Genomic DNA, 72,089 nt, shown 5'->3' on the forward strand with positions numbered 1-72,089 from the left:
TATAAAGGGTCTAACTCTGACCTTTTGAAGCAGTAGCCAATGATTACTGGAAGCCTTTTTACAATTGTTCATGCTTAGGGTTAAGAGGCTTCAACATGACTCGTGTCATTAGCCAGTTTTCCACTACCGGGCCAGTGCGAGCCAGTGCTATCAACTGGCCAGCTAGGGCCAATAGCCTCGGACCTTGACACCAAAATCGATCTGCTTCCCATCATCGGCCAGTAGTCCAGCAGCGTTGCTCTAAAACCTGCCCTTAACACGCCACCCTGGTGACAACGTCACACACCCCACCCATTTCTTAAGCAAAAGGCAAGCTCTAGCTGAGGTATCGTGTTTTCTAGTTATCTAGAATATCGAGTTTATTTATTTTTCCTGAACCTGTACCATTTTGCGCTGTATACACAACAAGTTCTGCGAAACTCCAACTTTAACATTGACCCCACCTCACACCCCAATTGGCCTTGTTTTGCCTAAGGGTAATTAGCGGGTCAAAGGCCACTGGCCTTGAGAAAGCCCTGAGGAGGCACGATGACAGTGGAAATGCAACTGGCCCTGACATGCATTAGCAAGACTTCATTTGACCCGATAGTGAAAACATGACTATTGTTGCAGAATACATTGAGCTCCATGGAAAGAAGCATCCGTGCTTTCGTCAAGCACTGTGACGTGGAGCTCATTGTTCAAACAATGTCAATTTTGACCCTTTTGTCGCTGACCTTTTGAAGTGTTAACTGGACAATTCAGATGACGAATCATTGCGTGGCGATGCCAATGCTAAAATAAAATCTTCTGGAGATCAATCTCTGCTTGATGCTGGGGTTGAGCGATGCATTGATGCCCCAACGCAAGTAAAGTGGAAATATTGGCTAAATTTCAGGGGCGAAAAAGGCGTGGGCAGATATTGAGCATGTGTGAAACAAGCAAAAAATTAATAGCTGAATTTTAATGCTACATTTTATACTCTGTGAGAAAAATTATCTCACCTCTAAATTGATATCCTTGTCCATTGTAAATATTCAGTGTAGCAGTGTACGAAGCCTGCCCACACAGAGGCAAACCTAGTAAACCACTGGCAAACCTAGCAACTTCCTATTGGTCAACGTGGCAAATTCGCCTGTCAAAGTTCACCAAATTTGAACTCGAGGCGTAATCAGTGCAAGGAAATTCTTCAACACTGGAAGTCTATCATGAAAAATTCACGATCGTAGGGATTCCCATTGAGATTCCCATTTTCACAGTGGAGTGGAGGGGGGCGGGGCTGGGTCGGAATATCGTGCGGAATATCGTTTATGCTTTTGGTTTAAGTTTTCATTAAATTATGATTTATGTTGACAAGGAGGTTCTCACCTCCTCCTTGCCCATCCTTTAACTGTGTTACATAGTTTTTTTTTTTTCAACATAAATCATAATTTTATGAAAACATAAACCAAAAGCATAAACAAACACACACATGACGGACATGCCCGTAATTCTCTCTCTCTCTAACCATCGTCACCGGCCGCCTTTATCCCTCGCGCGCCTCATCAGGCCTATTGGGGACCGGGCGTGCGATATTCCGACCCAGCCCCGTCCCCCTCCGCTCCACATTCACCCTCTGAATTTGAGACTAATGCTTCATTTTATATGTATTTGTAAACGCTGCAGTGATTCATTTATAAGCACCTTTAACCCCATGTATTGGAATTTGCTATGTTTCTCACCTCATGAAATGATACCTCTATGATACCTTGTTGCGGAGAGGTTTACTATTACATACAATTTTCATCTTGCGATAATAAAAACTTAGCTTGAAGAAGAAACCAAAGCCATTTCCAAAGCAGCAGTTCTGAGTGTCCCTTAAGTGGCATTAAAAGCTAGTTAATTTTCTCCTAAACAGATGACGTTTATAAGGTCAATGCACTATTGAATTTGAAATCAACAAAACTGATGATGAAATCAACAAAACCAATGCAACCAATAATGTAATTAAAAGCAAATGTGGGATGAAAAACACAATTTCTGAAGAAACCACATAATTCTGTGACACTTTCCTTGAACTTGTGTCAACTCATGTGCTCTTCGGGACTCGTACCTTTATCACCTACATCATTTTATCAGATGAGCTACCGCAAAATTTGATCACACTTTAACAAGCTTAGATAATGTAGTTCCTCCTCAACGTTGTGTCAATGTAGTGACACTAGGGGTCGCCCTTGGGAGCCCCAAACACCTCTGATCTTTGAGAAAAGGCCAATGGGAATTGGCGAGTGGAATTTGCATGCCACTCCCCTGGACATACGTGTATAAAAGGAGCTGGCTCGCAACCACTCGCAACCGAGAGGTTGTGTTCAGCGAGCTGAATCCCTCTGCCATTTCATTCATCTCTGAGAAAGATGTTGGATTTATGGCGCATTACAGCACTTCAGCAACATACAAGATTATATTCTTACTCAAAAATGGTATATTTCCTTCCTAAAAGAGTGGCACTGATGGAGAGCGTCTTTTTAAAGATGCCTTTCCGTTTGTGTATAATTCCTGGTAGCGGCCGTTACCTCTCCGCTTCTGATGGCAACGATCGTTTGGGCGCTGCCCACGCGGAGACAGTGTTCGTGGACGGGTCATGTTCTCATTGTGAGAACATGACCATGGCAACATTACGGTCGTGGCTTTCCTTCATCAGGTCGTTGCGAGCCACTCACTCACGGCAGACATGCTGTCGTGTCAGGTCACGCTCAGTGGAGAGTGGAGGCTCAACCCCCAGGTGGTCCAGCTGATTTGGAGTCGATTCAGTGAAGCGCAGGTCACCTGTAGACTCCGCAGGGATCCCCCCACTGCCCGCTCTGGTACGCCCTGACCGAGGCTCTCCTCGGCACAGATGCACTGGCACACAGCTGGCCCCGGGGGCTGCGCAAGTATGCGTTCCCCCAGTGAGCCTACTTGCACCGACCCTGTGCAAGGTTGCCTGTGTGTAACCCAGTGTGATGTACCGCGAGACGGTTTCCCTGTTGGTAAACCTGCATCTTCCTTTGGCAGAGTGCCCTCTGCCACCGGTCACCGTGTTTGTAGAGCTCCGTCCCCTCTGGGTAGGACCTACCACGGGGACTTCTCCACATGCGACACTGCTGACAGGACTTGGTAAGACCACGTCATGTATTTCCACACAATTGCCTCCCCTTCGTGTTTGGTATGGATGCGTACACTTATGGCCCCCAGCTGAACGATTTCCACTGTTTTTGGGGGAGAAAAATAGAGGAGAAGGGGCCACGGCTAGGGTGGCCTGTCCCCATTTTTTGAGCAATCAACTTGCCTCTAAGGTGCGGGGGACCACGCGATACTCGTAGGAGCGTTGGGGGAGGTTACGTGACGGCCAGGTTCGCTAGCTACGAGGCACCCAGTGGTTTGTCCATCTCGCACAGCCACTCCAATCTAAGTATATTTTGGGCTTAAAGTGATTCTATGAGACCAGGTTTTATAGATTACAGTGATCATGACAAGGGAATAACAAATAAATAAGAGAACAAGAAAGGTCTGTGGGTTCTTAACTCCACATTGCCTTTTGCATTTGCCTGATGAATGCCAGCCCAAAGATTAGGATAATGAAGCAGACGATGAAGGCCAGGGCCCCAAGAGTGGTATAGAGACGGCCTTATTGATTGTATTACTACAGGTTTTTCCAGTGAATCCCAGGTTACACTCACAGGTGGGCTGCCCATTCACCAGCAGACATTTACCATGACTGCATTTCACATCACCGCAAGTGATCAGATAGTGAGACGCCTCATTCAGCGCCCAGAGGGGTAATGGTAGAGACAGATAAACTGAAGCTCTGAAGTGCAACAGGGAAACACACACTGACTGTAAAAATAAGCTCAGTTTATATTGATGAAAAAACAAAAGCATACATCTCAAAATCAGGCAGTAGGAACAAATGAATAAAAAGTGTGTGGTTTCCAAGGAAAACAATCATTTTCTCCATGGAAACCAGTGGATTGTTACACCAGGATCGTTATCACCCCTAAAAGCTTAATAGAATTGTAATTGATTTCAATGATTATTTGGAACCAAACCTGATGGGATCAATTATCCTCTAAGGCTACAATCCAAAAAGAGTTTAAAATTGACAACCATATTTATTTACAGATATGACTCTTGTTCATACAACAGGAGCAACTTAAATACTGTCTGTATTTAACATGCTACTTTTCTATTCTCATGATAGCCTGTAACCCAAACTCGCCCTCAAAATGTGGTCTGAGTCCTAATTTTTAGGAGTTTGGTTGGTTGTTTGGTTTAGTATTCCGTTGTCTCTCGTTTATAACTGATCTGTGTGTGAATTTAACCAGACAGAGAAAGGTTTTCTGTGGAAGTGTTAATGTACCTAAGAATCCTTGTACAATCAAACGAGATCCTGAATTAACTTAATTAACTACAATTCCAATTTTTGTCAATTACAGTCTTTGCATTATAGTGTGGACAGGCAAAATATAAATATCTGAAAACGATGACATATCAGTGATGCAGTTGCCTCTGCGTCCTAGACCTTAAATCCACACATCTTATCAAGTGGCTTGTTGAGCGCATTACCGCGGAGACATAGAACGCGTGGAGGCTTCACGCTATTCTCCACGACATCCATGCACAACTCACCACGTGCCCCACTGAGAGCGAACCACATTATAGCGACCACTAGGAGGTTACCCCATGTGACTCGACCCTCCCTAGTAACCCTTATGCCCTAGATTCAAACTCATGTCTCCAGGGCTGGTAGTCAGTGTCTTTACTGGCTGAGCTACCCAGGCCCCCCAATTTGAAAGGGTTGTTAAAGATAAATGTTAAGTTGTACAAGTTTCAGATTGCATTCATTCAAAAGCGACAGGAAATGTACTCAGGATTACTGTCCGGTGAAGGAACGCCAGAATAATGGTGTTTCAGCCTGAGCAGTAAGGGGATTTAAGTGTTTTCATAGGTTTTCATATGTATCCAGATTGATGTGGATGTTACCTTTGAGGACTCTCTCTTTGATTTCATTAGGATTGATTACAGAATTACATTAGCATTTCATAAACACTATTTATTTATTTTTTGACAAAGGATAACTGAAGACCGAAAAATAAATAAACATTTGAAAGTAATTTTGAGACTGCATATAACTCTTTAGACAAAATAATTCTTAATACACTACCAGTCAAAAGTTTATACACACCTACTCATTCTTTACTATTACACATTTCTACATTTTAGAATAATAGTAAAGTCATTAAAACTATGAAATAACACTAATGGAAGTATGTGACCACAGTAGTGAACATAAAATAATAATACCGGTAGTATACATAATTTTATTTTGTTAAAGATTACTCAAGTCAATGTGATGGAATTCTGTAATGAAATTAAAATGCGTAAATCTTCATCCTGCAAATACCTAGTTGCAAACGAATAGTTAATTTTAATACAAATCTTTGTCCAAACAAAGTAATAAACAGTGAGCACATTTATATGTGAAAACATCGACTTCACAAGCCCTAATGATAATAGCAACGTAAAATCTTTCAGAAAGTATGTGAATTTAGGTTAAGGAATAAACATATATTCATAAAATATACTGTGAAAAATGACTCCCTGGGGCTTCATTCAAAACACTTAGAACATGTTTAAAGACTTCACATTTTCCAAGTCAAAGGAATGTAAAACTATCATTGGAATGCAAAACCATATACTGATAGCTGTATACAGGTAAAAAATTAGGAAAAGAAAACATGTGGGAAATGAAAGCAACAGCTATGCCACAGGAAGAATACAAAAAACACTCAGTCTGCTCCCAAGCACAAATGAGACCCGCCCTTTCGTCACAATACCAGGTATATCATCAGTGAAACTAGACTCCTATGAGATACTCAATGAAGAGTAAACTTCAGCTTACAGGGCAAATAAGGGCCACATCAAGATAGCGACTGCTGTAACAGTTTAACAACGTTTAAATCTGTGATGTTTGCACCAAAAACATATCACATTTCCGGCACGTTCAGTTCTATACCCTCACTAAGCTGCATCCAGGGCTGGATTGGTAATCTGGAATACCAGGCATTTTCCAGGTGGGCCGACGCACTTTGGGGCCGATCATGGGCCACGATAAGCTAAAATTAGCAACTGTGTTATGCAGAATGGACCACAAAATGGCACCGCGATATGCAGAAAAGGACAGCAAACCCCCCCGCTCAACAAGTTTTGGCTCAACTTTTGGGCCAGTGGCTATGTAAAATCCCGGGCCGATTTCTCTTCCCAGTCCAGCCCTATGCAGCGCCTAACAAGGTCACTCGATTACGATTACAACTTTAGTATGACTTATTTTAGTGATCATTGCGACCTTTGCGACAAAGCAGTGGATTAAGACAGCACAGAGAGGGACATTTTCAAAGTTTCAGCATGGCAGCTGACCGCACTCCACGAGTAAGTAAAGCAGACTTTCTACTCTATGTCACATGGCATTTGCAGAGCTGCGAAGCTAATGCAAATGAACGGTAGCCACACTTTTTCAACAGAAGACATCTATCTTTAAAATGAAGGGAAACATATTTAAACTAGTTTTTGTAGGAAGGTTAGTTGTGCATGACAGTGGACTGTTTTAAAATGTCAAAAAACACTCTTAACCACCTTATTGAACTTGGGCTGGCTCTGAGATGTGTTGCCTAACTATTGGGAGTCTCCTCGGCAACATTATGTAGGAGGTTGGCTGACAACAATATGTCAGTAAGGGCACACTCACACTAGAGCCGGTTGCCTTGTACCATGCCCAAGCATGATTGTCCACCCTCCCCTCTCCCCCGCTGGCCTGCACTCACATTGCGCTTAACGTTCCAGGCCTGAGCACGCTTAGGTCATTACGTTGCAACTTTTTGTTTTAAAGAAAACAGGAAGGAAAGCACTCTCGCAGAGCACAATGGAGTCCATCATTGTAAAATTGCTTACTTTGTTGCTTATTTTGATTCGTTTGGTGCACGTTGACACACAGCCCTCTCACATGCCTAATTGTCGACGCCATCATACCACTGGAATTTATCCTTTTTGCCGCCAGATTTACGGAGTGCATTCCATACCTGCAGTTTTTTTACCTTGTCACGTCATTGCTCAATGGATCTTTGGTATCCATGAGCACTCAGATAGTACAAATTTTACCAAATATCTCATAGTTGTTGTGTGTTCTTGTGTGTTGTATCCAGTTGATCCTGTATACTCTCATCTGCCCAAATTTCCATTAAACAGTACACCTATGTCACAGACCAAAGTGATCCCTTTGCCAGTCGCATCATTGATGATTTGGTCACAGTTAGCGATTATACTAGATGCGTACTGCGTCTGAGCCAACTGAACCGTGCCTGAGCTCACCTCTTCAAGTGGGTCAAGGAATGGTTCAGCATACACACTAGTCAAACAAACTGGACTTCGGGTGACAAACATGCTAGGGCATGGTACAGATTGCCTAGTGTGAGTACAGCCAAAGAGCATTGTCTAGAACCTGCACTGACGATAAGCTGGCGACAGAGGTGAAGAACTCTATACTCTATACTATTCGTAGACTGGCAACAACAGCTTCATTGGTAGTAAAAGCATTCATAATCAGAGGTGATTTAATTTATATGTTGGCGTGCTGACAACTTAAGTTTTGTTTTTGTTTGTCCTTTCATTGTCATAAGGGCATGCTGATCTAAGATGTAAATAGAACGGCAGAGCTACTCTATGAAAAAAATATGGATAAGGAGATATCCTTATTTCCATAGTAAAGCTCTGACATTCTACACACATCTTATATATATATATATAGATAGATAGGCTTCTGTTGAAAAAGTGTGGCTACTGTTCATTAGCATTAGCTTTGCAGCTCTGCAAATGCCACACTTCATTATCAAAAACATAATCAAATAATCGAAATAATCATAATCAAATGCCATGAGACATAGAGTAGAACGTCTGCTTTACTTACTCGTGGAGTGTGGTCAGCTGCCATGCTGAAACGTTGAAAACGTCCCTCTCTGTGCACTAATGCAGGCATATTGCGCAAAACAACTTAATGCTTCTCGAGTCTGATCAGCACAACGTGTTATGACTGGTGGATTAAAAGCTCAATGTCACTGGCATAAAAAAAAATAACTCTATTTGTGAATTGCAACCTGGCAGGAAGGTCTCAAAAATAGCCACACACAAATCCAAAGTGATCCACACACGTGTGACGATTTGCAAATGCAGATTCAACAATCCATGAATAAATGTAACAACATTCACAAATGTTTTTATGCAAATTAATTCAAGAACTTCATAGATACATATTTGTGAAAAGTTTGAATTTATTCAAGTGAGATGTGGGCAATCGGGGATATAGCAGTGCTCTCACTTTTACAATTTATGAATTGGATTTTGAGAATGTAAATTTTGCTCTGCATTTATAAATTGGATTTTGTAGATATATAATTTTTGAGATCATTCTGGCTCCATAACAGTGAGGCTCTTACAATGGAATTGAATGTGGCCAATAAATGTGATTGTGACCAATTTTTGGAGGGTTTAAATGCAGAAATGTGAAGCTTCTAATTAAAAAAAAGCACTTTCATTAATTCAGCTGTTTAAACGCTTTATTATTTTGTTGAAAAATTGGCTCTTACTTTACACAGAAAAGGTTAGTAAGTGATTTTATCACACTAAAATCATGTTAACAATCTTGTGGCTATACTTTTGAAACGGTACATATTTTAATGTTTACTGATTGGCCCCATTCACTTCCATTGTATGTGCCTTACTGTAATCCTGATTTTTTTTTTTTTTTTTTTTTTAAAGGAGGGGGTAGTCAAAATAATTTTGGTGGTAAACAATATTATGCCACAAATGCTATCGACTGAGCTTAAATGAATTGAATCCGGAATATTTTTTTAAGCATATATGACATCATTCAGCAGTGTAGAATAGCTTATAGCCTATCAAAGTGTGTATTATGTAATACCACAACTGTCTCCTGCTGCAGCAAAGATCTTTGCCAGTTCACCCAAAAAATCTTTAAAAAACTCGGTTTATACAGTGAATCTACAATACCAAAACAATACATGCCACAATCATCTCAAATAAACCTAAAAATAGCCTTTTTTAAAATCATGTTCTATTCCGTAAGCATTGAGCATAATCAAAAAAATCTATAAAACAGATCCAGAGAGGGGATGTTGGGGTGGGCTTTGGTTCGTCATGGCGCCAACCCTAACCCATTGCCCCCCCAAGAGGGTTGAAGTCAAAGTAAACGAGAGAACTCACTGAATCAAATGTCATCAGGTGTGGTTGTGTTTGACTCCAAATGATATAATTCCCCTCCATTTCATCTGAAATATTACCACTAAATTGTGTGGCAAAGATGTACTGCAACAGTACTGCCAATAAAGCTTATCTCAACTGAAACTGAAGTGCAATAAAAACGTAAAAGCACATGGGACTAGTTCACAAGAAAATATGAAAGCTCTTTATATGTGTATACACACACACACACGCCACATTGCTCAGTCACAAAAGAGAGCCACTTCCTCTTGTTTCAGATACAGGTTCATGTTTCAGTCCAGAGGGAAATGGGGTGGAGGATTGAAGGTAGGCCTGGTTTTGAATATCCAAACAAGACGTTTTTTTCGTTTACAGAATCAGTCTGAAATGATTCCAGCCAAAAGAGGAAGAGAGCGAGCTGTGTATAAGCAACTTAAATAACAAAGCAATAAACACCTGCAAAACCATTCACAATGCACACTTGACTTGTATTACCCATACTATATATATATTGTCATATGTTCATAAAGCCAGATTTAAAAGCCAAAAGATTTTCTTACCTCTACATAAACATCTTAATGGAGTTTCTTTCTTGCTAGTCACCTTTGTCTTACTTACTGTGGGCTTTCAGGCTATTCCATAAAGCTGCTTTGAAATTGTGTATTGCGAACAACACTATAAAATAACTTCCAAGCTTTGAACTAGAGAGCTATAACTATGAAATGAGAATGAAGGGTTGGTGAAAGCTGGAGTTATCAGCTCCTATGGGAAAGAGAAAATAAAATTCAGGTAACTTCCAAGAGAAAATTCAATTATCGATTCAATATGAGCCAAAAATTATTATTTTATTTTTTAAATGTTGTTACAATCCCATAAAACAGACTTCCTTTGGTGGAACAGGAGGAGCTGTTTATCATAGAATGAAAGTAAATCATCTCCATATGACTCATATCTGGTCACAACAACCAATGATATTTGACAGCATAAACATGTATGTGGCAAGCTTGAGTAAAGATTTAAGAACTACGGCTGAGAGCAAGATTTTCAACGAATAATGACATTGATCTGTTCCTCACACAAATCTATTACATTGCTTTAAAACACTTATAAAAATGAATATGGAGCACAAGATTTACTACTTTTATGGTATATTTATGCTGCATTTTAGTCATTTTTGGAGTCTCCATTCAAACCGCATCATGAACATACTTCGAAACATCTCCATTTGTGTTGACCTACATAAGGGTGAGTAACTAAGAGTACTTGAATTTTTGGGTGAACAATAAACATGCAGAGGATCAACAGCATATTAGGCAGGTGGTTATAATGTTTTGGCTCTGTGTATTGTGCATTCAGAGTTATTCTGGCCTCCAATGCAAGAAGTGTTCGGTAAGAATCCTTCTGGATTGCCCCTTGCAAGGTTTGAACCTTCAATATTTTAGATACATGCCCAGATCTTTAAAAACTACACCTCACAACCCTAATGTTATGCACTGGTGCTTAAAAAAAATACTCTACTGATTAGAGCAGGTACAAAAATTAACCAATGGTTCTTCAAAATTTAACCTGGTGGCAAACAAACCAGAATACCTGAGTGATCACGGTAGGGGAGAGCAGCAGAAGGAAGGATGAGGAAGATTCGACAGGTGGAGTGCAGGTGAATCCATCCTCAGCCAGCAGAAGTTCTTCTTTGAGCCCTGGAACTAGCAAAAACACTTGAGAACATCTGAGATTTTCACAGGGGTTGGATATGTTGGGCTGCAAGATCAGGTGGACACCTAGAACATTGAGATTATCAACTCAATCATACAACTAGTTATCTAATGAGACTTTAAATATATTCAGTATGCATCCCCACTTTGAGGCTGAATGGGTCCGGGTCCCATGAGAATAACTTTATGGTTCTTGCCAGTGAGCTTGTTCCCCCCTTGGATGGGATCTTCCACGAGTATCAGACCAACAGACCATGTCATTGAAAACAGCCACAAAGAAAGGACTGGGCATCACAGATTACAGTTGTAGCAACTGCAAACAGACATCAAAGAGAACATGATTCAAGGAACAGTTCACTCAAAGGTGAAGTTCAGCTTAATATTGCTCCAAACCCATGACTTTCTTCTTTGGAACACAACAAAAATATCCAGAGAATATCCAGAATATGCTAGAGCACTGGATCTGAGCGTCACCTCCAATCTCTGACCAAAACATCATCCTGCAAACACAAAGCAGAAAGGCTGGATGTATTTATCTACAGTTTATCCACACAGCCAAGTAAAGAAAGACCAAAAACTAATGTAACAGCACCACCTTGTGCATGTATATACCCTTTCTGAGGCAAAAGCACAAGTGAGTGAGGCTGCTACAAATCTTCATCCAGAACGACAATGGAGTTTTGTGGATTTACAATACTGCTGTGACATGTCAAACCAGTCAGCTCACATGGTGTAAGCTGATAGGTCCTTTGATGTGTAACCGGATAGCTAATCAACTTTCATACTCTCTTCGCCTAACATTTAAATGCACTCAGTTTACAAGCAAGACAGTTTTACTGAAGCAGGCTGCGAGTTATTCCCTGAAACCCTCCACCTCCCTAGTTCCACTTGTCAAAATCTGCTACAGGGGATTTGAATACATATAATTGTGCAGCAGACTGTCATACATGCTGATGCAGCATGTCTTGTGGTTTACTAATTGTGCAGCAGAATGTCCACATGTCAATATCAGATAATTCATAAAATATACTTTATTCAAATATGATTGTTGGGTATTTTGTACAACACTTACTTTCCTACAAGATGATCATCGCAGTCTGATAAAATTACAGGAGCAACTGTAAAAAGGTTGTGGAAAAAGGAAGAGGAAACCTCTGCGGATCTCTTCCTCAGATGAAGAGTCTGAGGAAACTGAAATAAAAAAAGAAGGTATGCAGCATTTAAAATAGTATTTAATCCTGATAATTTGTTGTAACTAAAAACAAAGAAACCAACATAGCTATGCTTTTCTTTATTTAAGACTGAATGGAGGCCTTGTCTTTTATCCAAATTACTGGAAAAACAAAAGGAATAGTTAAATGTGAGTCATGCTTTAGTGCATTATTATGAAAGTTTTAGCTGTGGTAGGTACAGACATTGCAACCATTTATACTACAAAATATATATGTTTAGGACAGTACAGCTCCACAGAAATGCACATCATGCAGTGCTTTAAAAGAAAAACTGAAGCAGATGGAGGAAGACAACAGAAGACTAGTTCTTCGCTTAGACACATAAATGCTAAACCTGCTGTTTTCAGAATTGTATTCATGTTTATGTAAAGATACTGCATTGGATAGTTAGCATTGGATACTGCAGTGGAATAATTGACTGTATTGCAGATACTTCTCAAGCCCTGATTGTTATTTAAACTATGTGCTATTCTTATCAAAATGATACTCATAAAGTTTCAGAAATGTTTGAATTGTATGAAGACACTATCATTCATTAGCGGACTGGTCATTTTGACGATATGGAGTATATTAAGTTAAATGTTATCAGTAGTGATTCTTATATAAAGTTATATTCTAACTGATGTTTCATGGCAAATATGTAATGCACAACTTCATCTCATCCCAACCAAGAGAACTCTTGCAAGGATGATGTAAGTTTTGTTGTTGTTTTAAAGCATGCACAATTGGTTAGCAACATAACTGTAACATTAAAAAAAATAAATAACAAGACAATAAGCATAAACCAATTACATGAATGAACCAATAACAAGACTAAGAACCAATGAAAACAAGACACATAAACATGGAGGGAAAACAGGACATCACATGACTAGGAAACTGGAACAAAACTTTTCAAAATGTAAGACCAGAAAACAAAACATGACCAAAAACACATCTAGACATGACATATCAGCCAGAGCTGACTCTGGCGCGGCTGTGACATGGCCTGGAGCTGACTCTGGCGCGGGGCTGTGACATGGCCTGGAGCTGACTCTGGCTCGGGGCTGTGACATGGCCTGGAGCTGACTCTGGCGCGGCTGTGACATGGCCTGGAGCTGACTCTGGCGCGGGGCTGTGACATGGCCTGGAGCTGACTCTGGCGTGGCTGTGACATGGCCTGGAGCTGACTCTGGCGCGGCTGTGACATGGCCTGGAGCTGACTCTGGCGCGGCTGTGACATGGCCTGGAGCTGACTCTGGCACGGCTGTGACATGGCCAAGAGCTGACTCTGGCGCGACTTTGACATGGCCAAGAGCTGACTCTGGCGCGACTTTGACATGGCCTGGAGCTGACTCTGGCGCGACTGTGACATGGCCTGGAGCTGACTCTGGCGCGACTGTGACATGGCCTGGAGCTGACTCTGGCGTGACTGTGACATGGCCTGGAGCTGACTCTGGCGTGGCTGTGACATGGTCTGGAGCTGACTCTGGCGTGGCTGTGACATGGTCTGGAGCTGTGGGAGGCTCAAAACTAAGTGTCCTAATTGACTGGGAAAAGACCTCAGTGGTGCGTGAACATGAGCGGAGTCGTGGGAGCAACCTCTGTTGTCGTGGGCATGGACAGAGACTTGGAAACGATCTCTGTGGTCATGAACATGGGCAGACTTGGAAACGAAAGCCTTTCTACTCCTCCTCCTACTCCAGGAGGCCGAAGTTGGCAGCACAGGCTCTGGAACAGACGAGGCTGGCAACGCTGGCTCTGGGACGGACGAGTCTGTCAACGCTGGCTCTGGGACGGACGAGGCTAGCAACGCTGACTCTGGGATGGACGAGATTGATAACACTGGCCCTGGGACAGACAAAGCTTTCAGCTCATTGCCCATGGCAGCATGGGCTTTGACTAGTTGGCCGTGGCAGGCGTTGACTCATTAGCCGTGGCAGGCGTGGGCGTTGACTCGTCTGCCGTGGCAGGCGTGGGACGCCGGCTCGTCTGCCAAATTTTCAGCACAAATTGACTAATGAGGCTATATTGAATACAACTGTATACAAAGAATATATATTCTATCAGATTTGGCAACTGCGTTATTTTGCATTATGTTGCCTTTTTCCATCTGCTTGGACCCCATTGATAGACACTTGAGGATACAATATATTGAATAATTGACTGTTCTAATCTAGCGTATATAGATATAATAAGTACCCTGACTGTGATCTCATCTCAAGCTTGGTGATCGAGAGTCAAGACAACTTCTCATTTGGCAAACCATATTTAATCAGAATCAGATTTATGTTTCTTTATGTTACAGACATGAAAAAAGAAAAATGAAAAAAACCTTAATAGGATAATTCACCCGAAAATTATAATTCTGTTATCTGTTACTTACTGTCAAGTAGATTCAAATCTGTATGGTCTTTAATCTTTCTCAAACCATTTGAAGATTGACAACAATGGCCCCTATCTAATGCCATTATAAGGAAAAGACAGACCAAGAAATTCTTCCAATTTTCTTCAGCTGAAAGAAAAAAGACATACAGATTTGAAACACATGAGGGAGAGTAAAAAATTATAGAATGATCATTTTTGGTAGAACTATCCCTTTAAGACTAAACTCTAAGAGTGTCTAAGAGCTCTCTGTTGTTGGTCACAAGCATCTCACACCAATTCCTTCTCGATCTCCTTCCTTTGTGGCCAACCCATTTTTAGATGATGTGATTATGTGTGAGACTAGTACACTCACCTAAAGGATTATTAGGAACACCATACTAATACTGTGTTTGACCCCCTTTCGCCTTCAGAACTGCCTTAATTCTACGTGGCATTGAATCAACAAGGTGCTGAAAGCATTCTTTAGAAATGTTGGCCCATATTGATAGGATAGCATCTTGCAGTTGATGGAGATTTGTGGGATGCACATCCAGGGCACGAAGCTCCCGTTCCACCACATCCCAAAGATGCTCTATTGGGTTGAGATCTGGTGACTGTGGGGGCCATTTTAGTACAGTGAACTCATTGTCATGTTCAAGAAACCAATTTGAAATGATTTGAGCTTTGTGACATGGTGCATTATCCTGCTGGAAGTAGCCATCAGAGGATGGGTACATGGTGGCCATAAAGGGATGGACATGGTCAGAAACAATGCTCAGGTAGGCCGTGGCATTTAAACGATGCCCAATTGGCACTAAGGTGCCTAAAGTGTGGCAAGAAAACATCCCCCACACCATTACACCACCACCAGCCTGCACAGTGGTAACAAGGCATGATAGATCCATGTTCTCATTCTGTTTACACCAAATTCTGACTCTACCATCTGAATGTCTCAACAGAAATCGAGACTCATCAGACCAGGCAACATTTTTCCAGTCTTCAACTGTCCAATTTTGGTGAGCTCTTGCAAATTGTAGCCTCTTTTTCCTATTTGTAGTGGAGATGAGTGGTACCCGGTGGGGTCTTCTGCTGTTGTAGCCCATCCGCCTCAAGGTTGTGCGTGTTGTGGCTTCACAAATGCTTTGCTGCATACCTCGGTTGTAACGAGTGGTTATTTCAGGCAAAGTTGCTCTTCTATCAGCTTGAATCAGTCGGCCCATTCTCCTCTGACCTCTAGCATCAACAAGGCATTTTCAGCCCACAGGACTACCGCATACTGGATGTTTTTCCTTTTCACACCATTCTTTGTAAACCCTAGAAATGGTTGTGCGTGAAAATCCCAGTAACTGAGCAGATTGTGAAATACTCAGACCGGCCCGTCTGGCACCAACAACCATGCCACGCTCAAAATTGCTTAAATCACCTTTCTTTCCTATTCTGACATTCAGTTTGGAGTTCAGGAGATTGTCTTGACCAGGACCACACCCCTAAATGCATTGAAACAACTGCCATGTGATTGGTTGATTAGATAATTGCATTAATGAGAAATTGAACAGGTGTTCCTAATAATCCTTTGGGTGAGTGTAAATTATGATTTTATGTTAAACATTTCAAGTAAGGGATAATGTACATTCAACTGGTCATATAATGAACATTCATTCCACTTCACATCAGGATCTTGTCGGGTTATTTTGTGATAACAGCCAGCTGAATGTACATTATTCTGTTTATCACAGGGCTACTTGCCACTTAAGCAAATAATTTGACACAAAATACTGAAGTGAGTTGAAATGTTTTATTAGCTCATTTGTAATAGAAAAAAAAAGTTTACATAGGTTTTTATTCACTATACCTGTAAAGGCTGCATGATCTTTTGTATTTTAGCCGCAATCACAATTTCTGTCTCTCCCTGTGAATTAAGCATAACTGCCTGCGATTTTAGTGAGCTAGCAAGCAGAATTTACAGACAAGTTATGTTACGAAATTTTGCTTATTTTCTTTGTAGGTGGTGTCGACGGATGATAGATCAAATCATAAGCTCTTTAGAAGACCATTTTCACCGCAACTTCACCTCAGTCACGCTCTCGTCAGAAGTTCGACACTGACTAATTATGGTTTCCCTTAGGAGCACGTTCTGAAATACGGAGCCTCGTGGTGTATGATTTGTATGTGCGTTGCTCTGACGCTGATCTGTAGTAGACTATATTGCACTACATCTGAATGCAGGAAAATTGCTTAACATGAAAAAATGAATGAAAATTGGAGACCAATCCATCATCTTATGTTGAAGAAATATTCGCTAGACCTTTTATTGTATTTTTCACCTTCATCAACATGGAAACTGAAGCTGGCATGATGTTCAACCACAAATACACATTGGACTTCCCATTTGAACAGTCTATTATCACTTAATATCCCTGGATGTGTGGTTATTGAGAAATATCAGACCATTGGATGGTGTGATTGACCAATAAGAATCAAGTATTCCAGAGAGCCATGTAATAATATGGTATATATTCTTAACATTTTAGATCCTTATTTCATGTAAACAAGATTAGATTGTGGCTTTATAAACTGAGGCGAAACAGGAAGTCTGTAACGACCACATATTAGATGTTCGACTCGGAATCAGGCTTTAGGTTCACAGCACAAACTGTGTACATTGCCATGAAATTCTTTGCGAGTGGCACTTTACTTTACACTACTGGAGATGAAGAGAACTTGGTGAAAAGTGCTGTCTATCATGCTATTCGCTTTTAGTTTACCTGGCAGCAGTTTTTAGGGGTTTTTGTGGTATTTCCAAGACATTTAATGCCCCAGGTTTTAAAACAGAATTTTTTCACCATTGCAGGTACATTAAAAATTGTTAATGAAGATCATGCAATCATGACCATGCCAATATGACTTGTGTGTCCCCCAGGCTTCCCTAATGTGATTGGTGCCACAGACAGCACACACATCCCCATCAAGGCCACACCAGGCCCCAATGAAGGGGATTTTGTGAACCAAAAGTTGGTTCACAGTGTAAATGTGCAGGTAAGACACTATTAGGATTCTTAATATTCCAGATTAGTAATATTATATCAAATAATAATAAAAAGTCTTATAAAAATATATAAAAAAAAAAAATATATATATATATATATATATATATATATATATATATATATATACATACATACAGTTGAATAAAATCTCTTAGATGGTGTGTGACTATGTGCCATAACACAAATGTGGAGGCAAAATGGCCTTGATCTGTGCATGACTCAAGAATTTTCAGAGTCACATTTATGCCCATTATTTGAACGTGGTAAGGGAAAATATAGATGTCAAGGTCACTGTATTACATACACTTATGCTGGACCTAACAGAACGGCATTTTCCCAGTATACAGGTGATTATGTCTGGATCCTGCTTGGAGACGGGCTATGCCTGCAGGCAGTATTTTATGACGCCATTCCCTGGCCCACACCCGTTACAATGCAGCTCTAGCCAGGACAAGGGCACACATTGAAATGACCTTTGGGCAACTAAAGGGAAGATTTCAGTGTCTGAAAAGTCTGAGGGTTGCACCTGACCGGGCCTGCGACATTATTGTTGCATGTGCCATATTACACAACATTGCCACCATCAGAAAGGAGAGGACCCCTGTGGTGGAGGTGCAGCCTGATGATCACCTCCAGCCAGTTCACTTGGACCAACCTAGTGGCAGAGACATCTAACACGGTCACCACTTATGCATTTAATTTGCCAGCCCTCTCTCCTGGCTTTTGCTAAATTTAAGGTTCCCTGGCATTTTAATTAAACCTTCAAAATCCACATAACATTCGAACACTAGCTCTTGCTCTGTTGTGGAGAAAAACTGGGCGCACTCTTTGGCCATGGTGAGCAGCCAATAGCAGCGTTGCTGATCAAGGTTTCTATTATTGATACATATCCCCTTTTAAACCAATGCATGAACGTGCAATTATCCCACACAACTCAATCCAGCGGTACTAATCATAAACAACAGGTGTGTTCGAAGAACCCAATTAGCCAGATCATGATTAGCATGATGTCATCTTGTATGTGACATTTGATTTCGGATGTAATAAGCAAGGTATAAAGAACAGACCCCAGATGTTGCTTGGCATGCTAATCAGTGGCATGATCAGTGTTCCCATGTAAACGCCGATCATGCATGCAGGCTGTGCCTGCGAGATAAGGGAGAGAACGACAAAACATACAAAACAAACCAACAAACTCACCAGAGCCATGGCAATTACACATGTAATTTGTCTGCAACTTTTTACCAGCTCCCTTTCCTTGTTTTGGTAGATTTTGATGTGTTTCCTGGTGTTTTAATAAGGTTTTGAAATTATTATAATCCTTCTAGCAATTTTTTTTTATTATTATTATTTTCAGCAGCAGTGAGAAACTGGGCTCGCTCTTTGGCCATTGTAGCAACCAGCCAACTGAAGCAATGCCGATCATGGTTTCAAAGTATCGATGTATATACCCCTTTCACTGTATATACCCCCTCTGATCACTGTCTGGTACATCTTCTCCCGACCTACAGGCAGAAATTAAAATCAACAAAGCCAGTTGTAAGGACTGTAAGGAGATGGGCTAATGAAGCAGAGCTGGAACTACAAGCCTGCTTTGACTGCACTGATTGGAGTGTTTTTGAAGCTGCAGCTACAGACCTGGACGAGCTCACAGATACTGTTACATCATACATCAGTTTCTGTGAGGGTATGCGCATCCCTACTAGGACATTTTTATCATTCAACAATGATAAACCATGGTTCACAGGAAAACTCAGACAGCTTCGTCTTGCCAAAGAGGATGCTTACAGGGGTGGGGATAGAGTTTAGTATAATCAGACCAGGAACACACTGAATAGGGAAATCAGAGTGGCTAAAAGAAGCTACTCTGAGAATCTGGAAAAACAAGTTTTCAGCTAACGACCCTGCATCAGTGTGGAGTGGCCTGAAACAACTTACAAATTACAGGACTCCTACCCCCAACCCTGTGGTGGACCAACGACTGGCTGACATCCTAAATGTGTTCTAATGCAGATTCGAAAGGCCCAATTTCACACCCCACACACACTCGGACCTTCATTTCACACAGACATTAACACCTTCTGCAACCCCCTTCCTGCTACACAACCTGCACTCAAGATCTGTGAAGACGATGTGTGCCGTGTCTTTCGGAAGCAAAGGTCAAGGAAGGCTCCAGGCCCAGATGGCATCTCACCAGCGTGCCTTCGTTCCTGTGCTACCCAACTGGCCCCCATCTTCACTCAGATCTTCAATAGATCACTGGAGCAGTGTGAAGTCCCATGCTGCTTCAAACGCTCAGTTATCTATCCCTGTCCCTAAGAAACCCAAAATCACAGGCCTTAATGACTACAGACCTGTCGCCCTGACATCTGTGGTCATGAAGTCATTTGAGAGACTGGTGTTGGCCCACCTGAAGGACATCACTGGACCCTTTCTGGATCCCCTTCAATTTGCTTATCGAGCAAATAGGTCTGTGGATGATGCAGTCAACATGGGATTGCATCACGTCCTGCAACATCTGGACAGACCAGGGACATACGCAAGGATCCTTTTCGTGGACTTCAGCTTGGCTTTCAACACAATCATCCCAGCTATACTCCGGACTAAGTTAAACCAACTCCCTGTTCCCACCTCTACCTGTCAGTGGATTACCAGCTTTCTGACGGACAGGCAGCAGCTTGTGAGGTAGGGGAAATTCACTTCCACCACCTGTACCATCAGCACTGGTGCCCCCCAGGGATGTGTGCTCTTCCCACTACTCTTCTCGCTCTACACAAATGACTGCACCACCGAGGACCCCTCTGTCAAGCTCCTGAAGTTTGCAGATGACACCACTGTCATCGGCCTCATCCAAGATGATGATGAGTCTGCATATAGAAAGGAGGTTGTACGGCTGGCTGTCTGGTGCATTCAAAACAACCTGGAGCTGAACACGCTCAAAATGGTGGAGATGATTGTGGACTTTAGGAGGAACACCCCAACATTGTCCCCCTCACCATTCTAAACAGCACTGTGGCAGCAGTGGAGTCATTCAGGTTCCTGGGCACTACCATCTCACAGGACCTGAAGTGGGAGATACACATCGACTCCATTGTGAAAAAGGCCCAGCAGAGGTTGTACTTCCTTCGCCAGCTGAGGAAGTTCAACCTGCTACAGGTGCTCTAAGCAGTCATTGAGTCTGTCCTCTGCACTTCAATAACTGTCTGGTTTGGTGCAGCTACAAAATCAGACATCAGAAGACTACAAAGGACAGTTCGGTCTGCTGAGAGGATTGTTGGTTGCCCCCTGCCCCCCCTTCAAGAACTATACACTTCCAGAGTGAAGAAAAAGGCTGTAAAAATCACTCTGGACCCCACTCACCCTGCCCACTACCTTTTTGAACTGTTGCTTCTGGCCGGCACTTCAGAGCTCTGAACACCAGAACACAGGAACAGTTTTTTCCCTCAGGCTTTCCATCTAATGAACAATTAAATTGCCCCATTGAGCAATAATTATGTGCAATACACAGTTTAAGTCTATTTATATTATCCAACATATCCACTTCTGCCATTACTTACATTGCTCTGTACATAATATACTGTATTTTTGTTCTTTATATAACAGATTGTAATAGATTTGCACTACTTGTGTGTATGTGGGTATGTATGAAGGTGAGTGTACACGTATAATTATTTATTTTTGTTTTAATTACCTATGTCTTGCTGCTGTTTTTGGTATTGTTTGATTTGTTGTACACTGGAAGCTCCTGTAACCAAGACAAATTCCTTGTAGCCTATGTGTAAGCATACTTGGCAATAAAGCTGATTCTGATTCTGATTCAAGCAACGCATGAACGCAATTATCTCAGACAACTCAATCTAGCTATATTAATCAAATTCGTACGGGTTTTCGAAGAAGCTAACTAGCCAGAATATAATTAGCGCGATTAGAAGATCAAGCGACGTATGAAGAACGGGTCCCAGGAGAACATATGACATATAAATCACCACATGATCCCAGTGTTTATATCGCTCCTGCGTTGTCACTGCGCTTGACAAAGACAAGTTATAGAACCTCATGTAATTGAAAGAGATAGACAGATAAGCAAGGACGACATCTAGTGGGAAGAGTTGTCAGTGCAATGAGTGTTGTTACGTTATTGACTGAAAAACACTTTTAAGTCTTGTGTTTTATCATCAAATACATTGCCTATTATACTAAAGTCATCTTCATGAAACATATGAAGGCCATATTTATTCAGGTTGTCTAGGGAAAAATATTTTGGTAACATGTTCGCGTGATAATACATTGCTATGCTGACTTTAATCAATAGCCTCTGTGATGTACATACACATCCTACACTTTTTTCTTTGAGCCAATTTCTCAATTTAATAGCGAAGAGTACAAAAGGATAAGGCGAAAAAAAAAGACTGCTGCATGTTTACAATAGGTGAGCACGGTGCATCGTTATTTTGCTTTATAAATATGTATTTGTATTTCTACATTGGAAAACAGGTGGTTAACACTGCAAATAGTTATAGCCTAGAAGCCGTTTCAGTCCTATTTGTTCTTTACTGAATGGCGGACGAATACACCCATCACAATCTTGTAGTAATGTTATTTAGAGGCAGTAACTCGCTTGCGATTTTCCCACCCCGTTTACTTTGAGTCTATTATGAAGTCAATAGATGGACAGCCGTATTGACAAACCACCGCTTCTCTGCTAGACTCTAAACGTCACTGATTAAAAGTCAAAATTTGATTAGCCAATCACAATCGAGTATAATTTGCATATTAAAAATTTAGGAAGATTGATGTTCATATGAACCAATCAACAAGATAATTTTCCTTGACATACTTCTTGCTCATCTAATAGGAAACCAGTAGGCGGGGCTTATGCCGAAAGCGTAATGTTAGGTTGCGCGCGTTAGAGGCCGTCGTTTGCTGCTGTAATTCGGCTACAGTGGGAAGGAAAATATTGTTTAAAATCGACTTTTACACACTCACGAATAACCAGTTTCGGTTGGATTTTACTCTACGCCTTCTTTACAGAAAAGGCTTCTCGCTAAAAGGGTGAGTTGAGGCGTAAGTGAAAAGATAACGGCTCACAAACCCGTTTGAAAGCTGTTTATTTTTCTGTCAAAGAAAGTAGCACAGGCTGCTAGCGGTTTACACACAATCAATGAGCACACAAGCTCACACATCATCTCGCATGATCACATTAAGCGCAACTATTCGCCATTGCACTGATGAAAAGGCTCGTAATGCGGCTAAAAATGTGAATGTATTGATCCTGGGGTTTGTTATATTGTAGGCAGACCGGGACAGTGAGTCGACTAGCGGCCCATGCAGCCATAACGAGCCCGTGATCCACCATCACATCACTGGAGGAGGTAAACAATGATTTATTTTTTTAATAGGTCGCTTTTTTTTTTTACTTGTAAAGAGGTAATGATGATGATCTGCTTGGTCTGGTTCAAATGCATCATCGTATTTATTCCATTGCAGCAGATATATTTGGTATGATATAATATGGGGGGTTGTTTTCCTTGCTAATTTGTCCTTTTCGATTATTGGATATCAAAGTGCTGTGCAATCTGTGCACAACTGTACTGTATTTGGCTGTGCTTCAAAATCTAGTTACACGCTTACCTAGTATTTTGGGCATCAAAGGCACGTCCAAAAAAGTACCGCTGCTGGCTTGGTCGGAACGCGCTTAAGACAGTCGAAAAGAATCTTCCGAACTTTCCTATAATGAACAAAAATGATTCGAACGTCTCAAACATCTTCCAAGCGCGCCCACGATGCCCAAACATGCTTTAAACATTTAACTGAAAAATACCAACGCGCCTATGATGCCCCCCAAAATGATTCGAACCTTCCAAAATCGCCCACATTGACCAAATAGCTTCAAACGTTCGATTCGAACGTTCCAAACAATCGGATGACGCCTCAGAGTGATTCGACTGTTCCATTCGCGTTCACAATCCTTAAGCATTGTTCGAATGGTCTAAACGTGGTTCTGATGCTCTCAAATACGTCAACCGTTCGATTTAAGCGTTACAAACACGCCTACGATGCCCACAAATGCTTTTAATGTTCAGTTTGAAAGTTCCAAACGTACTTCTGATTACCAAAAGTGCTGTTAAGTTTGACAGTTCACTCGGTTTTGAGGCGCACAGCCACAGACTTGTTCAGACATGGCATTTTATAAGATTAAAATGATTTCAAAGGTCTGTTCAACATTAGGACTATACAGTTGTGTTTTATGTTTGAAGTACAGTTTGGCAGGTCTAAACCCTTACAGCTCAAGCCATCAGAAAAAAATGTATTCTGATATGCCATCCATCTGTTGACAGTTAACACATTTTGTCCTTTATGAGATTTGTTTAGAGTAAACATTGTAATAAAGTCATAGTGCTGTCAAAGACTGTACAAGTTCCTCTTTAGCACTTTTTTGGAAAAGTTGTTTTTCTGGTTAATGTAACGCAATTTTTTCATTGTCTGTCATTTCTGTCATTGTAAATGGAACTCGGAGCCCGGAGAAGTGTATTTTGTAAGCCTAACACCACCCAAGTTATCAAGATGTTTTAGTTCCTCTTCCCCATGTTTGCAACACTCAACTGAACACACCAGAAGTCTGGCATCTCTTCTTTATAGAGGTTCTTATGTGGAATTAAATTAAAACCCTGACATCACTCCTTGTTCAAGGGTTGTCATGATACTCACATTTTAGGAGTTGATACTAACACTATTGAAATGTAATTATTATTTATCGTTTTTAATGCCACAGCAAAAACTAGAGCTGCAATGATTATTCAATTTGGCTGACGATTAATTGTCACAAATAATTGCGATTTTGGCAATTTAATTGTCATGTAATACTTAAAAGAATAGTTCTCCCAAAAATTCTCTCATCATTTACTAACCCTTATGTCATCTTAAACTCGTGTCACTTTCTTTCCCGGAACACAATTAAGTAAGTTTTAATGGCGATACAATGTTTGTTTGTTCATACAATGCAAGTGAGTAGTAACTAAATCTTCAAGCTCCAAAAAAGGATATAAAGGCATCATAAAGTAGGGGTGGGGCTTTATTTGAACGATCTCAATATTGATTCTTAAATCCCAGGCTCTATCTTTTACTCTACTCGCAGCAACTCTACTACAATGAGTGGAAATCGCTTGCATAGCAACTAAGTTTAGCGCTTTGCGACTGAAATGTATATATTTGGCAACTGGCTGGTAAATGTTTCGATTTCATTCACCAGTGATTGTGCAGTATAATGATGGAGTATTCAACAGCATGATCCTTTCACTTCGTGTTGAGAGTAAAAGTTGTTCCGTGTAATGTGTGTCCAAAGACGAAATCCACGCAACTGATTTGCCACTGAATGATGTCTCTTTTAATACCCTTTGTGTTCTTTATAGACAATTGTTGATCAAAAACAACAAAAAAAATTTACATTTAATTCTAATCCTGCATGGCACAGATAATGTAAAGCCATTTGATTCCTGTCTTGTTAATGTGCGCTCATTTACAGATGTATACCTTAAGAAGTCACATATATATATATATATATTTAAATAGGAATCATATAATAAAGTTCTACGTTTTCATTTAAGGTTTTAAACATTTTGAAAATATTGCACAAGGATAGAATTACATAATTTTAAAAATACTTAATTATGTCTCTTTTTGGTCAACTGTAGTATTGGTCCATTTACTAGGGGTGTAACGGTTCAAATTTCTCACGGTTCAGTCTGGATCACGGTTTTAGGGTCACTGTTTTGGTACGGCTCATTATTTGCTTTTTTCAGAAAATAAATATTACTACCAAATCCAAAGAATAGTCTATTTGGTAACAAACACTTCAACAGTTTTGCCCTAAAATAACAATCATTGTTTTAGAACAGTAACCATAGTTTAACCATTTTATTTGTAGTAAAATCATAGTAACCACAATATAAACATAGTTACTATCATAGTTACAATATAGTAAAATCATGGTTACTAGATGGAAACTACAGTATTACTGTTATAAAACCATGGTTAATTGTATCAAAACCATGATTTCTGCTCAGAAAACCACAGTCATGGTTAATTTTCGTCAGGGTCCTTTACTAAAAAAACTTTTCTCAAATTACTCAACATTTTACTCAACATTACTCAAAATCAACATTTTAACTTAATACCTGCACTATTACACTACATGCATCAACATAAAGTGAACTTTAAACTCATCTCAACATATATTCAATATTTTGAAGCTGTAAATCCCTATAAAAGGAATAACCTCGCTATTAAAAGGCATACGAGAAGGGATGTTGTGATAACGCTGCTCTAGTATTTTAATAATCCTAAATTAACACCCCAAGCACATTAGTTATTGTTTCATGACTGTCCGAGTGCTTGCTTAAAAATGGAAGGGAGTGAGTGCAGATTCGGCTCACCTCTGGCTCTTTCCCTGGGTGATTTCGGAATTGTTTTATAAATCATGCATCAATGGATTACAATAACGGCATGTTAATGACATTAATCAAAGCGCATTACTGATGCTCGCGATAGGTTACAGCTGCACAAGGAAACAGGAGTAACTTGTGTGCAAGTTTTAAATAAACCCTCATGCACATTATTGATTATATATATTACCAGTAAACAATGCAATGTTTTGTAAACATCTGTTGACCATTGCTGTTGTAATTGACTGCAAAATAAAAAAAAACTTCCATAAAAGAGAACCACGGGGTGCTTTTCTATCGGTGTCTCGTTTTTTACGCTTGCCATTTTCATGTACACAAAGAACTGTGATGTCATCAATCGTCCATCTACAAAGTCATACAGGTGCATTCGCAGAGGTTGTAACTGTGCCATCTGTTTGACGCTTTGTTTTGTTGACCAAAGCTCCAGATGCGTCATAAAAATTGAGGTGACCGCGGTGCCATTGCCTACCGAACCGTGGGTGGCGACCCGCACGGTTCCTTTTTTACCAAGAACCATTACACCCCTACTATTTACTTTGTTGTTTTATATTACATTGAGTATTTCTAAATGAAGTATTTTTTGCAAGCATTTAAGTAGACAGTAATATAATAAACAAGCAATAGAGCAAAAACTGTTTTTATATTCAATATTTAAAAGATTTTATAAAAACCTGTCAAGAAAATGCACTGGTCATATTCTACTCTTATCAAAATAAAGAAATAATAAATTAGGCCTTTATTTTACATTGTGACATTAATCTCATGACATTTACGCACATTTTAACTCCCCAATTATCATTACCGCCGTAATAAGAATTGGGTGGGTGTGTGGGTGTTGAAGTGTCTTCAAAATAATGTCACAGTGCACAAAATCTTAACTGTCCTAAATATAGATGAAACAATATATAAAATAAAATGGCAATAAAATATCACCTATTTCAGTTATTGTGATCTCAGTACAAGTATTGCCCTAAAAATGCTTTTCACCAGCCACTAAGGAACATTTTTTGTAAAGTACACTTTATTTAGTGGAGGAAACTCTTTTTTGATTTCTGCTTTTCTCCACTCAGGTAACCCCCCGCCCCCCTTTTCCTCTCCTGTTTCCTAAGCTTCTCTATCCCCCTGCCCCTCACTATCAGCACAGAGACCCTCTTCCTAAAGGCCTATTAGGAACGTGGGTCTGTTCCTCCCCATTCTCCAAGCCTCCATCTGTCTCGGTAACTCCACCTGCCCTGTAGGGGGCTGACCACTCTTTGGACACCCCAAAACATGTCCTCCATCTTGCCTTTCACTCCACCCGTGGTGAAGCGTCTGCTGGGCTGGAAGAAGTCGGCCAGCGGAGCGGGCGGGGGCGGAGAGCAGAACGGCCAGGAGGAGAAATGGTGTGAAAAAGCCGTCAAGAGCCTGGTGAAGAAGTTGAAGAAGACGGGTCAGCTGGACGAGCTGGAGAAAGCCATTACCACACAGAACTGCAACACCAAGTGTGTCACCATCCCCAGGTACACAAGCAACAAAACACTAATCAGATTCTGGCTTCAAGGCGGTGTCGTACGTCTGAAACATCAAATCTCTAAAATCTTACGAAGTAGTACATAAAAATAACAAATAAGTAATTTTTTTACTCACTCTTATGTAGTTTCAAACATGAATGTTGTTGTTTTTTTTTTTTCTCTGGAACACCAAAGAAGAATTTAAAGAATCTTTTCAGAGCTCTTTTCTATACAACAACAGTTCATAGAAAAATACTATAAAAAATCATCAATATGACTTGAGCTCTATAGTCCCAGTCTTCTAAAAACATTCGATAGCTTTACATCAGAAGCAGACTGATATTTCAATTGTTTTTCACTGAAAATCTTGCTTTGTTTGCATCCGTGTTCAGATTAAAAATGGCCCCATGACATGTTACTTTAAGTTTGATGTCATTGACACTAAACGGCATTGGCTCTCGCATTTGTCCTAACCAAACACAACTTGCAAAATTACGTTTGCAGTATGGAGAATGACATTTGGGCAATTCCATGAAAATGTCAACCATACCATGGAAAAACGGCGATTTCAATTCATCATGCAGTCTTGATGGGTTTTATAGCGTGATAAAATATATCTCAGAGGTCAAAGTATGCAGATTTCAAAGCATTTTGTTTGGTTACCCCTCATGGTGTAAGTGCTGCTGTCACATCTGTAACGAAGAGATGTCACATCCGTAATGCAGTTTTTTTTCCTCATTTATGTTAAAACGACAACTAAAAACATGTAATATCTTATTTTTATTAAGAGTGCCAAACCTTCTACATTCTGTGGCTATAATTATTTCTGGATTGTGCATTTTGGGTCACAGAGTTTTACAAATTGTTTGGTCTCCCAAAAATATTTATTTTTTCCAGACTGAAACTTTTCTGATATCTGGACTCTGTTTGCTGGGGTCTATGATTATACATAAAATAATTTGATGTACTGTTAATGAGTGTGTGTATGTGTGTGTGTGTGTGTGTGTGTGTGTGTGTGTGTGTGTGTGTATATCTATATATATATATTAGCTATATACATTTTAAAACTAAGTGTTATTTTAATGTATTTCTTGGTGTTTAATGTTCTGTCATGTTGAATTTCTTTGTGTGTTAACATTGTGGAGAAGGGTTTTTGAAGGGTTTAGCTAATCGTTGTGGTTGCGTACATTACTACTGAAAATAAAAATTAGTGTGTATTGCTTTTCTCATGAAGCAAATACTGAGGAATCATCAGTATAATGACTGATTGGGGATCTGTAAACACTCAGCAGCACCATACTCCTTATACAATACTAAAATATATACTAATGTGTTGGTTGCTAGCTAGCAACAAGCTGCAAGGTTCAAACACTCTAAAATATAATTAGTTGACCTTGCTTAGGTTTTTCCAGGCAATCGGTTTGCATGCTTTAAGTAAACCTACTTTTATGGCTCAAGTAAACTGAACTTAATTTAAGTGACTTTAGATAGTTGCAAGTAAGCTTAACTCCTCTATGATTAAAATATTGTTGTTTTGATTTCATTTTTTAAATTAGGTTGTAACATGTCTTCAAGGGAAAGTATGACTAGACTCTATGTTGGCCATGTGGCACACTGGACTTTACTCAGTACTTCTAGTGCACATAAATAGGTACAATTGGGTAAAGATGAATGGCTTAAACTTAAAGGCTCCAAGTTCACCAGAGGTAACCCTAATCACCCTCATGGTGACTTCACAAAAATCTCAATTATCAACCAGCTACAACAAAACACCAGCAATAGTCATTATAATTAAAACTAAATAAATTACGTCTTTATCCTCTTCCTGCTCACTGTGCAATGAGTCAGAATTACTACCGTAATGACTGTAGAAAATGGGCAACTTAATATTCATACATGTGTAATTCTTATACATTTTTAAATATATTCAAAATATATATTAACGACATATTCATCTCAATTACAGCATGTCTGAAAGTTAAAATTCATGAATGCATAGAATTGCCAACAATCCTCCAGAGGCCACACTGTCATGCATCAAGGGCTGAGCAAGCGCTCATTCTTTAGAGGAGCAGTGTGTATGTGTGATTCCCTGCATGCTGCAAAAAAGGATTAGCCCTAAATCTAGGCATGATCACGGATTTAAGACGAATATCGGCCGATGCTGATCGGTTCACCCCTAAATGAATTTGTATGTATGCGTATATATGTATATGCTTGTATGTATATTTACTACATAAGTTCCCTTGTTTTGACCATACAAACATATTTTTTTCAAACGTACAGGTTTATGGGTATCCACACAGCCGTAATTTTGTTCTTGGTAATTTTGAGTTCGAAGTACTCGAAGCCAAAGTTGAAAGAACTTGTGTATTTGAGTTACGATTCCAAAATGTGAGATTAAAAGTAATGTTAAATTAGGACCTCTTAAATGTTTTAATGACTTTAGGATTTAGAGAGTTTGGTTCCATATTTGAGTAGAGTCTACATTTTTATTTCAAATCAAATAAACTCAACACAATTGTGGACATTGGTTTCACACAATGAAAATAAGTTAAACCAACAAAATTATTTTCAGTCTTCCTCATACTAACTATCTTATGGCTTCAGAAGTCTTGAAATATAGTGCACAAGTTGTATGGAATTATTTTCTTAGCTTGACAGATGTGGTTAGGGCTGTGCCGATATAATCATATTCTGTGGTACTTTTGTCTAGCGATATCATATCCTATATTTTTGTGTATAACCCTTAGAATCACTCTTTCTGATGTGGACATACTGGGTCTCTCTTACGCACTTGGGGCCTCAATCACAATCCAAATGTTTTGTGATGTATCGCAATAAAGTGAATCATGACGCATCGCAACACATATCATAGCTCTAGAGATGGACAAATTCTTCAAAATGTCTTGCTTTGTTTGGAAAAAATAACTGCCTAGGGTTTTAAAATGACATAAGGGTGAGTAAATAATGCATTTTTATTTATTTTTTTGAGTCAACTAGAAGACATTGTTGCATATTGTTGAGGTACGAACTACCAACCATAATCGCAAGCTTTTTTGCAGTTCAGTCTGTATATTCTTATTGCTATTAAAACATCAAAATGCTCAAATGAGCATGTAGTCATTTTTAGAAGTAACCTTATCAGTATCATTTTGTGTGTTGCTTCATGAGTGAAGGTGAAGGCATGAAGCTGAGTTGCGTCTACAGTTGAGAAATATCAGCATTTCTGCCCTTTTTGTTTCTTTAAATAATTTCTGCTCCATCCGTCTTGGCTTGAGTTAAGGTCATTCTTTACAGCCTCACATCACCTCCATTCTGAGCTCTTGTAAACTTTGCCTTTTGAATGTCTTCAATATCAACCATCAGTCTGTTTTTATTTCGTTTATCATGACAAATATCAGGGATATCAGTGCTGCTATTTTAAGAAAATGCTAAGAGCAGAGCATGATAGCGGATGGGTTGTTGACCTAGCCACAACATATCAATAGATTGAAACCGATACTTTACAGATACACTGACTAAAAGAATGTGACCATTTTCAGACTTTTGAAGATATTGGATGTGCTTTTTGACCCTTATGTTTCTCCGTTATAACTTCAGTTATTAAGAAAACCAGTCTGCAGCTTGTTGCTATGTCCTAATTTTTTACCTGACATCTTGGACCATATAAACTACAGAAAAAATGGGCAAAAAAGTACAAGACATTTTACATTAATATTCTGGGTTCAATACAAGTTGAAGTCAGTTACCAGCATTTGTGGCATAATGCTGAAATTACCACAATGTATTTCAGCTTGTCCCTCTTTCTTTTTTTTTATCCCCTTTTCTCCCAATTTGAAATGCCCGATTCCTACTACTTAGTAGGTCATCGTGTTGGCATGGTTACTCAATCGGGGTGGCGGAGTACACCGCGCATCTTATCACGTGGCTCATTGTGCATGACACCGCAGAGACTCGCAGCACGTGGAGGCTCATGCTACTCTCCGCGATCAATGCACAACTTGCCACACGCCCCATTGAGAGCAAGAACCCCTAATCACAACCACAAGGAGGTTACCCCATGTGACTCTACCCTCCCTAGCAACCGGGAAAATTTGGTTGCTTAGGAGACCTGGCTGGAGTCTCTCAGCACACCCTGGATTCGAACTTGTGACTTCAGGGTTGGTAGTCGGCATCAGTATTTTTTGAGCTACCCAGGAAAAAATACAAAATCAAATCTGGATTACAGTGAGGCATTTACAATGGAAGTGAATGGGGCCATGGCCTGAATTATAAAATACTCAAGTTTCAAAGTAAGGCCACAAGACATAAACAGTATTCCTGTTAATATGATTTTAATGATAAAATAATATACTAACCATTTCTGTGTAAAGTTGTATCCAATTTTCAAAACTTTCAAACCCTAAAATGTCTGTTAAAATGACGATTTTAACAACTTAACAACTCAAACAATACACACATTTTAACAGAATTAATAATGTTCGTGAAGTTAAAGCTTCACATTTCTGCATTTAAACCCTCCAAAAATTGTCCTCTTCCATTTTAAGTTCCTCACTGTTTTGCACCTCAATTTTTGTTTCCTTTTTTTTTATATATATATATAAAGGAGGCAAGAGCCAATGATATTTTGTGGTCATCAATATAATGCCACAAATGCTGTTTATTGAGCTTAACTTGTATTGAATTCCTTTAAGCTCCCACAGTAAAAATTTTATGTCAACATTAAAATGATTGCTTTTCTCTGCCAAGTCAGGGCGTATATGCAGAGCCCAGGTCAGACCTTCAAAAAATTCTTCCAAGTCATCCAATGTGCTTTGTCTTCCCTTGAGAGTGGATTCAAATGGTGGGAAACTTTGCTTCCAACACGTGTTTTCTGCTGGTAATCTCTTCTCTAACCTTGGAGGCTGGTGGAATTGCTGGATCAGTTATAGTCTCCGCCGGTTCTCATGTGCTGTTGTAGCTACATCAAAAGCCTCCCTAATACACATTGTCCTTTCCACATACCTGAGGACAAAACATTTTGAATGGCAGTTAGAATGTTCTTTTGGGTTTTTTAAATGTGTTTAATGTTGCTCTATTGCAAATTAACCTTAAAGTCATTGTCGTAATGATTGCATTTGAGATGTGCGCACGAACACTACCACAATGTCATAATTTCCAGTGGGAAACTCTGGATATTTCGTTTTAGCCCCAACTTTGAGTTGGGCATGTCCTTTGGTATTGGTCATAAGCAGACCCAAATTAAATCTGTAGGCTTTCTTTTCTTTTCTGATTTTGAGGGAAAGGCTGCAAATTTCAATGGATTGGAATTCAACATAAAATGAACTAATTAATTAAACGAAGCTGAAAGAACCACACTCTTTTTGGTAGCTCAAAGTATAATCAAATTAGCAAGAATATTTAATATGCATTATGTTTTCGTTGTTACTTCAATCTTTGTGCTGCAGATTCTGTTTGGAAAAATAAACCTTGTTCTCAAGCATATTTTTGAATAATACCCTCTGTCTGCCAAAGGCTGAACTAATAGATATCCCCACCCCAAACTTTCACTGTTGGTTGAGCCAATGTTGCTATTTTGGGCTTGATAGTCAGATTGATTTGTGAAGGCACTACAGTGACCACGTTTGCATGCACTTAAGAAAACAATTTATTCCAGGGTTTTTGCAGAAGGCGGTGTTCTGAAATGTCATGTAAATGAAAACACCATTTAAGAAATTAAGAGATGGTGGTTTAACACACACAGTGCAGTTTATGTGGCTATGTAAACAAATTAGCAGCTTTTTACCAGTTTTTCAAGATTGGGCTTGGGCGTGAAACAGACCAAATACCTAACGTCATAGTATGGAGCCATATATCATAACAACAAGTGAACACAGAGGAAAGAATTCAACATTTCTGGCAGTACAATGGGCAAAGCACATACCCCTTAAAATATACACCAAATTAAAATATCGACTACTGTCCCTCACTGTACATTGGGGGAATCTCAGAGTTTGAGGTAAGAGTGAAACCCCACTATTGCAGTGCAATTCCACCATGTCACGAAGGAAAAGGGAAGTTAAGGGAACAAACACGGCAACAACTCTGGAATATCTGGAAGTAAAGGGAGGCAACAGAGAATAAAATGGCAAAGTCTACCTCTGATCCCATGTTTGTTATTTAAGTGTTGTGGGGAAAATACGTTGCCACATGAAAACGGTAATGAAGAGAGCCACACAGTTCATGTGAACGGGAATGCCGCTCTCCATCCTTCAGCAGCTTTTTTGCAATAAACTGTCTGGTGTCTATGTAAATGAGCTCGGTGTTTACATTTGGCGAATTCAGTCTATGAATGGTTTGCTTAAAGTTGTTTCTGCATATTAAGATTGTATTTTAACATAGAAAAAAAAAAATACACATCGGCTTTAATAAACTCACTAGTGCAGATGTGTAAAACTTATTGATTTTTATGTTAATTGCATAATTTGTTCTATTTGCAGGTATTTACATTGATTTGTTGAACACGTGATAAAACCTGTACTGTGTCTTTAAGAAAACTGGCTGTGTCTTTAAGAGCATCTGTGAGCGCATGTTAACGAGAGAGGACTTAAATGACTTTACCTGATCCTTGCAATGCATGATTCAAATTAAATGTTTATTTTTTTGATAAAAAATGGACTGTAAAGAACCGAAAGGGTATGAAAAGAGACTGAAGGACCTCTGTTCAGTTGGGAAAGGAGGAAACTGGAGCCGGATGCAAGTACAACAAACTTTAATCCAGACACCAGATTAGACTGAAAACATGGTGACATAAACACACAGTTTCAATGTGTGTGTGTCTCTCTCTCTCTCTCTCTCTCTCTCTACCTCTCTACATCTCTCGACTACAGCTCTGCTCTGGTTTTATGCCCCGCCTACAAATGGCGTCATCACTCATAGCTGGTCGAGATCATTCGCCCCATTTGCATACCTCTGCCTTGCTCCTCTCCATCCTCGCTCCTCCCTGCCGGGCCTGCCACACTCCCCCATAGCCGATGCAGGTCGGGGACCTATCTGACCTGTAGTTACTCCCACTCTGGAGAGGGACTGTGGTCCTTCCAGTCGACCCAGCGCTAGATGGTTTTTCCCGCCTCCGGTGCTCTTGCACCACTCTAGGGGGAGGAGAGTGTGGGGAAGCGAGAGAAGGAGAGAGCACGAGAGGGAGGGAGAAGAGACAGCCAGACAACATTATTCGGCTCTCGTGGGCACGCCACCCACCTGGTCCTCAGCCGCTTCTCCGCCCCCTGGCCGATGGCAGCGGGCTTCTCCGCCCCTGGCCGATGGCAGCAGCGAGTGCTCCTGGAATGTGTACTCTTCCTCCTCAGAAAAGGAGGAAGCAGGAACCGGGTTAACACTCAAAGACTTTTAGACACCAACATAAAACTGAAACAACACAGCGGCCGCTGTGTGCGCGCGTCTCTCCCTCTCTCACTGACGTCTCTGGCTCCTCCTTAATCTCTCTCCTGCTGATTGGTCAACTCGGTGGCGTGGGGTGCATCCTCACAGCCCAGCCATGCCATCCTCCTTGTCACCGAGACATTATTCAATGACAAATGGGTTGCATGGAGGTCGTCTTTGGACACCCATTACACGGAGCTAATCCAACCAAACATTTATACTCCACATGAAGTGAAAAGATCATGCTGCTGAATACCTCACAACTATGCTACACAATTAGTAAAATGTGCTCTTAGGGCAGTTTCTCTCTTGAGGGATATTTATCTGGTAATAGTAAATAATTACGGAAGTAATAGAGCTGCTAATCTCCAAAGAAATTCAGAAGGTGGGTTAGTCACCTTTTTTTTCCCCCCAATAGATGCTTTTGTTTTGCCATTTCAGTTTAGTTTTGAAATCTTCCAGATACAGCTGCAAACCATTTTTTGTTTTCTTTGTAAAGGACTCGTCCAGAAATAATCAACACAAAATAGCATTAAAGGAATAGTTCACCGCACAATGAAACACAAAATGAGAAACTAAACTAAAGGGAACTAAATCCTGTTTTAGGTACTTTTACTCAGAACTACTTTTCTTCGTTTGTTTCTTACATGAGAAACTATAGCTCCTCTTAGCCGTTTATAAATACTTTTTTAGCCTCTACTTTTGGGGTATGTACTTTTTGGGAGAAGAGGGGCCAAACTATTGCAACATGTGATTGGTCAAACACATATGATGCACAAAGCAATAAGAAACGCCAAGAGTCGGCATCCATTATGAGTTAACATACGTGTAGCTGCTAGCCTACTACTCAGAAGATTGTGATAATTTTCCAATACCCTTAATCGAAATAACATAAAACCAACAAAATATCCAAAGAGTATTACCTGTTTCACATATTTTGTGTGATGCATGAATTTCCAACAAAAATGAGTTTTGAATAAACATTATTATTATTGAGCTTCACACCTTTCAGACTTTCAAAGCTCTCCCATTGGATGGTAATGTTTTGAAGCGAATAGGGCATAGGGATAAGCATTTCTCAGTGGAACGCACCCTTTGTTGTTGTTGCTATTGAATCGCGCATGCAAACATTTACATTTACATTTATGCATTTGGCAGACGCTTTTATCCAAAGCGACTTACAGAGCCCTTATTACAGGGACAATACCAAAATGAAAAAATAAGTAACGTTATCAGTGTTTCTACAGTACCGGTAGTACTGAGCAACAACTCAATCCGGTCCCTGTGTGCTGTCTGACTGAAAGACAGCTGCTTACTAATGCTCACGCTCATTTAACTGAAATGGAAAATCAATCAAATAAAAATTGTGATCTGTCCTAGTTTGATTAATAAACTGTACATTAATGTAATATAATTAAATATACAGCCTGAATGGACTGCACACTGAAAAGTGAACGTGTGAAGTCGTTCATATGCTCAAAACACCACACGTAAATATAAAATGTGCTGTGTTTTTTGTAGTAGATGACAGACAGAGCGCACGTTCACTGCCTGCAGACTATATTTATATGTAATTACATCGCAGCATTTTGCACTTCAATAAACACACTGGGCCAATAATACAGAACCGGAAATGCCTTAATTTCAAAATAAAATTTTGACACATGAAATTTAAGAAATTGCGACAGCAATATATTACTAGTGTTTAATAAAATGTATTTATAAAACCAATATTGTGTTTTAAATTGTTGTGAGGATCTTTAAAGCACATCATTTGAAAAAAAAAAAAAAAAGAAAAAAAGTAGTATGTTGAAAAGTAATTGATTTGTTTTCTTTTTAAAGTTTAGAATAAAAAAATTTTAAGACACAATTTTGATCATGAAATAGAATTGAACCAACCCTTTAAACAAATGTTAGTTAAAAATAGTTTCATTTTAGAATATGAATTTTGTGATCTTATGGAGTAAATGGGTTCTCTGAGTCCGATGATCACTGCTTGCAGGTTCTTGTTTGTCTTGTTTAAAGTGGAAAACAAACCCATATCTATTTTGACCTGCTTCCTGTCGAAAATCTCGGCAGCTCAAGCAATCTGCACAGGTCTTTGTGTAGAAGTGCTGATAGTGTATCTGTAAGATGCCTTCAGTGAGTGTAAGAATGTCAAGAGGGTATATATACCAGCTGATTTTTGGTCCAAAGAGAAACCCTCTTGACATTCTTACACTCACTGAAGGCATCTTACAGATATATATATATATATATATATATATATTATTATTTTTTTTATTAAGTCTATTGATTGTAACCTGAAGACTCCATTATCTGTCTTTGCTTTCCATACAATAATTAAGGCCCTGCTTTCATTTGGTTTGATAAATGACTCAAGGCAAAAAATACACGCAGCTCCCTGTGATTGCTGAATGAAAGCAGTTCTCTGGTCAGAATTGACACAAGGCATTTGCTATTGTTTCCAAAAAGCAGGCAGAACTAATTTAGTTTTGAATTATGGCCATTGGCAAAACTAAAAGCATTCTTCACTGATACAATCTCTGTAGTATTGATCAGTGGAAAAGACTATCAGATTAGCCTTTTAAACGGAAGGATCAGCGTCATGCATTAAAATGTTATGCAGTAGAATATCATTGTCAGTGCACCCAAGAGATGTCATTTTATTGGTCTGTCTTACAATTCAATACAATGGCAGTTGATAATGGCTCCCTTTTAAATCTTAAAAAGATTCCAAAAGTATCGTAAAAGTAGTCCATGTGACTTGTGCGTCATATTTCAAGTCTTCTGAAGGTATACTATAAAATGTGAAAATTTATTAAATTGATATCCGTTGTGTGTTCATGGGCTCTATGAGAATATCTATGAGAGAGATTTTTTTAAATTAAAATTGCTAGTTTAGAAATCTCTTATAGTATTAATACATTGGCACTTGTCATATGTTTTGAAGAGGTAACCCAAAATGGCCCCCATTGACTGCTCATTTTCAGGAATCATAACCTGAGATTATTTCATGTGAACATATGGTTTCGTTTGTGATGCACCAAACAGCCTTTTTCTTCAATCTGCCTTCAGTTTTATAACATAGCCCATGCAGATTGCAGGCAAAACCTTTTCATTTCTGGAATAACACTGTTAATCGTCATTAACAAGGTACGACTTAAAAACACAACTTTTGTTTTGCGTTTATTTTGAGCCAAACGTTTTATAGCCTGAGCTGATGGTAGGGATATACAGTAGGAAGGCAGCAGATGGAAGCTCAGTGGTTTAGTGGGGATGGGATCTCCACACACCAGGATGCAAGGATTCATACCCTCTGTGATTGTGTCATTAATTTGGGACATGGACACCCACTGGTGCTGGTGTGGGATGCACAGGACCTTTGTTTTGGTCTCCAGGATTGATGTTTCTCTTGAAGTCAGATTAAAGCTCTGAGCATAAAACTAGTAACATGAATTGGTGATGTTCGTTCCTGTTGCTCAACTGGTAGAGCACGGTGCTAGTAATGCCAGAGTCATAGTAATGCCAGAGTCATTAGTTTGATTCCCAGGAAAAGCACAAACTTGAATAATTTTTTTTTTTTAACCTTGAATACCTTGTGATTCACTTTGGACAAAAGTATCTGCCAACAGTTAACAACTCAACTGACCACATTTACGTGCACTTAAGAATCCTGTTCCTCCCAGGTTTCTCAACAATGCGGCTTAATCTGGTCATGTAAACGCTTAAAGGCCTTTGAAGAGTGTGCATGTGCGGGAACAGACACACGTCATAGGATGGAGCCCAACAAAAAGTTAACACAGTGGAAAGGATTCATTATTTCTCCCATTTCTGGGAGTACAGTGCATTTACATTGTGTATAAAATCGACTGGCGTTTGCTTACAGGTGCTAAGACAAATTAGTTGTCCTAAAATTAGCTTATACAAGCCATTGCATTCAGGGTACAGGTCTTTTTTACAAATAGGTTCAAATACTTAGCTCCATTGTTATTTTGAAGGATAATACTGAATCATGATGTTATTGTTACGGCATTAGTGTGTGTTTTGAAGAGAGTGTTGGGTAACCCTACATCTACTGGTGTTGAAACTGAAGTCCCCATCCCCCTGAAGCAGGTCATGTGAGTTGATATAAACTCTTGTGGTTTCACTTCTTTGGTTTCTTGTATACATTCCCAGCAGTTTTTTTTAGCACTATCTAGTGTTCAAGTTTCAGTTTTAGTATAGTTTGAGTTGGCACAAGATGTTATGCTTGGCTTCGAGAAAAATTACGGAGAAGGTGATATTAGTCAATATTTGACCATATTTGTTTGGCATGACGATGGATAATGCATATTATCTTTTAACATTTTTATTTGTGCCATTTTGAGTATCATATCTGCAGAGAACCATGCTTGGTTGGCCAATTATAGTTTCCCTGCTTTTGATGAAAAAAAAAAACGGGCAACTTTTTCGATAAATACAAATGTTTTCTATATGTTTGTAAATGTACTATGTATAGTAAGTGTTCTTTTTACTTGCATAACTTTGTGTAGCCTAATCTCATTTCCTGCCATTTTAAAATGTATGTATCGACAGTGTTGGTAAATTTCTCAAAAGTAATCCACTACAAATTACTAATTATTTCTCTAAATTGTAATCAAATTACTAATTTGTAAAAAAAATAAGCACTTTACTAATTACTTGTTGAAACGCAAACAGATGCACATATAAACAAATTTACTCATATTTTAATGTATGATACATAAATATTATTTTGGAATTAGGGCTGCAAGATTGACAAATGACAAATAATTATTGCAGATTATTTCCTTTTTGATATTGTGATTATTCATAATTTAATTGAATGTAAAACAAAGTGTTATATACGGTATAATTTAGATAGTAAGCATTACTTATAGGCCCCAAAATATGCTGTAAATGAACATTTGGCGCAATGGGAGTACACCTAAATGGAAGGCTGTAATTTACATTTTTCACGATTATGTAATTGCGACAGCTTTATATAAATAATTTTTTCGATTAGTTGTGCAGCCCTTATTAGAAAATTGTATTGCCCAAGAAATGTTCTTAAAAGTAGTTTAATAGTAATGTAATTACAATAATATAAAATGTAATGTTACTCTACTTTGACTTAATTAGATTATAGTAACTAAATTCTTTATAATTACACCCAACAATGTGTGGCTTTTGGTCACTCAGCCCTCAAGATAGTGTATTGACGTTGGGCATTGAAAAGCAAATTTTTTGTGAATTAAATAGTATATATTTAAAAAGTTGCATTTTTGTGTAAATCTCAATTGCACACAAAAATCATGCATATTAAGTATTGGGCACGCACATGGGCAATTGGCCACCGTATGGTCAAGTTATAGGATCGTCTGTTAAAAAAAGAACTTTGGTTGATCACTACTCTTACTATAAAATTAGAAGTTGGATTATATGTTAATACTGAAACAAAGAACAAATCAAGAAAACGGAATATCTTCAGTTCCCTTCCATTATGTTTTTACACCCTTTTGTTTCTCAACAGTTTAAACCGTTTTGTAGGTTGTCTTGGTCTACTGTTGACATGTATTTTCCTATTAACTGTGTTCTCGGAGCATCATAAAATGTTAATTTCCTGCAGAAAATAAGGACACGTTATACTCTGAGCAAGCATCACACAATACCTTGGATGACAGCGTTACATCAGGGTCGGTCTCATTAACTTTTGACTGCAGGTAGCCACGGGTTTACAGGTCGAGGGTTGGTGACACACACAGCACTACGATAACCTGCTATCACGTGTATTTTATATAATTGGTTTCCTTCTTTTGTCTCCTTAAGTGTTTTGATGTTAGTTTGTTTGATAAATGCTTATTCTTACTGTTGTAGAATCTACTAAAAACCAAGTTCACAGTTACACTGAAGATATATGAGTGGATACACTATAAAAAATTATATTAAAGTATATTTGTCTTGTTTTCCAGCAAACAAAATAATTTAAAAACACTTAAAACCATACACATTTACTAAAACATGAAGTTAAGTTGATAGTATTGCACTTTTAGTGTGTCACTTCCAAACGCTAAATCTCAGGCATTGAGGTTTGTGCTGAAATAAAGATGTTGATCAATGGAATGTACTTTCTTTTCTTTTTTCTTGGAGAATAACTTCCTTTTTTTGTATGCATTGCATTTTTTAAAAACAATGCTCTCCATTTTCCTTTTCACATAAAATCCAGTTTGAACAGCAAAGCTATATTAGTATTTATTAGGTTAGTACTAGAGTTTATGTTGGAAAAATACTGCTGTAGTACAAGGACAGACTGATCACAGCAGAAATGAAAATGAGTGTTCATAAAATTAAAAATGTACCTAATACAAATTTGAAATTCAGAAAATGTAAATGAAAAAGGAAAACAAAAACAATCATTTCAAATCAACAGATCTTAAAGCACACTTGATAAGACATTAGTCAAGAACTCCAGGTTACTGTTAGAGTCTGGCACATGTTTTGTGAGTGAGCGAGTCCCTTTTCAGAGACCGTTAAACCACAGGGGGCCTAAACTTCATTCATCACATATCAAGTCTGTGCGAGTCTTGTTCCTGTCACGTCACCATGTCTGTTTCTCATCACATGTTTCTTTTTCAGAGCTACCGAAGGTCTGTGTATGTGTCTGATTGACTGGTAGTGTTTGCAGTCTTTAGTGTGATGGAGTTAAACACTTGGTTGTAGGTTCTTGTCGTGTGCTGCATGTTTTTTAAATGTCGATATCTGATGTGAATTCCAACCCCTGATTAAAACGTCTTTTATAGTGCCAATTGCCCTGTTCGTCTCATTTGAACACTGCATGGTGACCAGGGCAGAGATTATGCACTGTAAATAGAGCTGGGCGATATATCTGAAATGATATCTCAATACTTTTCAGCCTTTTTGATGATATTTGATATCTCATTTTATTTCGTTCGCTAATCAGAGGAACCATCATTTCAATCAAACGACCATACTTGCAATGTAGAAGTGTTAAATGTAAGCAATAAGATGCAGTAAACAATCGCATTGTTTTTCACTAAAGTAATTCAAGAAAAATGTATATTTAATCCCTTTTATTAATGCACACAAGTTTAACAAACATTGTAAAATGTTGGCAAATAATTTCTGTTTATTACCACATCAATTTAATTTATTAAAATCGCCATGCAGAGACCGCCAAGGACTTTTGTTGAGGGACTCCAATATTAAAGTCGAATCTGAGTTTTAAATCAATTCATTGAAAAATCAATTTAAATTGATTTACGGAAATGAATCAGGATTTCAAACTAATGCGTTCAGCTACAGATGTTTAAATCAGCTACGCAAGACAAATATCTCAAATTGATGTGTTAATATAAATGACAAGACAAGGAAGAATTGTGGAGCTAGTCTAAAGACATGCTTTTTAGTAAATATAATGGCCAAAACGAGCACACGTCATTGGGAATGTTCAGTATCGCCCAGCCCTTACTCTTAACTGTATACGCTAAATACATTTGTCAGTTTGTCTTCAGTTTTCTCATCTCACTGTTGTATGTGAACTTTCCATTAGAGTGGCTTCTTTTATTCGAGGTGAACTGCGTTGTTCGGCAACCTGCGTGGAACATCTCTTATAAAAGAAACAATGGCCCTTTTCCCCCCATGGTATTTCATCTTGGTATTTTTGAATGAATCATGCCCCATGTTTATCATTTTTTTTTCTTTGTGTTTTTTTTTCTTTTCTTTTTTGTTTTTGTTATTTTACTTTCTGTGCACAGCAATTGCTCTGAAATTTGGGGACTGAGTACACCAAATACGATAGAACAGTGGGATACCTCAGGCCTTTACAGCTACCCTGACCAAACCAGGTGAATATCCTCTCCTGACATTGTGCCACACTCACCCCACGAGTCACAGGTGGGGCTGAAGCGCACAAGGGGCTCCAGGGGCCGTCAACATTTTAACCTGCATTTTACATTTTGGATTAATTGTCTTGAAAATTTTGGATTAATTGTCTTGAAAATGGATCACTTTTTTGTAGAGTTTTCTGAATGATGCAATAGTTTTAAAGCAGTCTTGATCAACATGTTTACATAATTTATAAATTCACTTATCTAAAGCTCATTTTAAAGTGGTGGTTCTCAACTGGGTTTGTTTTTCGTGTTTTACTTTGAACACCAAGTGGTGACCCAATACAGTACCAAAATTGTTTATCATACAAAGCAACAAAAAATAATATATGAAAAACTAACTAACTAAACATCAGTCGATTAACATTTTTAAATATATGCTATGCCGATTAATTAATCACAAATATCAATATTTGTGGAGAAATGCCCCCAAATTAAAACTATTATATTTAAATGACATTTATAATATTTAATAATAAAAATACATTATATATTTGTGACAGATGAGTAAAGCATTTACTAGACAATCGAAAAAGTTGTTATAGAAGGTAGACCTAATACAGGCTTTGCCAAATGTATCTGTACAGATGCATCAGAAGGATGCTTTTGAAGGGTCTCACTTCGGTTGTCATGTCATAAACAGTGTTTTTAGGGTCGAAACATGCTCTACGCAAGTATGTGAACGCAGACGCATCTTGCAACGCAAGTGCATGTTGCATTCTCAGCATTGCAGTAAGCGAGAATAGCAAGTCTATAGCGAGATTAGTGTAAACTGCCCGCATCTAGGGTGAGTTTTCTCTTTCAAGTCAACTACTGTCATGGCGGAGCAACCGTTCAAAAATAATAGTACTGAGCATGTAAGTGTAAGTCGGTATATTTATAGCAACTTACCTGAATAATGACACAGACTTTTGATGGTAACTCTATCGCCCCCTTGAGTACGGAGGTTTGTCCACTCCACAGTAACGCAACAACGCACGTTAAGCATGTTCAAATGGACCACATGTAGGCAATGCGATGGCCAAGCAATCTCTTCTGCGTTCATGTACTTGTGCATAGTATGTTTCGGCCTTTAAGTTTGTTGTCTGTACAGCGGGTGTTGTGCTTACTGCTCCCTGTTGACTAAGACTTGTAAAAACATGAAGCTGGTACTTCAATCCTGAATTGGTAGGTAAATTGTTTATGGACCAGGGGCATGATTAATTGCGTTGAATCGACAGCCCTATTAAAAACCCAATGAAATCAAGAAGTTTGTAGCTTTTAGTTCATGTATATTACCTTCGAGGCCATCTATATGCAAGTGTACTTTTAAAAAGTCACTTACTTATTCTTTATTATTATTTTTTCTTCACATTTTAGAATAATAGTGAAGTTATCAAAACTATGGAATAATAGAATTGGAATTATGGGAACTCCAAAAATCCCAAATAAACAAATATGCCATATTTTAGCATCTTCAAAGTAGCCACCCTTTGCTTAGAATTTTGGACTCTTGGCATTTTCTCAACCAAGTTCTTGAGGGATCACCCTGGGATGCTTTTTAAACCGAATTAAAGGAGTTACCATCTACGTTGGACATTTAAAGGCTGCTTTTCTTTATTATTCTGTACAAGTCATCCATTTCAAAAACATATATTTTTTTTAATAAAAGTTTATTTTTGTAAGTAAATAAATGAATATGGTGGCACAATTATATTTTTGTCTAGAAAAACTAATTTCAAACATTTAAGCATACGCCTTTAGTTCAAAAGATTTTTAAGATCATGAAAAACTTTTCAGTCAAGTCACCCCAAACTTTTAACTGGCAGTGTAAGTCTTTCTCTTCCCAGGAAAATGGAACAAAAATATTGATGACGACTCTTACACCGCACAGATTTTTGTTCAATCAAATTATCTTTACAATGAAAATTTTCCTCCCCTTAATACTACTTGCAGCCGACTAGCAAGTAACAAATCGTAGTTAATAGCTGTAATGTAAGTTTAAAAAAGTTGATAAGGCTATCCTAACAATAAACAATTAAATAGTCTGTTGGGACCTCATTTTGTCCTGCTGTTTGCACCTCTATTAAAATATCTTTGGGTCACTACCCTCCAGTTGAGAACCACTTGTTGAAAATATTAGTATTGCTTTGTTGTAGCTAAAAATTCATACATTTTAATTGTAGTAGTTGGTTATTTTAATGTTTTTTGTTTTGTTTTTGGTCACAAGCTGTTGTCTAATCTTGCCGTCTTCACTCTTTCCTCCATCCATGCATGTCTTCCTCTGATCATTTGGCATGCTCCCTCTCTTCCATTTCTCTCGCCCTCTCTCTGTGGCTGTTTGCGTCAGATCTCTGGATGGACGTCTGCAGGTGTCTCACCGTAAAGGTCTGCCTCATGTCATCTACTGCCGCCTGTGGCGATGGCCTGACCTGCACAGCCATCATGAGCTGCGCGCCATTGAGACCTGTGAGTACGCCTTCAACCTCAAGAAGGATGAAGTGTGTGTCAACCCCTACCACTACCAACGAGTGGAGACACCAGGTATGTAGAAAAAAGAAAATTGTATGACATTTTTAAAAAGTATATCATTTCTGCCCTACTAGTGGCTCCATTGGAATTGTGATCCGTTTGTTTGAGCAGCCAATTTAGGCTCGATTAAACAACATGGGCCATCAGTTAGGGATGTGCCTAGGTGGTCATAGTATTCCAACAACCGAAAAGTGGACTATTTTTGTTGTTGGTGGTTTAAATCATGCTGCTTAAATGAGTTCTAAAACTATTTGGGATTTCCTGATATAAAAGTTTTTACAAAATGGATTTCCCGCCAAACATTTCTCAGCATAAATGATAAAATAATATTAAGAATTATACACAACATGGGTGTATAGGCCAATGACACATTCTTCAGATAATAAAAAGGGAGAAATCTTAAAACCTTTGGTCACAGGAACACAAATTGATATTCTTAGTTTCAAATGCACATTAGATGCACTTTAATATCTTCACTAAAACAGTGCCAGCAGAGGAAACCTTAATGAAAAATTGTCAACAGAGGAATCCTATAATGGAGTTGAATATAAATCTAAGTAAAATAGTAGGCTATTGTCTGACTTAAAAATTGTATATATTTTTATTTACTCAGATTAATCTTTTTACATTTCAGTGAACCCTGATACTTACAAATAAAATGTCTCATTCAGGCATTAAGCAAACTTTAGATCTTTGAGAGCAGTGTGTTGAGATAAATGGTATGTGGTCATCTTTTCAAATGACACAATGGTTGTCCCACAAGGTTCAGTATTGGGCCCAATACTCTTTTATATAAATGATCTACCAAACTGTTGTAAAGACATGCAATGTTAAATTTATGGAGGCATTATATTAATGCTATATTGATAATGTTATGTGGGCCCCAGCATATTAACATGAAGAGAATGTACATTTACATAATTTGTTTAAGTTTAAATGTCTAATATTAATCACAAAGGGGTTTTGTGATTTGCCTGTTGAGTACTGGTACAGACTTGTCGATTCTGATCGCTCTCTCCTGTAGTTCTTCCTCCCGTTCTCGTGCCAAGACACACAGAGATCTTGACTGAACTGCCTCCTCTGGATGACTACACTAACTCCATCCCTGAAAACACCAACTTCCCCACAGGGATCGAGCCCCCTAACAACTACATACCAGGTACACACACTTCAGAATCAAATGGGATTTTCTGTTCAAACTTTAAATATATCTTGATCTGATGTATCATTGTGTAGTTTGTGAGTTAAATTAAGTGTTTGTTTAAATATGTTCAGAAACTCCTCCACCGGGATACATCAGTGAGGATGGGGAAGCCAGTGACCAGCAGATGAATCAAAGTATGGACACAGGTACATTCCCACAGTGTTATCGCTACATGGGAATGACATCCTTGTGTGTTTAAATTTAGACCAGTAAACGCACAATGTGCTTTACTGAAGTAGTTTGCCTTTCTAGCTATACATCGTACAACCACAACATTAAAACCACCTGCCTAATATTGTGTAGCCACCAAAACAGCACCAACTCTCAGAATGGCACAACAATTGTACAGAGCTGTTATCTGTGTTACCATAGACTTTGACCAGTCTGGCCATTCTCTGTTGACCTCTCTCATTAACAAGGCAATTCCATCCACAGAACTGCCGATCACTGGATGTTTTTTGTTTTTGGCACCATTCGGAGTAAATTCTAGGGACTGTTGTTCATGGAAATCCCAGGAGATCAGCAGTTACTGAAATACTCAAACTAGCCCATTTGGGTCCAACAATAATGCCACAGACTAAATCACTGAGATACATTTTATTTTCCCCCATTCTGATGGTTGATGTGAACATTAACTGAAGCTCCTGACCCATATCTGCATGATTTTATGAACTGCGCTGCTGCCATGCGATATGCTGATTAGATAATCGCATGGATGATTGTTGGTGCCAGATGGGTTGGTTTGAGTATTTCTGTAACTGCTGATCTCCTGTGATTGTCACGCACAACAGTCTCTAGAATTTACTCTGAATGGTGCCAAAAACAAAACATATCCAGTGGCAGATCTGCTTATGGAAACTCCTTGTTGATTCCAAAGGTCAACAGAGAATGTCCAGACTGGTTTGAACTGACAAAGTATACGGGAACTCAGATAACCCCTCTGTACAATTGTGGTGAGAAGAATAGCATCTCAGAATGCTATTTTTAGATGCTGGTTGGTGCAGCATGAGGGGGACATACAGAATATTAGCCAGGTGGTTTTAATGTTGAGGCTGATCAGTGCATGTAGACTTTCCCTAAAGCTTCTGTAATTGAATGCTAAAAGAAGGATGATATAGAACTTTTGATGTCACTATTACTATTGCTTATACTTTGGGTAAGGCGTTTGCACAAATCCCTATCCCCAAGTACTTAACTTTGGCACGAAACAGATCCCACATTTGTTACAGACATTAATAAAACCTCAAATCCATGTGGCTTTTCTAAAATTAGCAGACTTGCGCTTGACATACAGTAAACCAGGCCAAAAATATCCATATACTGACTTTGTATGGGGTTTTGCATGGGCTCTTTAGTCTTGGCCCAGTAAGCAATCCTCCAGAACACCCTAAAAACCATATTGCAACATTGTAAAAATGCTAAGAACACCTTAGCAACTGTATAGCAACAACCTAGTGCTGTGCCATTGAGTTTTGAATGGGTTTTTATTCACCTGTTAGTTCTGCTATTGTAAGAAACCTCCTTTTTTGTCAGGTTCTCCTGCGGAACTGTCACCAAGCACCCTCTCACCTGTCAATCATGCCATGGGTAAGAAGAACTGTAACATCGTTCTTAATAGATCTTAATCCTCATAATCTTAAGAAATGGTCTAGAGCTGGGATGCTCAGTCCTGGAGATCTACGTTCCTGCAAAGTAAAGCAGGAACAACTATGCTAATAACATTTTTGGGTTGGCTTGATAATTCTTATCTGCTATGTTAAGCCTGGTGCACACGGTAGGATTTTCTTTCTGTCCTGTATGGTTGTTGCTTATCAGATTGTACAATAAATTCCCAGTTTTAGTTAAGCGATCATGGGTAAAAGCCACCAAAAATAAAGTCGTCCAATAACATCGCTGGATTGAACGGCAGCTGGGTGTGCGTTGGATACAACACATGAGGTAATATTGTAACTTCTGGTAACTAGTAAGCATAATGACAACCCTAGACGAGATCGCTGTTGTTGACTGGAGGGAGGCGGCGGGGTATAAGTATTAGTGACTTGCACAGCGATATTGCTATTGGCGCTCTCGTTAACCAGAGCGATATCATCCTTGGTGGTGCGTGTGTCCTCCACTTTGTAAATGCAACACCAATGTTCACTCTGGTTTGACTTCATTCACTGTGTCATTTAGAAAGTAAAATGTATTTTCCTGTTTACATGTCTGTCATGGACATTCATATTCTCTCGGCTTTTTTCTTTACTTGTCCCTACACTGTTGGTAGATCAGGTGGTAGCCTTGTGCGGCCAACAGCTGAGACACTTTCTGAGAGACGTCTCGCTCATCGCTAACTGCTAACGAGTGGACCGTCTGCACCTCGTTTATTGACCATTGCGTGGTTTTGCACACAGCCATTTCTTTTTTCACAATTCGAAAGTCGCGTGAACAAATGATACTGTTAATCGCTCATGCTAACTTTAAAACTAGCGGGTTGATGTCGTGTGTCGGAAATCCAGTGACTCTGGTATTGACTATTCTCCTTGACCAATCAGTGATCTGCAGGAATTTGACGTCACATTTAGTATCGGCTTGGCTCGCTTGGAATCTCGACCAAGGTGGTACTAAAAAAAGTATCAGGTAACAGGTACTACCCACAGTGGAAACCCCAAAAAAACGAGCAGAGTCGAGATGAGTTGAGCTGTACCGTGCAGTGGAAAAGCCCCTATAGTCCTATCATAATCTCGAGCTTCAATACCGGCAGTGCCAAAGTGTTTTTCATTAAAACCGTTGTATGTACGTGTACCTAATGCTTATGCTGCGAGACCCTAAAAGGAGAGCAAGACATTGTCAAGTCAAAACCACCAAAGACCTGCACCACTGGGGTCCTTTCACTCTGATGACGACTGTCTTTTTCTATGTAAGCATGTGCTAGACGGACGTCTTTCTCCATTGCGTCATGTATCATTGTTCTTTAAGCAGCTTGTCCAGTAACAATGCATTTCTTTTTTAGACGTTGTGTCAATTTAAAAAGCTATTCAGCCTTTAAAATGCATCTCCAGACACCCGCGTTGTTTTATTTGTTTCACTGCGACTGTTTTATACCAAGAATGGAAGTCATCATCTGTGCTTGCCACACATCCGAAACTTGAATGCTCATTTATGCACCTGAATGTCCATTTTTACCTTAAATCTACCACTAAAAGATCGTTTTTAATTCCGTGGCTCAAGTTGATTTAAAATGGATCTTATCTGCCTGCACATGACAGTTCGTTTGCAAATATTGTTGCTATAAATGTTAATGCTACATGATATGTGACTCTGTTGCACTTACTCCACAGTTTACATGCATAGTCATAATTGTATCGTTGTCGGAGCAAATATTTACAGCCCTATACCACATTAACATTCTTCATTGAAAGTGTGTAATTAATGTAGAACAGATTTTTTTTTCCCCTATTGTAGAACTAAAAAAGTTGGCAATTATTTGCTTGGAAGTCAGAGTGTCTAGAGTCATTACACAGAGATGCCAAATAATGAATCATTAATACTGCATATCAATTAGACGATCTCTAAACATTTTTAACATGTCTCAAAATTGTACAGTGTGCGCCGGGCTTTGGCGTAAAGCTGTAACTAAACACTGCTGGATAGTAGATCTCCAGGATCAGGACTGAGCATCCCTGGTCTAGAGCAAGACAAAAGTTTCATACTAGCGTGTAGATTAAACCAACATAATACCAATTAAATTATGACAATGCACAGCGTTTAAGAAAAAATATTTTGTGCAAGTTTGTGAAAGTCTGTTCTCAATATATTGGTTTTTCCCCTTTTCTGTTTCAGACTTGCAGCCAGTGACTTATTCAGAGCCTGCATTTTGGTGCTCCATAGCTTACTATGAACTGAACCAGCGGGTTGGAGAAACATTCCACGCCTCTCAGCCGTCCCTCACTGTGGACGGCTTTACAGATCCCTCCAATTCAGAGCGCTTCTGCCTGGGCCTGCTGTCCAATGTGAACCGCAACGCCACCGTTGAAATGACCCGGAGACACATAGGTGCACAGTCCATGTCTACTGATGGTTTTCCCCATTGAATTTAATGAAACAGTTCACCCAAAATGTCAAATTCTGTAAAGGTTATTGATTAATATATTAATGGGTCAAAATGTGAGGGACTCCTGAATATAATGGTATTGGAAAAAAACTATATTGTTCGACTACCGATTAGCTTAGGAGGTTGAAAAATATCTGTTCATATGTGTCTTCTAGTCCATAAATAGTCAGAGACTTGGCTCCATTATACAATATATATCCAATAAAACCGATATATCACTCCACTACTTTGACACATTGAAGTATTATTGATGACAATAGTCGCATGATCAGTTTTTTAATATTGTGTTTGTGTGTTTAATAGGACGAGGGGTCAGGCTGTATTATATTGGAGGGGAGGTGTTTGCTGAATGTCTTAGCGACAGCGCCATCTTCGTTCAGAGCCCTAACTGTAATCAGAGGTATGGCTGGCACCCGGCGACTGTCTGTAAAATCCCCCCAGGTAAGAGAGATACTTTTCAGTGTACACTGTACGTTCCCTCAAAATTTGCTTCAAGATTGATTTACATCAGGCATTATAAGATCATTGTAATGTCTTTTCTAGGCTGCAATCTGAAGATCTTCAATAACCAGGAGTTTGCAGCACTACTGGCTCAGTCAGTGAACCAGGGCTTTGAAGCTGTGTATCAGTTGACCAGGATGTGCACTATTCGCATGAGTTTTGTCAAAGGCTGGGGAGCCGAGTACAGGTATGGAAAAGATCCGTACCATTGCATACAGTTCTGTACAGTCCTGTGAAACAGTTTTTAACAAATGTAAAAATTAAAGGTATAGTTCGCCCAAAAATGAAAATTCTCTTATCATTTACTCACCCTCATGCCGTCCCAGATGTGTATGACTTTCTTTCATCTACTGAACACAAACAAATATTTTTAGAAGAATATCTCAGCTCTGTAGGTCTATACAAAGCAAGTAAATTGTACCAAAACTTTGAAGCTTCAAGAAGCACAAAGGCAGCATAAAAAGTAATCCATAAGACTCCAGTGGTTTAATTCATGTTTTCAGAAATGATACGATAGGTGTGGGTAAGATTTTTTTATTTTTTTTATTACATAAATTCTCCTCCCTGCCAGTAGGTGGCGACATGCACAAAGAATGCAAATCTGCAAAAACAAATCATGTGTCCATGTAAAGCATAAGCAGCGTTCTTATAGGCTTTTTGAATCGCATATGTGTTCAAGTGTGCCCACAGTATGATGTAAACATGGGGAACTCCACTATTGCTGCACAATGTTGTGGCAATCGATGTAGGAAAGTTAAGAAAACAGAGCAACATTGAAGAAACAGAGAACCAAAAATGTCATGGTAGTCCTTAGACGCTTTCTGTTTCGGCTTGCACGCGGTCGACCGCGTTGCCTTTCAAATTATACTCTTTTGACCACAAACGCGTTTGACGCATACACTGATACTCTTTTAGTACTGGTGCATGTGCCGATGATGTAAACAGACGTGGTCAAAAATGTTGGCCGCACGCATACAGTTCACACAGACCATGCTAATGACTAAATTTGCATAACGATTATGATAAATTCTGAGAATCTCTGAAGCCAGCATTTATTTATTTTCTTCTTATTTTTCTGATTTGACATTTACATATCTCGGTGTAAATAAGGTGGCTCCCTGAAAAACTACTTTTGCTTTGTTCCTAATCATGTAAACTGTAACAGAGTACAATTTTGTGTTGATTCAACAAAGCAATCAAAAGTTATAGTATAACAAAACTAATTTATCCTAGTGTACAAAAACGTCTCCAAACAAATAAAACAATTTTAAATAAGAAATAATTACACATGGAAGCACAACAGCATGCAGATATGATTTTAGTAATGAGATTTCACAGAATGAGTTTTATTCTGTGCCATTAGAGTTATCATTGAGTCTGTGTCATGTTCTTGGTGCCTTCTTGTGGCCATATGTAACAGTCACCAATCACACATCTGTCTGCCCAAATATGGATGATTTTTGCACAGATCTGAATCCAATCTATTTGGTTTAGTGTTCCATGACGCAACGTTATCCAATGATGTCATCTAATCCAGGAAAGCTAATGTGTTTTCAGCCATATTGCAAGATGCCAGATGCTGTGTGCACATTGTGCTTGGTGTCAATTATCTAATGATCTTTGCAGCCAATTACCCTGTGTGTGGGCTAGTTTTAAAGATAATTACCTCCTCTATGTGATGGTATGTGATATTTAATGTTCTATTAATGATTCGTTAATTTATAATCGAAAACATGGCATATAAGCAACACCTGTTCACATGAAGCATAAATGTCAAAGACATATACTTAGCTGTAACTTACTATAATTTTGTCTGTGAGTGATACAAATAGGCTGGTTGTATTGTACTCTTTGAGAGCTTTCCAAAAGTCATATGACACATGGCTATTTGATGAGTTTGATGTTTTTACTAATTACAATAATATGTACTGTGCAACATTTTTCATAAATTATTAAAACTGAGCACTTCTGATTTGTCAAAGCACTTGTTCAGTTTTGATCATAATGCCTGCATGCTGGGCCGCCAATAAGGGGGTACAACTGGACATTTTGTCCTTGGAAAATGGTTCTACTACACATGCTCAGCCTCCATTATACAAGAATCTTCTTATCCATTCTGTTTTGTGTGTTCAATAGACGGCAGACAGTGACGAGCACTCCCTGCTGGATCGAGCTGCATCTGAACGGTCCCCTGCAGTGGCTGGATAAGGTTCTGACCCAGATGGGCTCACCCTCCGTACGCTGTTCCAGTATGTCCTAATCACCATGATGATGCTCTATTTCTCTTCTGCCCCAAAAACGACTGATTCTACAATCACATCAACCGACAACTCGAAGAACAACAGACTTACTATAACCTCCCCCCTCCCCCTTTCATAGTGCTTGTGGCCCTTTCTCTATCTCTATCTTACCTTGCCCCGCCCACCTCAAAAACACTGATGTTCTTACTGTTCGGATACGAACACGGCACTTGCTGTCACATCAGCTTCATGCACCTTTTTAATTCCCTTTTTTTTTTTCCATCATAAAAACCCCCTCAATATTAAATGTATTAGTAGTAGAATTTAAAATGTATATTGGGTTTTATTTTTATTTTCTATTGTTTTCAAGAAGGAGGGAAGGTGGTGTGTATGTTGTGTGGAAGTTCCAGAAGGCAGTACATAACTTCACGCATGTAGCAGTAAGCCCCCTTAAATAATGGAGTACTCCAACTTTTAACAATCTGAATCTGACTGTTCAAGGAGGTAACTTTTTATGGCAAAAAGTTGCATTCTTTTTATTCACGTCAAACAATTGTATAAATGAACGCATTAAGACTTAATCATGACTCGACAACTTCGATTTCTGAAAGTAATTCCAAAATGTAGCTTTATTATAAAGTAGAATTGCCCCAAACCACTATATAAGAATGTTGCCTTTGATATGAGGTATGCTGCTGTCAGACATGCTTCTTGTATTCAGATGCAAACTGATAGGAATGTTAACAAAAGGAAACCAAGCAAAAAAGATCCATGTTCAATTTCAACCTCCTTTTCTTTGAGGTTAAACCGTGACTCCCAATTAACATTTTATTCACTGGGTGAAAAATTCACTAATTAGCTGTGGAGTGGTTTTGGAGTTTGGTTTCTTTTGAGGATGAACAAAGACTTTCAAAGGTTATTAAACGGTCTCATGCGAAATGAAAACAATTGAAAGAATCCAAGTATTTAAGCTTTAAGTGTTAATAAACTAGGATATTCTTCACAATTACAAGATTGTTTTTCCCCTTTATTTTTCTTTTAGCTACTTTTTGTATTTTCATGTATTTTTATATATAAATATATTTAAGATCTTTAAAGCTCTCTTCCTTTTTATTAGAATTGAATATTTTTTTAGCTCATACCCTCTTTTTAAAGGAACATGGCTTCATAATGAGATGCCCGATCATACAAAAACGTTATTTAGCATGAAGTTTTTATAAGCGCAAATATCTTCTTTACCGTTTCCAATTCAAGCTGTTGTCCCGCTTAACATTTCACCCTTGAAAATCCCAATCGACCTGAAATACATCAGAATTTTTACTTTAGTTGCTTCTCCCAATTTCACCCACAAAAACAATGCGATGCTGTATATTCCACCGCCCCTCAAGCGTATGTTTTTCCAAAGGGGAAATTGAGGCTAGCGTCAAATACTACGGAAATGTCGCCGTGTTCTATTAGTTTGCAATAGAACACCGGTTGCTTTGACAGGAGAACTGTGCAACTTTAGTGTGCATGCTCGTTGTACAACTTTTTACTAATGACTGTGATATAGCTGTCTGTTATTCTTTACTTGTTGTGGCAGTGACCAGGCTTTTCAAATATCCATTCCCCTCTTCCCACATCAGTCTCCATATTTTCCTTCATTGATTTTACTATTGCGATTGTACTTAAAAGTGCATCTAGTAAAAAAGCTGATGAAGATGTTGTGGCCCATTTTAAAAGAAATAAAAAATATTTAAAAAAACTCAAAGCAGTGGCCATAAGACACTGGCAACAGTCAACATTTTTGACTGGGTGTGGAAAGAAAACCAAATAGAACTGAAAGTGGACCAGACATATATGCATATAAATGTGTATATATAATTTTATTTTACTTTTATTTTTTCTGTAATTTTTTTTTTTCTCTCTTTTTTTTTTTGCAAAGCATTTAACAGTTGGTGAGCTTGTTTTACCATTAGAGAGATGCATTGGTAGGACGTGAACTTCAGGCGATAAGCTTTTCAGGCGTGTTGCATATGCAGACTTCATAAATACACTAATAAAATGTTTTAATTCTCATGTTAATGACTGTCTTGTGTCTTTTTTTGAATGCTCGGATGTTTCATTCAATAAATATTTAAATAGTTTATATTTAAATCTTTCCCAGAGATCACACATACAGTGGCAATAAAAAGTATGTGATCCCTCTGGAATTAGCTGATTTTCTGCATTAATTGGTCATAAAATGTGCCTCCCCTGGTGCACATCAACCCTGACATTATCCTGTAGGATATCTTGATAAACTTGAATTGATTTGTCCCTCGATGATGGCAAGTGGTCCAGGCCCAAAAGTAGCAAAACAGCCCCGAATAAATATGATCCCTCCATCGTACTTCACCGTTGGGATGTTTCATGTTGGCATGTGGGGCCAAACATCAGTCTACAAAACATTTTCCCAGTTGCGGAGTGTCAGGATGGTCTTTGGCAAAGTTCAGGCATGCAGCAATTTTTTTTGTTGAAAATCGGAGGCCTCCTTCGTGGTGTCCTGCCATGGACACTGCCTGTTTAATGTTTACGTATAGTAGACTATAAAAAAAATGATGTTTAAAGTCTTTATCTGTCACTCTAGGTTTCTTGTTTACCTCATTGAGCATTCTGCAGTGTGACGTTTCAGTCATCTTGGCTAGACGGCAACTAAAGGGAGAGTACCCGCAGTACTAAATAGTCTCCATTTATAGATAATTTGTCTAACTGTGGACAGATGAATATCTAAACTCTTCAAGATAACTTTTTACCTTTTCCAACTTTATCCAAAGCAACAATTATTGATCGTAGGTCTTCTGAGATCTCGTTTTTGCGAGGCATGGTCCACGTCAGCAGATGCTTCTTGTGAATAGCAAACTCAATGTTAAAGTGTTTTTTATAAGTCAAAGTAGCTCTAACACACACCTCCAATCTCATTTCATTAATTGGATGCCAGGTTTGCCAACTCCTGACTTCAATTAGCTTTAGTCGTTTTTAGCCTAGGAATTCGCTTAATTTTTCCACAGCACTGTTAATGTTTTATGTAATGTGTTCAATAAAGACGTGAAAGATTACAGTTGTTTGTGTGTTGTTAGCTTAGGCACATTGTGTTTTGTCTATACTTGTGACTTAAATGAAGATGAGATTACATTTTATGAGCAATTCATGCAGAAAACCAGCTAATTTTAAAGGGTGCACATACTGTTTCTTGCCACAGTAAAATCTGAGTCAGTTAAAGGGCATTTAATGAGTGATCTCATTCCCTTAATTCCATTAAGGAATGGAGTCTCCCAAAACTTGAGTATTTAAGTTCACTTAACTTGGTGTTCATATAGAGTGAACTTCACTTTAGGTTAACTATGCAAGTAGACTTAACTCAGATTTGCTATTTAAATGTTATAGTTTCTACTGTTGTCAATCATTTAATATCAAACAATAGCACAGCTCAAATAAGGATCATAACTGATTCTCGGTCAGTCATTAAATAAACTTAATTCTCCAAAGAAATACTAATATACCTGCACTTTAACTGCACATGCACAAAGACAATTTGAGTCAACGGGGCCAAACTTGACCAAACAGGACACTGATCACTCTAATGGTGACATCACACAATAAATAATACTACAAAACTGTGTAAATGCACCCATAACTTCCCTTTGACAAAGGAAACTAATTCAGTGCAAAGCATTATGGGTTCCCCATAGAGTCATTAACACTTAAAACCTTAAGTCTATGGATAGTTTTTTTTAAGATAAATAAGATCAATGAACTTAAATACTTGATTTTTGAGCCCAACCCTGACATTTCAAGTAATACTTTAAGAATTTGATATTTCTAGTTAAGACAACTTTAGGATTTTTTAGTGTATAACAAATCAATACACAAAAGGTGGCACTGTTTGCAATACGGTTTTAATATGACCATATAATAAAAGTTCAAATCATGCAGTTAATAAAAACCAACCCCTATTACAAAAAATGCCTGTAGTTGATGAAGCACCCTTGTACAGAAACCCAGTCCTACAAATATTTAAATGCCATGAAAACCAGTAAAAGAATGAGATTCCTTACTTAGACCACCAAGGGGAGCAAGAGCTTCAATAACATGGAAACATGGAATATCAAAAGGGTTAGGCTTTTGAAAATAGTGAAAGATTGTAAGGTTAAATTGGCAAACACACAACAGACCCCCTGAAATGTGTGTTATAAATGTTTTATATATGCTTATACACTGATCAGCCACAACATTAAAACCATTGACAGGTGAAGTGAATAACATCGATTATCTCATTACAATGGCACCTGTCAAGGGGTGGGATATATTAGGCAGTAAGTGAACAGTCAGTTCTTGAATTTCATGTTTTGGAAGCGAAAGGATCTGAGCGACTTTGATGAGGGCCAATTTGTGATGGCTAGATGTCATCTCCAAAACGGCAGGTCTTGTGGGGTGTTCCTGATATACAGTGGTTTGTACCTACCAAACGTGGTCCAAGAAAGGACAACCGGTGAACCAGCGACAGGGTCATGGGCGCACAAGTCTCATCCTTGGGCGAAGGCTAGCCTGTCTAATCTGATCCTACAGAAGAGCTACTGTAGCACAAATTGCTGAAAAACTTTATGCTGGCCATGATAGAAAGGTGTCAGAACACACAGTGCATCACAGCTTACTGCGTATGGGGCTGTGTAGCCGTAGACCACTCAGAGTGCCCAATCTGACCCCTGTCCACCGCTGAAAGCACCTACAATGGGCACGTGAGGGTCAGAACTGGTTCATGGAGCAATGGAATAAGTTTGCCTGGTCTGATGAATCATGTTTTCTTTTAGATCATGTGGACGGCCGGGTGTGTGTGCGTCGTTTACCTGGGGAAGAGATGGCAGCAGGATGCACTATGGGAAGAAGGCAGGCCAGCGGAGGCAGTGTGATGCTCTAGGCAACCTTGGGTCCTGGCATTCATGTTGATGTTATTTTTGACACGAACCACCTACTTAATGATGGTTGCAGACCATGTACACTCCATCATGTCAAAGGTGTTCCCTGATGGCAGTGGCCTCTTTTGCAAGGATATTGCAAACTGCCACACTGCAAAAATGGTTCAGGAATGTTTTGAGGACAAGGTGTTGACTTGGCCTCCAAAGTTCTGACAAAGTTCTCATTCTGATTGAGCATCTGTGGGATGTGCTGGACCAACAAGTCCAATCCTTGGAAGCCCCACCTCGCAACTTACAGGACTTGAAGGATCCGCTGCTAACGTCTTGGTGCAAGATACCACAGGACACCTTCAGGGGTCTTGAGGAGTCCTTGCCTCGATGGGTCAGAGTTGTTTTGGGGGGGCTTACACGATATCAGGCAGGTGGTTTTAATGTTGTGGCTGATCAGTGTGTATATATATACACTACCGTTCAAAAGTTTGGGGTCACTTGCCTGAAATGTTTCTCATGATCTTAAATATCTTTTGATCTGAAGGCGTATGCTTAAACGTTTGAAATTAGTTTTGTAGACAAAAATAAAATTGTGCCAACATATTTGAAATGGATGACTTGGACCGAATAATTAAGAAAAGAAGCTACTAAGTGCCCAGCATATAGATGGGAACTCGTTCAATACTGTTTAAAAAGCATCCCAGGGTGATATCTCAAGAAGTTGGTTGAGAAAATGCCAAGAGTGTATGTCTGTAAATTCTAGGCAAAGTGTGGCCACTTTGAATATATAACACAGTTTTGATCTGATTATTATTATTTATTTTTTTTGTCACAACATATGTTCCCATATTTCCATTTATATTTTTCCATAGTTGTGATCAATTTACTATTATTCTAAAATGTAAAAAAAAAAAAAAAAAGAGAGAAAGAAAGAGTAAGTGACCCTAAACTTTTGAACGGTAGTGTATATCTGGCAAATGTATGGAGAGACGGCTCTTTTCAACTTTAAGTGCTTTAACTGTACAAAGAAAGTTGTTTCTTGTGGTTACATTGTGTTTGTAACTACATTGTATATTCGGGTCACATGACAATGCCCATGTTCCTGGATGAAGTATGTCCAGGAATGTATTCCTACTCACCCACGCATACTTGTAGCAGCCAAAAAGTATGTTCTTTATCAAATCCAGTATAAATTCTGACAGTAGACAACACAATTTCGGATGCAGCACTAGTTCCAGTTTTCCAACATTTTTGTACATCACCTATTCTTTTTTCTTTTTTTTGCTGTTCCATGAATTTCATTTTCATTTATTATTCCTGATAGCACACCTACATCACCAAAATGTCTATTTGATGTGTGTGTTTACATCTGGAAGTCTGCTCATCTGCAGTAAGACATTCAGCAGATGTCTTTGAGATGTTTATGATTTAGAATATTTGTTATCTGATCTTTTTAAGATGTTTAGTCGATGTGAATAAAATGTTGATTCTTTCCAGATGAAATTATCTAAAACAGACATCTCAGAGATGTACGTGTGCTATCTGGGACATTGTGACAATTTACCCCATATAGTGTGACATCATGCTCCACTACTGGGGTATGTTGTCACAACAGGTCAACATGTATTTAGTGAACAGTGTCTTTTTACCTGGCCAATAACGGTGGAAATAAATATCTGTCGTCAATACTTTTTTTTCTCACATCAATCTACACTCCATACCCCATAATGATAAAGCAAAAAAATGTGCAAATGTATTAAAAAGAAAGAAACTGAAATATCACATTGACTTAAGTATTCAGACCCTTTGCTATGACACGTGAAATTTAGCTCAGGTGTATCCCATTTCTGTGAATCGTTTTTGGGATGTTTCTACACTTTGTTTGGAGTCCACCTGTGGCTAATTCAATTGATTGGACATGATTTTGAAAGGCACACACCTGTCTATACAGGTCCTTCTCAAAAAATTAGCATATTGTGATAAAGGTCATTATTTTCCATAATGTAATGATAAAAATTAAACTTTCATATATTTTAGATTCATTGCACACCAACTGAAATATTTCAGGTCTTTTATTGTTTTAATACTGATGATTTTGGCATACAGCTCATGAAAACCCAAAATTCCTATATCAAAAAATTAGCATATCATGAAAAGGGTCTCTAAACGAGCTATTAACCTAATCATCTGAATCAACTAATTAATTCTAAACAACTGCAAAAGTTTCCTGAGGCTTTTAAAAACTCCCAGCCTGTTTCATTACTCAAAACCGCAATCATGGGTAAGACTGCCGACCTGACTGCTGTCCAGAAGGCCATCATTGACACCCTCAAGCAAGAGGGTAAGACACAGAAAGAAATTTCTGAACAAATAGGCTGTTCCCAGAGTGCTGTATCAAGGCACCTCAGTGGGAAGTCTGTGGGAAGGAAAAAGTGTGGCAAACAACGCTGCACAACGAGAAGAGGTGACCGGACCCTGAGGAAGATTGTGGAGAAGGACCGATTCCAGACCTTGGGGACCTCGAGGAAGCAGTGGACTGAGTCTGTAGTAGAAACATCCCCGCATTCCCCAGGTCAAGCCACTTTTGAACCAGAAACAGCGGCAGAAGCGCCTGACCTGGGCTACAGAGAAGCAGCACTGGACTGTTGCTCAGTGGTCCAAAGTACTTTTTTTGGATGAAAGCAAATTTTGCATGTCATTCGGAAATCAAGGTGCCAGAGTCTGGAGGAAAACTGGGGAGAAGGAAATGCCAAAATGCCTGAAGTCCAGTGTCAAGTACCCACAGTCAGTGATGGAGTGCCATGTCAGCTGCTGGTGTTGGTCCACTGTGTTTTATCAAGGGCAGGGTCAATGCAGCTAGCTATCAGGAGATTTTGGAGCACTTCATGCTTCCATCTGCTGAAAAGCTTTATGGAGATGAAGATTTCATTTTTCAGCACGACCTGGCAGCTGATCACAGTGCCAAAACCACTGGTAAATGGTTTACTGACCATGGTATTACTGTGCTCAATTGGCCTGCCAACTCTCCTGACCTGAACCCCATAGAGAATCTGTGGGATATTGTGAAGAGAAAGTTGAGAGACGCAAGACCCAACACTCTGGATGAAGCATCCTGGGCCTCCATAACACCTCAGCAGTGCCACAGGCTGATTGCCTCCATGCCACGCCGCATTGAAGCAGTCATTTCTGCAAAAGGATTCCCGACCAAGTATTGAGTGCATAACTGAACATAATTATTTGAAGGTTGACTTTTTTTTGGTATTAAAAACACTTCTTTTATTGGTCGGATGAAATATGCTAATTTTTTGAGATAGGAATTTTGGGTTTTCATGAGCTGTATGCCAAAATCATCAGTATTAAAACAATAAAAGACCTGAAATATTTCAGTTGGTGTGCAATGAATCTAAAATATATGAAAGTTTAATTTTTATCATTACATTATGGAAAATAATGACCTTTATCACAATATGCTAATTTTTTGAGAAGGACCTGTATATGGCCTCACGGCTGTAAATGCATATCAGAGCAAAAACCAAGCCACGAGGTCAAAGGAACTGCCTGCAGAGCTCAGAGACAGGATTGTGTCGAGGCACAGATCTGGGGAAGGCTACAAAAACATTTCTGCTGCATTGAAGGTTCTTAAATGGAAGAAGTTTGGAACAACCAGGACTATTCCTGGAGCTGGCCCCCTGGCCAAACTGAGCAATCGGGGGAGAAGGGCCTTGGTAAGAGAGGCGACCAACAACCTGATGGTCACTCTGGTTGAGCTCTAGAGATCATGTGTGGAGATGGGAGAAATTTGCAGAAGGACAACCATCAAAGCAACAGTCCACCATTCTGGGATTTATGGCAGTGCCTAAACGGAAGCCTCTCCTAAGTGCAAGACACATAAAAAGCACCTAAAGGACTCTCAGACTGTGAGAAACAAGTGGAGATGATAGTGGACTTCAGGAGAACACCCCCCACCCCCAGGAGAACCCCCCGCCACTGGAGCTGCTGACTCAGTTCTACTCAGCCGTCATTGGGTATGTCCTGTATATCTATAACTGTTTGGTTCAGCCACCAAATCAGACAGAGGTAAACTACAATGGAGAGTCAGAACTGCTGAGAGGATTATTGGTGCCCCCCTCCTCACCCTCTCCATCACTCTGGACCCCACACACACTGCCCAATCCCTTTTTGAACTGTTGCCCAGGCACAAGAACAGTTTTTACCCTCAGGCCATTTACCACATGAACAATGAACCTGCCTTCAGGACTCCCATAGTTCAATAATGTATAAATATGTCATGTACATATGTAAATTCATTCATATTTAAATCAATAACTGTAAATCAATAACCTTACACATATAATACCACTCGCACATGTACATATGGCATATGTCCAATGTTATATGTCCAATTTTTTGCATGTCCATTTATACTATTCCCTCGTTTTATGTTCTGTGTGCACTTGTTTGATTCTCCTATCACCAAAATAAATTCCTTGTGTACATGAGCACACTTGGCATTAAAGCTCATTCTGATTCTGATACCATCCCAATGGTGAAGCATGGTGGTGGTAGCATCATGCAGTGGGGGTGTTTTTCAGCAGCAGGGACTTGGGGACTGGTCAGGGTTGAAGGAAAGCTGAACGCAGCAAAATACAGATATCCTTAATGAAAACCTGGTCCAGAGCGCTCAGGACTTCAGACTGGGCCAAAGGTTCACCTTCCAACAGGACAATGACCGTAAGCACACAGCCAAGACAATGCAAGTGAATGTGAATGTCCTTGAGTGGCCCAATCAGAGACCCAATCAAACATCTCTGGAGATATCTGAAAATGGCTGTCCACTGATGGTCCCCATCCAACATAACCGAGCTTGAGATGACCTGCAAAGAAGAATGGCAGAAAATCCCCAAACCCAGGTGTGCAAAGCTGGTCTCATCATACCCAAAAAACTTGAGGCTGTAATCGCTGCCAAAGGTGCTTCAACAAAGTAATGTGTTAAGGGTCTGAATACTTAAGTCAATATATTTCAGTTTTTTTTAAATACATTTTCAAAGTTATCACAAATCTGTTTTTTGCTTTCACATTATGGGGTATGGAATGAAGATTGATGTGGGGAAAAATTATTTAAAAGCATTTTAGCATAAGGGTGCAACAACAAAATGTGGAAAAAAAATGAAGGGGTCTGAATACTTTCTGAATGCAATGTATTTATGTACTGGTAAATGTTTGAATAACTCTAACACATACAGAAGAGTTTAGGCCACATAACTCTGTCTCAATGCCTCGCCATTGTTTAGGTCTGTAGAGGTCTTGATCAATTTCATCTTAGTTAAGACCACATAAAGTTGGTTACTAAAAGCTCAGAGACGTATTGCAGCATTTGTTAATCATTCCTCTCATGTTAAAACCACTCCTTGTGGTCGGGATGGCCAGTTAAGTGTTTTTTCCAAGTAACACTGTAATAGGTCATAATTTATGCAGCATTAAGGCAACATTTCACCGTGAAATCCCTGATGGCTCATTAACGTGCACCAGAAAAACATTTCCCAAAACTGTATATTTACTTACAAACTGACTTACTGGAAACGTATTCTAAGTAGGCCTATTGGATTTGCATTTAGTTTTATTTGAATGGGTGTACAATTAGAGGAGGTTGTGTTTAAAATGCACAACAATTCAATGCAGAACAATATAATCAAAAATCAGCTCATTTTAAAAACTTAAAAATGCAAGAAAACGTTCAAATAAGATTTGAAAGAAATAGGGGTTTTCTCTGGTTTTGAATTTAAAACATAAACAGACATGCGCACAAGGCATGCACCATTGAATAAGTTGATAAAATGCCGTTCAATGTGTTTACATGAAATTGGGGCAATGGGCAAATAGCTGTGTGCCGATTGGTTTTAACAGTTGATGACCTTACTCTGATAAAAGAAGGTCATTTAAGATGTTTACATGACCTTCCAGGTTGTCAAGTTAAGTATAAGTGGTGTAAGATCCTGCATGTAAACGTATTCACTAAGAGGTCTTATTAAGATTGGCATCCTGAACAGGATTTTAGCAAATACGAATGATGTTTACCTTAACCTGGTAAGTATGGGGTCAAGCCCTTAGTCCGAGTATCTATAATGTAAGTATGATACTGTTTTCCATTCTCAGCTCACCACGCCAAGCCTTCCTGGGTCTCTTCATGCACATGATTGGTTAACTGTAAGATTTCTTTACATAGTATAACTTACTGACCCACACAATGCCTCCACCATCTTGTGCTATTCTGCTTCAATCACTTAAGAGGTGACCCTTTTGTTGATATTTGGCTATAGGGAAAGAGCAATCATGTATAAGTTATGGCCAACTAATTAAAACATCCTCCTAACCTATACTTGACCCTGACTCCGTTACAATGGGCTCTACAAATTCTTTTGTGGACTGCACTCTGACTTGTCCAGTGTTGGATGTCTTCTAAAGTCTTTTCCCTGATACTTTGGTAAATGTCTACAGTGGTAACTGGAGCACAAGAGCCCTGCAAAGAATTAATTAGGCTCAGATGAGTTTTTCCACCCATGGTAAGCACTGACAATGACCAGGATACACACAACATCAGGGGGTCTGGTAGTCTCCAAGCCACTGACCCTCAGGAGACCTCAGATGGCAGGGATTGTGTGGGTCAGGTCTGGTAGCCAGAAGGCTGATAGTTCCATTCCTCCAAGAAGCTAGCTAAAAGTATTTTGGGATCACTATTGTGCTCTTGGCGAGGGCACTAAACACAAGGTGGTTCCAGGAGGTTTGTACCTGTAATAAGTTTATGATTCAAATGTATGACAGCATCATGTGAATGTCCTGAAAATAAATTCCAACCAGCAATTCTTCTTCTTGATCATCTTTTTCTTGCTTCTTGTTCTTTTTCTTCTAGTTCTTCTGCCTTGATGATTTTGTTATTTTTCTTCTTATTCTTCCTTGTTCTTCTTGTAGGGGTCCAAGCTCCGCCATTTTGAGTTTTCAAATAAACCTACTTTTTTAACTCCTCCTAGACCGTTGGTTGGAGTCGCATGCATTTTTGTATGCATAGTCTAGAGACCCACATGTCAAAAATGTTTTAAATGAATGTTGATTCATCAAATCGTTCAGAAGATATAGAGATAAATGAATTTGGGCCACAGCCAAAACTGAATTGGCTTAAATCTTCAATACGATTTGACAAATAAAAATAATTCAAAACTATATTTGTTATGAGGGTCTCTAGATGATACATTCAAAATTTCGTGTAAATTGGATCAACGATCTCAGAGTAGTCAAAGTATTTTCTGAAAAATCCAAATGACAGACTAAAATGATATCGGAGATTTAAGTCTGCAAACACCATACCGACACAGTAACTAGCAAAATTAGCAATAAAGTTACTTTTCCCCTTTCAAATTGAGCCATTTTGGTAATTTTCTCCACTTTCTAAAGTGCTTGGATCTTGATAATTGCCGCTTCTTGTTCTTCTTCTTCTTCATCATTTTATTAATCTTCTTGTTCTTTTAGTTATTGTTCTTTTTCTTTTTGTTGTTGTTGTTCTTCTTCAGGGCTTATTTCCATTTGAGAGGTCACATCTTAGGGACCAGATGGTAGGTATCAACAGATTAATCAATATAAACATGGACATAAACTTGCAAAAATATTTCAGCTAGCTGATTCAAGGAAACCTTGAACATTCAGTGTTGCATCTTGCAGTTGCAAACTGTTATACATATTGTTACCAGCAGCTGGCAGCAGTTATAAGGAAAATGTCCTTTGTGGGCCAACTGGCAGTCCATGAGCTGGGAATTTTGTGTAGCTCTATTTGGCAGGGTAATTAAAGCAATTAAACAAATTATTGCTGTTTTAACAAATTAATGCTGTTTCAGTAATGAAGCTTTCATTTGCCACTTAGATTGCTTTAACTAACAGCACTGTTTTGCTACTTTAGTAATCACAGAAGTAATTGGAAATGCTGGCTGCTTAATGCCCAAATATACTTCTAAATAAAGCTTGTTTGGCTTTAGCTGATTTTCAGGTGGCTTTAACTGGAGTCAAAGCATCCCACCTTTATGATATAAGTGTGAATGGTACAAAGAAATTGTGAATGCTGTGAACTTATCTTGACCTCAACATGATGACACTCCAAATCGGAGAGAGGTCATTTAACTGACAGTCAACATTTGACCTTAGGGGTCAAGTTGTGGCATAAAAACCACATGAGGACTCAGCCAACAATATTTTTAAAACAAATAATCTACCAGTTAAAATGGCTGTGATAACCTTATTTGTTAGTTTTTAATGGTGTAATTAAAAGTGCATCTGAAATGTGTCTCAATTCTCCACGTGCAGTGCAAGCAATCACAGGTAAGAGGTATGCTTCTTAAGTCTGTGTCTCTTAGGGTTGCCAACATTTCATCATGTAAATACAGGACGGTTGAGCATTTTGACTTCAATATGGGACACTGTAATTTTAGCCAAAATATGGGACATCCAGGCTAATACGGGACAGCTGGCAACCCTAGTGTCTCTGCTCTGTTTTTGCTTCCACCAGTCCTGCAGTTTTGAGCTAACCCATGCATTATAGTCCAGAAAGAGCATGCAGTTTATATACGGCCCCTTAACATGTATAAAAGCCCAAAAAGACGCCTTTGTCGACAGCAGCTAACTAAAAACTACCAGATGATAATATGTATCTGGTCGCTAATAGGGCTGGGTGATAAAATTATATTGATATTTATAAAAAGATATATTTATTTTCAATACTTCAATTTAATTTCAACCTTTGAGAGCTAAAAACGCTAGCAGTTCGGCAAAGTAATACACGACTAGCTAACTGAATCACATTCATGAAATCAGCATGTTAGGAAGTGTTAGCATGTTAGCGGCTACACAGCCCTGCTGTAATTGAAATCAGCAATGAGTCTCATTAGCCGATAGCTAGCTTGCTGTTGTGTACTGAACAAAACGTCACTGACAATGCAATACAGCTATATAACGTACCCAACAGCAACTCCGACATCAACGTCATTGCTGTTTATTTATGTGCTATTTAGTTCAACATTTTCTCATGATCCATAGCGCTGTCACAGGCAAGAAAGTGTTTGTTCTTCTTGTGATGTTTATTGCCTGTTGGCAATTCAGCTTATGATAGGCCAAAGCATTGTTCTGGTCATCAATGTTAATCTTTGCAAATTTGAGAGTTACTCCCGTACAAACACAAAACAATAACTCACTCCCATATTAAAACGGGGCTGTCACTCACAGAACTTCGCAGTGTGTATGTGGCCAAGGTGCAAGAATGGTTAAATTAACATCTCACCAGAACAAAGGAGACATGAAGAGTATCAGTGATACTTCACTAAAGACGCATCATGCTGCGTTTAACAGATGCTAAGGAGTTTTTGAAGATGTGAACGAACTAATCCTCTCATTTGCAGTCTGCTTTCGTAGATTACGCCCAAGCGAACTCCCACCCAAAAAAATGCAGGTGGGAGTTATAAAAAACTGTTATGCTTAATAATTGATGTGCTGCATTTCAATCAATTTTGCCATGGCGCTAGGCTAATTAAGGGTTGTCTCTGATTCCCAGGGGTAATTTAAAGAAAGAATGCAGAAAAAGAGTTTATTCTCTTTTCTTTGTGCTCCTTCCCTTCATCTCTCATCCTCTCTCTCTCTCTCTCTCTCTCTCTCTCCTTCCTTCTTTGCTCCTCAGTTCATGGGAATTCACTATTTCAGGAAGCAGAAATCCGTTCCTCTCCACGTGTCTCCTGGGGCGAAAGCCTAAATGCAATTAATACAGCCGCTTTACTGCCTGCTAATTATTAAACGATAAAAAGAGATTATTTCACACCAGACTAATTTAAAGTTCATAGATGATTGTTTTAATTAATTAAATAAGAAAAAGTACACTTTAAGCATGACTAATGGCATTTGCATATGAAGGTAATAATTAGCCACAGTGACTGTTCTCACCTAGCTTGGAGGAGTGCCGTATTAATGAGTGCTGCTTAAAAGCATTGTCTTTGAGTATTTAACAGTAAAATTAATAACTAAAGAGCTCAGTTAAGGGAAGGGGGAGTTGCTAATCTTTAAATATACAGAGACACCTCCTCCCTCCAAAATCCATGCGTGACTCAGACGAAAAATCACACTGACTGAATCTTTAGGCCTGTTTTCGCTCCGACATTGATTTCAGATTGATTTTCTTTGGATACTTCAAGATCAATGAGTGACATGGACATCTGAGATATTTGGTGTGATAATCAAAATCGGCTTGTGTTTTGTATCTGAGACAGAGTTACTGATGTACCGTAACCAAGTTTCAAATGCATTATGATCAAAGTATCAATACCTCATAAACTAACCAGCTTATCAATAAACAGTTGTCCGGTAGCTAAAAGGCCCCATATACTTCACACAAAATCGAAGGATGAATGGGTGTGACATCATTTAGAACAAAATCTGGCCAAAAAGAAGTGTTTTTGCATTAATTTCATTTGATCATAACAGCTCGTTTGGGCAAACTTTCAGGAAAAATACTTACCAGCTGCTAAAACACCTTACTGCCATTGGTCCACGTCATCGGTAGGAGTGACCTGGAGCTCCACCTATCTTGAGGCTGACAGCTAATTCTGTTTGCTGTATTCAGTCAGTCAAAATCAATCAACATGAACACATTGCATGTAGAGTTATTAGTGAGCTGTTGCATATTTACCGATATCTGTAGGGTCGTTCATGTAGAGACATTTTCCAAGACCAGGTCATGCAATAATGTTTTCTGATTAATTAGTCTACAAAAGGAATCAAATCTACTCAAATACTCTCAAGTGCCCATTCACGTATGTGTAGGGTTGGGAAGTAATGGAATACTTGTAATGGGATTACGTATTTAAAATACAAAATATAAGTAACTGTATTCCACTTCAGTTACAATTTAAATAATTGGTAATTATAATACAGTTACATTCCAAAAGTATTTTACATACTGAAGAGATTACTTTGCATTTTATTTATTTAATATTTAGTCCTTTCAGATGGAAAACATTTATACATATAAATGATGTGATCCAAAGTGTATTTGAACAGCGGTGAAACACTTTCTTATGATGGGTTACATGCATTCGAGCAGACAGAGAAGAATGTTTGAAGTAAGTTTGGAGCAAAAGAAATAGAAATAAACCTTGTGTAAATTGTTAGCTTTACGCTAAGCTAAAATGTTATTTCTAGCCATTTTATATGCACGTTACCAGTCACAATCAATTTGATTGATCTTGTTTTAGAAACAACACTGCATAAGATATTTCATTTTTTCATAGAATGTATTTTTAACATGTGTATTTTGTCTTACTGTACTGGCAGTTTTTATAGTCAAAACAAGTGAAAAAATCTACCAGTGCTGAAGAAGTAATCCAAAGTGTTTAGAATACGTTTCTGACCTTGAGTAATCTAACGGAATACGTTACAATTTACATTTTACAGCATGTATTCTGTAATCTGTAGTGGAATACATTTCAAAAGTAACCCTCCCAACCCTGACCATGTGTCATCTGCAGCGAAAGCCACTCACACATCTGCCCAAAGGTTGTCTCGACTGTTTCGACCTTCTTTTTACCCCTGAATGAAGAACGAAAAAGAACTTCTCCTAAAGTACATCAGGGCCTTAAGGGTACCCACTCTACACCCTAGAGTATTTGACAGATATGAATGCATCAAGTGGGAGTACAGCAACTTTACAAAAGTGAAACTGTCAAGTCACTTTCCAAACCCATGTGTTTTTACCTCTACATCCTTGCGAAGCACCATCTCCATTAAAAACTATGGATTTGCAGTGGTCTCTGATGCAGTGTAATCTCTAGTGTCTAAGCGCTCCAAATTAATTTGTGCAATTTTTTATGTAGAACCTTCATGTAAAGCGCAACTTAGGCTCCTAAGCTGGCTAGGGCTGACATCAATGGCCGTGCAGTAAACAATCTAATTATAAATATGTCAAAACCAGTTCAATAAAGTTCCCTTGTGAAGTTGAGACTGATACAAGGCCTCTGAGAGATGAACCGAGAGAGGCCTCTCTCAAGTGTTGATCCTTCCTGAAAAGCTATTGAGAAGATGAAAAGGGAGCCATGTGCGACTCTATTAAGCATTGCTTCGGGAAGCATGTGTTTATTTGTTTAATTATATGTCCTCCTCTCTCTGTCGGTTGTAGGGGATATGTCCCTTCACCAAAAAGCGACAAAGAAGACAAAGGGAGGGCTTCGCCAAAGATGAAAGAAAAGATTGTGTGGTGAGAGGTTTGGTGGTGGGAATGGAGGTCTTGAAAATGTGCAATGATCTCAGGTGTTGAAGGAGCCTACCATTACACTCAGAGCAGTTAGAAATGAGGAGCTGCTGTCAGACGGATGCCCGCTGTACATCCTCTCGCATTTGACGTCCCTGGAAATTGACTTTTGTATGGATTGCTTATTATCCGATTTGAACAACAGCCATGCGCTGGATGCCGTAGCACTGGTCCTTTTACATTTGTGGTTGAGTACACTCCTGTATGTTCTGCTAATCAATTTCATTCTCTGTCTTTTATTGGTAATAAGGAAGATACACTTGACGGTATACATACAGACTGTGGCTAAGTTCATTTTCTTAGAGATGATAGCAGTAATACTTGTTAAAATAATCACTATCAAGGGCTTTTGATCAAGTTCATTAAAGCCTAAACACATTAATATAAGAGAAGATGCTGTTATTAATTGGAAACATGTTTCATTGTATGGGCATTATGTTCACACGTGCCTTGGATAAAATGATGTTTCAACCAGTCCCATTTTGGTAAGGTGATTGAAAGTTACAATGGACTGGTTGGGCAATTTTGAGATACCATAAACAAACTAACTGAAAACATACTGGGGTGCGTTTCCCAAAAGCATCGTTAGCCAACTATGGTCGCAAGTTGCGTCGTTATCATCATAGTTCAACGAGTCGGTGTTTCCCGAAACCATCGTTCCGACGAACATTCGCAAACAGCATCGCAGAGTTGTGTGGTTGGAACGACAGCTCTCGACCTGTGGTTAGAAGCAGAGTTTCTTGTTATTATAACATGTGGGCTTAATAAATTATTATCTTGAGCCAAATAAGCAAGATGACATTCAGTACAATCAGTATCATTTATTTAGAGACATACAAATGTCCTTTATGTCTTTTAGTTTGTCAATAGATTTAAAGCACCGTTTTTGAAGAGTGCGCATGTGTGAACGTGCTCTAGTGCGTAAGAACGAGCCTATGATTGAATCTGGAAATAAAGCAAATAACTGAGAAAAATATGAGATAGTCCTCAGATGACATGTCCGTAATTTATAGCAAAACATCTAGCATTAATTCGATCATAAACAGATTCATTAAAAGTAGTTTTTACTCCACCACATGTGTGATATCATTAACCAACGTGGTTGAACAACCAATGTGCGACAATACGGTTTCAGGAAACAGTCGTGACTAGCAAGTTGATTTCTTCAACAGTGCATCGTACTACGGTAGTGGAGCAGCAAGTTACGTCGTTGTACGGGAAACGCACCCCTGATTAGTCTCTCGCAGACCTTTGTTTGCGGAGGAAGATTTCAACTACTGTATGTTAACATGTTAAAAAAAACCATAAGCACACACACACACACACACACACACACACACACACACACACACACACACACACACACACACACACACACAATTCATCAAATGATACATCTTCAAATCAG

At 38.9% G+C, this 72,089-nt stretch overlaps 1 protein-coding gene across 4 annotated transcripts; it reads left to right on the forward strand.

Moving 5' to 3' along the window:
• The first annotated feature begins 22,512 nt into the window (after positions 1 to 22,512).
• Positions 22,513 to 55,485, forward strand: smad2 (SMAD family member 2). 4 transcript variants are annotated; one of them, XM_052117451.1, is made up of 12 exons: positions 22,513 to 22,656; positions 22,898 to 22,976; positions 27,137 to 27,565; positions 42,751 to 42,840; positions 45,212 to 45,405; positions 46,418 to 46,552; positions 46,669 to 46,743; positions 48,131 to 48,184; positions 50,417 to 50,629; positions 50,991 to 51,128; positions 51,231 to 51,375; positions 53,325 to 55,485. In XM_052117451.1, exons 3-12 carry the CDS (start codon positions 27,336 to 27,338, stop codon positions 53,446 to 53,448), a joined length of 1,398 nt encoding a protein of 465 aa, XP_051973411.1. In that variant the 5' UTR covers positions 22,513 to 22,656; positions 22,898 to 22,976; positions 27,137 to 27,335; the 3' UTR covers positions 53,449 to 55,485. The 4 variants fall into 4 exon arrangements, with proteins under 4 accessions (XP_051973411.1, XP_051973412.1, XP_051973409.1 ...); XM_052117452.1 differs by having other exon boundaries at positions 46,669 to 46,731; XM_052117449.1 differs by having other exon boundaries at positions 50,991 to 51,375.
• The last annotated feature ends 16,604 nt before the right edge of the window (positions 55,486 to 72,089 follow it).

Source organism: Xyrauchen texanus, chromosome 44 (assembly GCF_025860055.1).
Source record: "Xyrauchen texanus isolate HMW12.3.18 chromosome 44, RBS_HiC_50CHRs, whole genome shotgun sequence".
Taxonomy (NCBI): domain Eukaryota; kingdom Metazoa; phylum Chordata; class Actinopteri; order Cypriniformes; family Catostomidae; genus Xyrauchen; species Xyrauchen texanus.

What these genes read in the sequence shown, in the direction of transcription:
- smad2 (XM_052117449.1), top strand. Translation starts at nt 27,336, where the DNA reads ATGTCCTCCATCTTGCCTTTCACTCCACCCGTGGTGAAGCGTCTGCTG. An exon ending in AAGTGTGTCACCATCCCCAG is followed by an intron (nt 27,566 to 42,750) that starts GTACACAAGCAA and finishes TTCTGTGCACAG; the next exon opens with CAATTGCTCTGAAATTTGGG. An exon ending in CCAACGAGTGGAGACACCAG is followed by an intron (nt 45,406 to 46,417) that starts GTATGTAGAAAA and finishes TCTCTCCTGTAG; the next exon opens with TTCTTCCTCCCGTTCTCGTG.